The sequence below is a fragment of the Boleophthalmus pectinirostris genome, unplaced genomic scaffold (genome assembly GCF_026225935.1).
Source record: "Boleophthalmus pectinirostris isolate CB_2022bp ecotype Guang Dong unplaced genomic scaffold, ASM2622593v1 HiC_scaffold_7, whole genome shotgun sequence".
Classification (NCBI taxonomy): domain Eukaryota; kingdom Metazoa; phylum Chordata; class Actinopteri; order Gobiiformes; family Gobiidae; genus Boleophthalmus; species Boleophthalmus pectinirostris.
This window is the reverse complement of record NW_026571473.1, coordinates 39,090,378-39,162,466: the sequence shown is the minus strand read 5'-3', so window position 1 is coordinate 39,162,466 and position 72,089 is coordinate 39,090,378. Positions and strand designations below refer to the sequence as shown.

Here is a 72,089-nt window from a genome sequence, read left to right as displayed (position 1 = left end):
CTGTGTTTAGTCCTGGTTCAGTACTGGTTTAGTCCTGTTTCAGACCTGGTTCAGTTCTGGTTTAGTCCTGGTTCAGTCCTGGTTTAGTCCTGGTTCAGTCCTGGTTCAGTCCTGGTTTAGTTCTGGTTTAGTCCTGTTTTAGACCTGGTTCAGTCCTGGTTCAGTCCTTGTTCAGTCCTGTTTTAGACCTGGTTCAGTCCTGGTTCAGTCTTGGTTGAGACCTGGTTTAGTCTTGGTTTACTCCTGTTTCAGTCTGTGTTTAGTCCTGCTTCAGTTCTGGTTTAGTCCTGGTTCAGTCCTGGTTTAGTCCTGTTTTAGACCTGGTTCAGTCCTGGTTCAGTCCTTGTTCAGTCCTGGTTTAGTCCTGGTTCAGTCCTGGTTTAGACCTGGTTCAGTCCTGGTTCAGTCTTGGTTTACTCCTGTTTCAGTACTGGTTTAGTCCTGTTTTAGACCTGTTTTAGACCTGGTTCAGTCCTGGTTTAGTCCTGGTTTAGTCCTGTTCAGACTGAAGTCACATGTCAAAAGATCAGATATGTATCGGTTTTAGGAGCACAGATCCAAGTGTCCTGGGTCACATTTGGGAAAAACATCGGATCTGTGTCGTTCAGAAGATCAGGTACAGGAGCACAGAGGCCAAAAAATCTAATTTGGGTCACTTCAGGCTGCAGACTGAACGGACCATAAGTGAGTGTGACATCACCCACAGTCAAATGAAGCTCATCGAGGCATCGAATTTGAAGATCCTCATGAAGAACAGGAATTTATTTACGGATAAAATAGCGAAACAAAAAAATTAAAACACAAACCAAACTCCCTACGGGGATAACTGGACTTTTTTAAAAAGCATATAGAGATGAACCAAGATCAAAAGTTATTTCTAAACTTTATAGTGAAACAGTGGGGTTAATGATGTTAAATATATAAAGGAACAATGGGAAAAAGAAGGAGGGTTTAGGTTGCGATTAGAAGAGTGGGAAGAGATTTTGAAGAACAATGTGAAGTACACAGCATCCATCAGTTGGAGAGAATTTGTCTGGAAGAATGTGATGCGCTTTTTTAGGGTGCCTTCTCAGGGTGCTGCTGTGGGGAGGGAACTTTCACAGTTCTGGTCTCAGGTCAGGAGCAGGATTGAAAAAGTTCTGTCTGTTACTTTACCACACAAATTTGAGACATTGTGCCTTGGGATAAACCTGCCATCTTATAGAACGTAAGAAAAAATATATTTATAACATATTACTGGCTGCTGGGAAAAAGTGTATTACAAAAAGACGGCTTAGTGATAAAGTTCGGTGCATTGAGGACTGGATAAATGTTGTTCACACCATTTATGTCATGGAAAAACTGACATTTAATATGAGACTTGACTTTGACAAATTTGACAATTACTGGAAAACTTGGAGAATGTTTGTTGCCCCGTTTAGATCACATTTTAATTGAGTACGACTCGATGAATCCATTGTATTTTTATTTCTGACCGTGTATGTGTATGTATGTGCGTTTATTATTATTACTTTTTTTTTTTTTCTTGTTTTGTTATTATTAGTTTTAATATTACCAAGCTTTTTTTTTTGTTCAAGCTTGATAATTTCTATAATATAAGTACAGTGACTTTCTTTACTTTTAGAAAAGGAGAAAGGGGGCTATAATTGAAACGCTGTGTCTGTGTACCATATATTTTGTTCCTTTGTTTCCAATAAACTTTAATGGAACAAAAAATAAATAAATAAATAGTGAAACAAAAACTCCAGGGTCATGTAGAACGGGTTAATACAAACATTTTAACACCAAAATGACGAGGCTCACAGCAGCAGGTACAGATACGGGATGAGAATTTTTCAATGTCAAGTCAACTGGAGCCAGAGTCAGTGGAGCCGGGAGCGCGCCCATGCTCACTTCCTATTCGGAGCGTGGCGGCCGGCGGGTTGGTTATGTCCATTTATGTGCACAGTCTGTAGTCCTGAGTCACCGTCTGCTGATTATCAAGAAATTGAAAAGTGGGTTATCGTTTGGGAAGTGGGTCACGTTTACGGTTCAGGAAGCAGGTACGTGTTAATTCACGTGAACCTGAGGATGAAAACGAGTGACCGGACCTATTAGCCTTATCTTATCTCACACATATAAAACATACGACTAATAAATCAAAAACGTGAAGCTGTTTACGCCAAAGTTTACACGTCGCGTAATCCGGACCTGTGACCCGGGAGCAGACAGAACAGCAGAGTCATTCTCTTACAACACGTCTGCACTGGGATCAGACGAATTTAACTTTAAAATGAGAAAAGAGAAACGGGTACGGCCCCTTTAAAGGTGCATTATGTCACTTTTTTTCTGCTTGTTTTGATGGTTATGTCGTTGCTCTGCCTGGAATGTTCCACAGTGTGACATTAAACAGCTCTACTTTACATTTATTCAATTACAGGTGGTTTTATAGCTCAAAAATACCTAAAAAAAAACAAACATTCTGACTGTGAGTGAGGTCGCCTCTCCACAGATCTGACCTGTAACATTCCAGACAAACCAGTAGCATCTCCAGAAAAGTGTTGTGGCGGACACCAGAATGCAGCTTTAACACATTTAAATTGATTTAAAAATACACTTCCACACGCTTCCGGATATTTATGTTGATATAAAGATGCATCAGTGAACAAGACCCTGAGATACTTGAACTCCTCGAGGAAGTGTGTGTGGAAAGAGAAGTCTGGGCCGCCCTGCTCAGACTTCTGCCTCCATGACCCAGAAAATGGATGTTCACCTCTGGTCATGAGCTCTGGGTAATGACTGAAACGAGTTTGCTCCGCAGGGGGTCTGGGTGCTCCCTTAGAGACAGACTGAGGAGCTCGGTCACATGGGAGGAGCTCGGAGTAGAACAACTGAGGCTCGGGCATCTGTGGTGCCTCCTGGGCGTCTCCCTCAGGAGGTGTTCATGGCCTCGGGGAAAACCCTGGACACACTGGAGAGACCTTGTCTCTGGTCTGGCCTGGGAACACCTTGGGGTCACCCTGGAGGAGCTGGAGGAAGTGTCCGGGGTGAAGGGGCCTCCCTGCCGCAGTAGCTCAGATGGTAGAGCGTTTGTCCACTGATCTGAAGCGGTTCTGGTTCAAATCCCGCTCTTGGCATAAACATCATTGGTCAGATCCACTGACCCGCAGGTTGGTCGGTGTGATTCCAGATCCCACAGGTGAATGTTGTCTCTGTGTCCTTGGGCAAGACACATAACCAACCTCACCTCCAGTGTCTGCGCACACTGGTGTGTAGGGGTGTGCAAAAATATCAAAATATCAATATATCGTATCACTTAATGTGGTGATACAGTATCGATATCGGGGACTGCTGTATTGATATATCACCAAAGAGTATTTTTTGGTATGTTTTACTACATTTTTTTCTTACAGCGCAACAGTTTTGTTGATTAAAATGTTTGTGTTTCACATGAACTTTGCACAAGAAGTGGTTTAACAAAGACTTTTAGTATCACAGCCATGATTTAACCTTTATTTTTTACTGAACCTTATCGAATCGATTTGAAATATATAGTATCGAATTGTAAGCTCACTGTATTGAGATATGTATCGTATCAACAACTTCTTAATGATACCCAGCACTACTGGTGTGTGTGTGTGTGTGTGTGTGTGTGTGTGTGTGTGTGTGTGTGTGTGTGTGTGTGTGTGTGTGTGTGTGTGTGTGTGTGTGTGTGTGTGTGTGTGTGTGTGTGTGTGTGTGTGTGTGTGTGTGTGTGTGTGTGTGTGTGTGTGTGTGTGTGTGTGTGTGTGTGTGTGTGTGTGTGTGTCTACTCTGCTGCCTCTGTGCCCAGGCTTCGGATAAAGCGGAAGAAAATGGATGGATATAAAGATGAATTGATTGGTAATATTCCATAATTTTTTTTCAGATCTCGGTCCGTCTCTGACCACAGCCCAGGAGGATTTTGTCTCTTTACCTCTGAGGAAAGCAGAGCCGCCTTCACTGTCGCAGCAAACGGTGAGAGCAGACACTAGTTTGAATACTGTCACAAGAGTATTTAAAAAAAAAGTACTATTTTAATTTCAGTTTGTAAAATTCAATTCAAGGCCCATTTTCTGATCTCTGCTCTAATGTGGTTTCCTCGTCATAAACAGACCTGGAGTTGTGTGTCAGAACCTTCCCCGCCCACAGACGCTGAGCCAAATCAAATAAAGATTTTAACGAGTTTTCCATGTAAACCTCAATTCAGAATTATTATTATCCAAGTAAACTCCAAGGAGATTATTTTATATTTTTAAGGTGAAAAGACTTGAGCTTTACAAGGTTCAATGAGTAACTTATATTGTTGCCGTTTATGTGTTTCAGCTCGTTTTAATGATACTGTAACTTTTAAAAACTGAGTTACCCTGGATTTCTAGGTTTATTGTTTTTGTGTCAGTTATAAAACCACCTATGATTGAATAAATGTATAATAAAGTAGTTTGAAATCAAATTGTGGAACATTCTAAGCAGAGCAATGACATAACCATAGAAAGAAGCAGGTGACAAAGTGACACGGTGCATCTTTAACCCATAACTTCTCTGCTCAACGTGTTTCCTGTGTCGTATGTTCAGACCCACATCAGGTTCCCGGTGGAGGCTGCGCTCTACAGCACCACCCACAGGCAGACGTACACCCCCAAACACACCACCGCCCCCAGCCCGGCCAAGAACCAACTCACCAGCCACATCCTCACGGTCTGACCCCACCTCCGACCACCTCCAGAGCCCCAACACCACCAGGACCACCACCTCACCCCACCTCCGACCACCTCCAGAGCCCCAACACCACCAGGACCAGGACCACCACCTGACCCCACCTCCGACCACCTCCAGAGCCCCAACACCACCAGGACCACCACCACCTGACCCCACCTCCGACCACCTCCAGAGCCCCAACACCACCAGGACCACCACCACCCCCCACCTCCGACCACCTCCAGAGACCCAACACCACCAGGAACCACCACCTGACCCCACCTCCGACCACCTCCAGAGCCCCAACACCACCAGGACCAGGACCACCACCTGACCCCACCTCCGACCACCTCCAGAGCCCCAACACCACCAGGACCACCACCTGACCCCACCTCCGACCACCTCCAGAGACCCAACACCACCAGGACCACCACCTGACCCCACCTCCGACCACCTCCAGAGCCCCAACACCACCAGGACCACCACCTGACCCCACCTCCGACCACCTCCAGAGCCCCAACACCACCAGGACCACCACCACCACCTGACCCCACCTCCGACCACCTCCAGAGCCCCAACACCACCAGACCACCACCTGACCCCACCTCCAACCACCTCCAGACCCCACAACCACCAGAGACCAGGACCACCACCTGACCCCACCTCCGACCACCTCCAGAGCCCCAACACCACCAGGACCACCACCACCACCACCTGACCCCACCTCCGACCACCTCCAGAGCCCCAACACCACCAGGACCAGGACCACCACCTGACCCCACCTCCGACCACCTCCAGAGCCCCAACACCACCAGGACCACCACCTGACCCCACCTCCGACCACCTCCAGAGCCCCAACACCACCAGGACCACCACCTCACCCCACCTCCGACCACCTCCAGAGCCTCAACACCACCAGGACCAGGACCACCACCACCTCCGACCACCTCCAGAGCCCCAACACCACCACCACCTGACCCCACCTCCAACCACCTCCAGAGCCTCAACACCAACACGACAAGGACCAGGACCACCTCCACCTGACCCCAGCAGAGGGAACAGGAGGAGAGGACAATAAAGTGCAGCATTAAAAGTCATTCATGTCTACATTATATTTTATTATAAAGAAGACTTTTCATCCTATTGTAAACCAGGGGTGTAACGGTGCATGTATCCGTGCCAAACTGTTTTGGTCTGGGACGTTCAGTTTGGTGCAGGGTGCACCAGTGAATTTGCAGAATTTGTTTGTGTTTACATTCGGCCACTACACGTGCACCTACACAGAGGCTCGGCTCTTTAATATTGACGAGGAACTCGTCAAAAACCTACAACTACAACTTTCAAAAATTTCAGATTTTGTGGTGATTTTGACCTATTTTAGATCATAAACTTTTTCTCAGCTCAAAATCCTTCAGTTGTCTTAAAACATGTTTTATAATCATTCGCTTCGGCTACGCTCTGGCTCCTCTCGCTCTGATTGGTCAAAGTGATCACTTGATACATGTGACTGCGCTCACGTGCATTAGTGTGTGTCCACGGGAGAAAAAACACTACTGCACATGCTCGATCGGCCCAGAGCCACCAGAAGAACCTCACTGGGCTAAAATAATCTCGAGTCATTAAGTTGGCCCATTGACTTGAACAGGCGGCCATTTTGAGGCCCCAGGGCTTAAAGACACTTCACCCACAGTGTCTAGTACGAGAGGAGCAGATAGAACAGACTGGTGGACTTGCTTCCGTCAGTCTGCCCCAGGGCAACTGTGGCTACAGTAGTGGTTTACAACCACTGAGTGTGGAGGAAATGAACAATGAACTGTGAAGTGCTTTGTGTGTTTTGAAAGGAGCTGTATAAAAACAATGATTCATTAATTAATTAATAGACACTTGTGTTTTATCTCTCTGTCTATGAAGGATTTGCGTGTGATGTGGCGTTCACGAGACTTCATGTTTTGGCAGCCGTAAAGGAGGTCAAGGTCGTTCAAGGTTCAGTTACTACAATATAATCATGGCGACTTTAAACAGCGCAAACAACATCTCCAGCTCGTTAGATCAGCCTCATTACAAAGATACAAAGCTAAAGTCGTCCTCCTCGGTTGTGGAATAGATCCATAGCTCGTTCACATTTCCAGTTAAATGTGACTTGTATGTGTCTCCAGTGTGAACATTAAACGGCCCGAAAGTGTCCCACATGTGACACTGGAGACACGACGACGTCAACCGCAGCGAGCGTCTCTGTGTTTACAGAAGTTGTCCAAACATGGACGCAGCATCGAGCACCTGGAGATTTTAAAGTTCCTCTCGTACCGGAGCCAGAACATGAACAACTTACTTGTTTTAAGGAGGAGATTGAGAAGGAGAAGGACGAGGTTTTTGGTCGTGGTGTTTTGTGGTTCAGTCCGTTGAAAGGAACGTGTGGATGTGGAGACGGAGCCAAGTTCATTAAAAATTTTCATCTACTTCAGCACAGAATAGTGAGGTTTGTGTCTTGTTGATAACGTGTAGGTGGATGAATGTGACCTGACCGTTCACACTGAAGTCACATGTCAAAAGATCAGATATGTATCGGTTTCAGGAGCACATATCCAAGTGTCCTGGGTCACATTTGAAAAAATCGGATCCGTGTCGTTCAGACTGTCATTAAAAGATCAGACACAGGAACATAGAAGGCCAAAACATCAGATTTGGGTCACTTCAGGCTGCAGTCTGAACGCAGCCTTGGACAATGTTGTACAGGACAGGGGAAATTTGATTTATTCTTATTCAGGAACAAAAGTTTCTCAATAGTATTTAGTTTTGAATGATTTCTTTCTTTTTTTTTTTTGACACAAGCTCTCCGGCCTTGGAGATATAAACTCTCTCCAAACTTTAGTATCCAAACTCTCCAAACTCTCAACTGACCGCAGCTCTCCTACAAACAACCACATTTTGAGTGGCGTCTGAGGGTCTGTATCGCTGTAAGAGCTCGCAGCAAAATCTGAACCACTTCCTGAAGCAGTCACGGGGTAGAGCCGAGCAGCGAGACTTCGGAAGTCATTATTTTTGGCTCCTCCCCCAAAAAACACCCCCTTCATTACTCGACACACGCTTCAAAGCCTCCACACATCTCGTAACATCACAACTCTTAAGCCTCCAGCAATGTTTTTGTTTATACCATTGTTTATTACACCGTATATGGGCCTGGTCAAGCAGAAGTATGTTAATGCATCTGATATAAAAGTGTATTGAACAGATACATATGTACTCTAGTTTATCAAACTGTTGACCTTTTTTCTGGACCATTTTTGGTTCTAAAGTTCCATCCGTTTTAAACAGACCATGTATGAAACATGGAACAAAAATTATTTCCCAAATTTCAAAGACCCAAAAATCATGAAATAAATGGATGTATTTCATCATATCTTGTTATTCCATCTTTGAACTGTTGGTTCATGATTTTTCCACAAAAAAAGTATTTAAAATGATAAAAATTTGCTTGGAAGGACTGACATATTTTATAGAAATTGTTTCCTTTCATTTTGAAGTAATATTAAAATATTCAGAAGAAAAAAACAACAAATGATGTAAAATCCTGCACCTTCTACTTGTTTGTACAATTTTCCCTCCGTTACTTTTCCCTCCGTTACCATGACCTTTCTTAATAAAAAATCTCATGAGTCAAAAAGTCAGAGGTTTTTCAACCTAATCTTGTACCATATGGTAGAAAACTATATGAAGCAAATATTCAAACCAGTTTGTTAAGGATATGTAAGTGAGAACCAAGAGTTTTCACTGTTTGGATTTACTGACCAAAAAGTGCTGCATATTTCATTCCCTTCGTTACCGACATGAGTTTTAAAATTTTTGTCTTGAACTTGAAAGAATCTCACAGGTTTAACTTGACCCTGTTGGAGTGTAACTCTTTCCTACATTCTGATACTTTACTTATTTCAATAGTTCCTCTAGTTTCTGAATAAGAGACATTTGAATGTCAAAAATCTGACCCTGTTTCCTCCGTTAACACTTGACTGGATCCATATTTGAAATAATAATAATAAAAAATCAGATTTTCTTTTTTAGCTGCTCCCCGTCTGTATTAAATATTATTGGTTTATAAAATGTAGTGATGCCATCTGAAAAACACCAATATCACGGTGCTAAGAGCATCGCCATAGCAACGTGTAAACACAGTCTGAACTCCACTTATCAGATTTTGAGTTTGTGTAACCACACTCACTGATAACAAAGGCCACCGTTCTTTAAATAAGAGCAAATATTCACTAATATATATTTAAACTTTTCTGTTGGGGGTCCGTCACCTGGGTGTTTCCGTGGATACGTCATTGCTCTGTCTGGAATGTCCTGCAGTGTGACTTTAAACAGATCTACTTTACATTTAGTCAATTACAAGTGGTTTTAAAGCTCAAAAATACCAAGAAAAACAAACATTCTGACAGATTCTCCTCAGATCTGACTTGTAACTTGGTTTGGTTTGGTCTCCATGAAGACAAAAAGGTTTAATGCCATACTGTGGAACATTCCAGACCAAAGCAATCACATCTCCATGGAGAAAAGTCGAAATGTACTCAAACCTACATCACTACGACTTGATTCAAGAATTTAACTGTATTAAGAGATTAAATTTTTTTTTTTTTTTTGGAGTAATTTTTTGGAGTTTTGGAGTTTTTGGTCACGCCATTTCACATTTATTTATTTATTTTTTTTATTTGTTTTTTGGCTGCCCCAGTATTTATATTTATTTGCACGAGACCTGGAGCTGATGGGGCAGAACTTTGAGCCGGTTGTAGTTTGATTGCCGGTAATTAAAAAGATATGACCATTAAGTGGGTCAAAACGTCGCCATTTTAACCTGTAAACTGCTCGTCTCCATGGAGATGCCGATGCTTTGCCTGGAATGTTTTGCCAACAAACTTATGAATCTCCATGGAGACAACTTTACAGGTCAGATCTGTGGAGAGTAGACCCTGCTCACAGTAAGAATGCATTACGATGTTGCCTGGAATCTTCCTCAAATCTGTGGAGAGGCGAGCACAATTACGGTGAAAATTTTAGTTTTTAGGTTGATAAAAACCCACACTGGGACATACGCGACAAAACAATCACATCTCCATCGACACAAGCAGGTGAAGCAGCAGAAAAGTTACACAGTGCACCTTTAAACGCAGGACTACTACTACTACTACTATTTTAATGCCATACTGTGGAGACAAGCAGCTGAAGGTGAGATGTATTTGATGTATTTATTACTTTATTTCTACATTTACTTTTTTATGTTTTATTTTTTATTTTTTTTGTATTTGTATTTTTATTTCTGCATTTTATTTTAACTTTTTTATTTATTTGTAGCTTTTTTTTTTTTTTATTTCTATTTTATTAAATTTTTATTTCTAAATTTTATTAGACTTTTTGGATTTTTTATTTTATTTGAATTTTTATTTTATTTATTTTTTTAACATTTTTTAAAATTTGTTTTGTATTTGTATTTTATTTTATTTTTTGTACATTTACATTGATATAATTATGCCTTATCTGACATCTTTCTCATGCTCTTTTTGCTACTTATTCTACATTTTCTTAAATATATTTTCTCTTTATAATTATTTTATATTGTGATGTGAGCTCCTGTGTCCAAATAATTTCCCTTGTGGATCAATAAAGTTTGCCTAAGCTGAAGTTTTACACAACAGATGTTACACAGTAGACCTTAATTGCCTTGACCCATTTTTGTGTGTGTGTGTGTGTGTGTCTTTGCTACAGCAGCTGGTGAAAAGGCAAAGCCACAGGGACAGGGCCGAGTTACGTGTCAGATCTGTGGAGAGGGGAGCCCACTTACAGTAAAAACGTAAAAGGTCGATAAAAATCCATACCATGACATTCTTGACAAAACAATAACATCTCCATCGACACAAGCAGGTGAAGGACCCTACATCAGAAAAGTTACACAGTGCACCTTTAAATGCAGGCCAACTACTACTACTACTGCTACTACTACTACTCTAATGCCATATTGTGGAACATTACAGGCAAAGTGATATAATCCCCATGGAGACAAGCAGCTGCAGGTGAGATGTATTTGATATATATATATTACTTTATTACTTTATTTCTACATTTATTTATTATTATTATTATTATTATTGTTTTTATTTAATTTTATTTGTATTTTAATTTAATTTCTACATTTTATTTTTAGTTTTTTATTTTTATTTTATTTTATTTTTGTTTCTAGATTTTATTTTTTTTTTTATTTGTATTTTAATTTTATTCCTACATTTTATTTGAAATGTTTTAATTTATTTTTATTTGTAATTTAATTTTACTTTTTATTAGTATTTTTTATTTTACTTTTTTTTATTTCTACATTTTATTTTTACTTTTTATTTGTAATTTTATTTTATTTTTATTTCTAGATTAAATTTTTTTATTTGTATAAAATTTTATTTTATTCCTACATTTTATTTGAATTTTTTTAATGTATTTTTATTTGTAATTTAATTTTACTTTTTATTTGTATTTTTTTTATTTTACTTTATTATTATTTTTTTTTTAATTTCTACTTTTTTTATTATTTTGTATTTCTATTTTTAATTTATTTATTATTTGTATTTTATTTTTTGGACATTTACATTGATATAATTATGTTTTATTTCACACATGTCTCTTTATCTTTATTATTATTTTATACTGTGATGTGTGAGCTGTGGATCAATAAAGTTTGTCTAAGTCGAAGTTTTACACCACAAAAGTTACACAGTAGACCTTTAAAAGTGCTAGTTTATTGCCTTGACCCATTTTTTTTTTGTTTTGTTTTTTTGTCGTCTTTGTTACAGCAGCCGGTGAAAAGGTGAAGTCTCCTCATTAACCTCTTTCGCCGTGACCTCGTTCACAGATGAGTCGAGTTTTTCTCAGAACGTGACAGAGACAAACGCTCCAGCCGACCGTGAGCGCGACAGGTTAAACATTCACCCCGACTCTGCCCCACTTCCACCTGTTTACACTTCTAATGCTAACGCTAACGCTAACGACTCTGCCCCACTTCCACCTGTTTACACTTCTAATGCTAACGCTAACGCTAACGGCTCTGCCCCATAAATGCAAATTCTCAAATATAAAAGCCTTGTTCAGTGTACGTCGTCATGAATTTTTGCAATGTAAGAAATCCTTACGTCACATTAAATCTAAACAAGCCGTTATAATAAATGATTTTATGCAGTCAGATGCGTAACACCTCTAGCATTGTATTTTGTTGTATTAACATTGTATTGTGTGTATTTATTTTATTGTTTTATTTAATTTATTTTATTGTTATTGTTAAAAAAAAATGCACTGTTGACATAATGTATTTTGTATTGCCAGCATTGATTAATAATTAAAAAAATAAATAAATAAAAAGTCTGTCCCACTTCCACCTGTTTACACTGCTAATGCTAACGCTAATGGCTCTGCCCCCCCCCCCCCCCCCCCCCCCCCAAAAAAAAAAAATAAATTTTAAAAATATTTAAAAAGTAAATAAAAAATAGGAAATAAAAAGAAAAAAGAAATGAAAAATTAAAAAAATTATAAGATAAAAAATAAATAAATAGAAAATTAAAATTAAAAAAAAGTTTCTGCCCCACTTCCACCTGTTTACACTGCTAACGCTAACGCTAACGACTCTGCCCCACTTCCACCTGTTTACACTTCTAATGCTAATGCTAACGCTAACGACTCTGCCCCACTTCCGTCTGTTTACACTGCTAATGCTAACGCTAACGTCTCTGCCCCCCAAAAAATAAAATAAAATAATTTTAAAAAGTAAATAAAAAATAAACAAAATAAGAAAGAAAAACAAAAAAAAAATAAAAGAAAAAATAAAAGAAAAAATAAAGAAAAAAAATATATAAAAAAAAGTCTCTGCCCCACCTCCATCTATTTACACTGCTAATGCTAATGCTAACACTAAAGTCTCTGCCCCCCCAAAAAATAAAATAATTTTAAAATTTTTTTAAAAGTAAATAAAAAATAAGAAAGAAAAATTAAAAATTAAATAAAATAAATAATAAAAATAAAAATAAAATAATAAATAAAAACGTCTCTGTCCCACTTCCACCTGTTTACACTGCTAATGCTAATGCTAACGCTAACCAGGTCAGGTACCATTAGCCGCTAAGCGCAGGTCACAGGAGTGCACTGTTTGCATTCTAGTGAGAGTAAACATCACAAATCAAGTTAACGTGAAACAGAGAGGTGAAAAGCCTGACATTACATTTACATTTACTCTACAATATGTCACTCTTGAGCTCGTCTCCATGGAGATATTAATATTTTAAATATGTCAATAAAACAAAAGGATTGTATGAAATAAATATGAATCCTAGTCTGAACCAGGATTAAACCAGGACTAAACTAGGACTAAACCAGGACTGAACCAGGACTAAATCAGGATTGAACCAGGATTAAACCAGGACTAAAACAGGACTCAACCAGGTCTAAACTAGGACTAAACCAGGACTAAAAAAAAGGACTGAACCAGGACAAATCAGGACTAAACCAGGAGTAAAACCAGGACTAAACTAGGTCTAAACCAGGACTAAACCAGGTCTAAACCAGGACTAAACCAGGACTAACACCAGGTCTAAACCAGGTCTAAAACCAGGTCTAAACCGCTGAACGTGTCTCCTCTTCTTCTATCAATAATATTTTTAATTTAATTAAAGAAAGTCTGGGTTTTTTATTTTCTTTTATCAGACAAAACTTCTTATGTGAAGATTTCCTCGTTTTGCTTCTCTACAGCAAATCAAGTAATCCAAAGTATTCAGATTACATTACTCACTTTAAGTAATTTAATGGATTATTTTACAAACTACATTTTGGGGTATGTAATCTGTAATCTGTAGGGGATTACATTTTAAAAGTCACCTTCCCAACACTGACCACGTATCACCCTCTTTTCGTCTGACAACATCTTTCCGTTCACCGTGTGCCCTAAACAACCGACATCATTTCCCCGTGAGCTTCCAGTTATTCTTTTTTCTGGCTCTTACTTCCTGTTTATTGCTCCTTTCACCTGACATCACCGACTGCAACAACACGATTGCAAACAAAAGTCTGGCACTAGTTCTGCTCCTTTGGCATTTATGTACGTGTTTTGTAAATCGCTATGGCAACGAGCCTGACTTCTCATCATCCTGAAACCCCCCAAAGAGTTAAAGATGCACTGCGCAGCTTTTCTGGGCGAATCGTCTTTCACCTTCTTGTCTCCCTGGAGATCTTAATGTTTCACTAATGTCCCAGAGTATAGTCACTTTTCGGCTTGTTTCCATGGAGATGTTATGATTTTGACCTGGAATGTTTCAAAATAGTGTATTGTATTGTATTATATATAATTTTATTTTATTTTATGACATTATTATTATTACATTATATTATATTATATTACATTACATTACATTGTATTATTTTATTTTATGACATTATTATATTATGACCTATTATATTACATTACATTACATTATATTATATTATATTATATTATTTTATTACATTATTGGGCCTGGTCAAGCAGAAGTAAACAACAAGGCCAAAAATTCAAGTTAATTCATCTGATATAAAAATGTATTGAACAGATACATATGTACTCTAGTTTATCAAACTGTTGACCTTTTTTCTGTACCGTTTTTGGTTCTAAAGTTCCATCTGTTTTAAACAGACCATGTATGAAACATGGAACAAAAATTATTTTCCAAATTTCAAAGACCCAAAAATCATGTAAATAAACGGATGTATTTCATCATATCTTGTGTTATTCCATCTTTGAACTGTTGGTACATGATTTAAAAAAAAAAAAGTATTTAAAATGATAAAAATGTTCTTGGAAGGACTGACATATTTTATAGAAATAGTTTACTTTCATTTTGAAGTAATATTAAAGTATTCGGAAGAAAAAAGCAACAAATTATATAAAATCCTGCACCTTCTACTTGTTTGTACAATTTTCCCTCCGTTACTTTTCCCTCCGTTACCATGACCTTTCTTAATAAAAAATCTCATGAGTCAAAAAGTAAGAGGTTTTTCAACCTAATCTTGTACCATATGGTAGAAAACTATATGAAGCAAATATTCAAACCAGTTTGTTAAGGATATGTAAGTGAGAACCAAGAGTTATCACTGTTTGGATTTATTGACCAAAAAGTGCTGCATATTTCATTCCCTCCGTTACCAACATGAGTTTTTAAAATTTTTTGTCAACAACTTGAAAGAATCTCACAGGTTTAACTTGACCCTGTTGGAGTGTAACTCTTTCCTACATTCTGATACTTTACTTATTTCAATAGTTCCTCTAGTTTCTGAATAAGAGACATTTGAATGTCAAAAATCTGACCCTGTTTCCCTCCGTTACCACTTGACTGGACCCATTATATTATGACTTATTACATTACATTATATTATTTTATATTATTTTATGACATGATTATATTATGACCTGTTATATTATATTATATTATATTATATTATATTATATTATATTACATTACATTCTTGGTGGTGTTGCCGTATTGTAATTTTAATACCAAAATAAAACAAAATATTATATTTTTTTTAATGCTACAAAGTCTTCAAAATATATGAAGAGGCCCACTGAACTGAAATAACACATTTTTTAACTCTAAAATTCCCTATATTATTTTATTTTATTGTATTTTTTAGTTTAAATTTGAGCGTGCGCAGATTTTCCGGCGTTTTATCTTCTGAGTCTGCGGCGCCTGCTGAGCTCGGATCACGTTGTGTTGTGAAGCGCGGCGGCCTTGACCCTCGTCAGCTGCTGAAACACAAACTCTGGAAATAAAACTCAAACTGTAGGTCAGTGACTCGCGGCAGACGCAGACACAACAGTGAAAATCAATCTGACTGCGACTGCGGCGGTTTTAACGTTTTCTCCTCGTGTGAATCGGCTTTAAAAACACGTCGAATTTCAGCGGATCAGCGATGCAGGCCGACGCGCCGCTGTTACGTGTGCCGAAAAAAACACGTTAATATTTGACATGTTCATACGTGCGAAGATTCGGATTTTGGGTCATGACCTTTGATTAGAAACTGTCACATTTACGGCTCAATCGTGGCTCAATCCTGAACTCTGACCCGTGAAATAATCGGATCTGTTTTATTAGCCATAAAACAGCTGTAAATTAATAAATGTTTAATAAATGCCGTACGTGTCTTTTAGGAAAAGCAAAAATATCTCCATGGAGACGAGCGCGCAGCAGATCCATCCAGAAATGTTACATACTGCACCTTTAGTTCGTTTGTCCCTAAATACGTGTTTTACTCGATAATATTTATGTTTATTTATGAAAGCTCGACAACTGTACAACAGCTCATGCATGAGTAACAGATAATACTCCCTACAACTGTACAACTCAGCCTTATGTAACAGATAATACTCCCTACAACTGTACAACTCACCCTTATGTAACAGATAATACTCCCTACAACTGCACAACTCACCCTTATGCAACAGACATACTCCCTACAACTGTTCAACGACTCAGCCTTATATAACAGATAATACTCCCTACAACTGTTCAACGACTCAGCCTTATATAACAGATAATACTCCCTACAACTGTACAACTCAGCCTTATGTAACAGATAATACTCCCTACAACTGTACAACTCAGCCTTATGTAACAGATAATACTCCCTACAACTGTACAACTCAGCCTTATGTAACAGATAATACTCCCTACAACTGTACAACTCAGCCTTATGTAACAGATAATACTCCCTACAACTGTACAACTCAGCCTTATGTAACAGATAATACTCCCTACAACTGCACAACTCAGCCTTATGTAACAGATAATACTCCCTACAACTGTACAACTCAGCCTTATGTAACAGATAATACTCCCTACAACTGCACAACTCAGCCTTATGTAACAGATAATACTCCCTACAACTGTACAACTCAGCCTTATGTAACAGATAATACTCCCTACAACTGCACAACTCAGCCTTATGTAACAGATAATACTCCCTACAACTGCACAACTCACCCTTATGTAACAGATAATACTCCCTACAACTGTACAACTCAGCCTTATGTAACAGATAATACTCCCTACAACTGTACAACTCACCCTTATGTAACAGATAATACTCCCTACAACTGCACAACTCACCCTTATGCAACAGACATACTCCCTACAACTGTTCAACGACTCAGCCTTATATAACAGATAATACTCCCTACAACTGTACAACAACTTACACTAATGTAACAGATAATACTCCCTACAGCTGTACAACAACTCTTTCTGTAACAGATAATACTCCCTACAACTGTTCGACAACTCACCATTATGTAACATATAATACTCCCTACAACTATACGATTACTCGCCCTCATGTTACAGATAATACTCCCTACAACTATACAACAACTCACCCTTATGTAACAGATAATACTCCTTACAGCTGTACAACAACTCTTTATGTAACAGATAATACTCCCTACAACTGTACAATAACTTACACTTATGTTACAGATAATACTCCCTACAACTGTACTGCACTGTTTTCCTATGACCTCTTGTATAAAGCTTTGATTTTTATATTTTATTACATTACTTTAAATTTTATTTTTGATTTTTATATTTTATTACTTATCTTTCTATTTTTTAAAATATGATTTATTACGTATCTTTGTGTTTTTTTTACTTGTACATTTACATTATTTATATTATTATGTTTTATTTGACACGTGTCTCTTGCTCTTTTTTGCTCCTTATTTAGAATTTTTTACCATTTATATTTTTTCGTCTTTGTTATTATTTTTTATTGTGATGTTTGAGCTGCTGTTTCCAAATAATTTCCCTTGTGGATCAATAAATTTTGTCTAAGTCTCATATTTTGGCGTAAAAGCTTCGTTAAAGAGCATTATTTTTGCTGAAACTTCGCGTCCTCACGTGACTCCGCCGTCGCCATGGCAACGCGCCGGTTCCCCATAAGTGACTGACAGTGGGCGTGGCACGTGCGCTGGGAGGAGGGGGGCGTCGTCTCTGATTGGAGCAGAGCGGGCGCGTGAAGGACGTCAGCGTTTATAAATGCGTCTGTTCGTGCGCAATCAGCTGGACTCGCTCGGACCGACGCAAGCGCGCGCACACACACGCACGGGACCAGAACCGGACCACGGGAGGAGACCCAGACCCAGACCCGGACTAAAGCGGGACCAGAGGCGGGTCTAAGCGGCGGAAGGACGAAAGGAGCGGAGACCCAGAGACGCAGAGGACACCGGGGGAGGACGTGTCAAACGGCGCGTGCTTTATCTCGAGCCCAAACAGAAAACAGCTGCTCGGATCGGCGCACGCGGACGGTGAGCGCGTTGGGCTTTTAAAGATAAGATTTTCTTTTTAAACGTGACGCCTTTTTCCTCCACCCTTTTCGCTCAAACTGCAGCTCCACACAGAATAATCGGCCCAGCTATTCATATCTTGTTACTTAAAGCCCCGTTTTATCCCCTGACACAATTAGAATCGGCTATTTCTGTTTTGGACGAGCGTAAACCGCTGCACGTGAGCACGTAACGATCTTTTTACGTCGTTTATTACGCAAAATAAACTCTCGTGAGCTTTAAGTCGCGCTATAATGATGTTTACTCCTCAAAAACAGACCTGCAGTTGTTTTGTTTCATTCAAATATGTGAAATTCTTGGCAAAATGTTGGTAATGTTTGATTAAAAACATGAAAAACATGAAAAAGGTGGCATTAAAGGTAAAATTTCTACCAAAAGACTGCAAAGTATGGGGTGAATTAAGTTAAAAGTAGTAAAAATCTTTGGAAAAATATTTGAAATTCTTTGCAAAATGTTGGCAATATTTGAGTAAAAACATGAAAAATACTCAAAAAGGTGAAATTAAAAGCAAATTTTTTTTACCTCAAATACAACAAAGTATGGGGTCAATTTAGTTAAAAGTAGTTAAAATATGGGAAACTATTTGAAATTCTTGGCAAAATGTTGGTAATATTTAACTAAAAACATGAAAAATACTAAAAAAGATATTTTTTTCTACTTGTAAATTGTTAAAAGTTTGGAAAATATCTGAAATTCTTGGCGATATTCTGTTTCTTCCTCAAAAACAGACCTGAAGTTGTTTTGTTTCATTCAAATATGTGAAATTCTTTTTGTAATGTTTGACTAAAAACATGAAAAACATGAAAAAAGTTACATTAAAGGTAAAATTTCTACCAAAAGGCAGCAAAGTATGCAATTTTGACAAATAATTTTTGGCAAAACTTTGGTAATGTTTGACTACAAACATGAAAAATACTAAAAAAGGTCATGTTAAAAGTCACATTTGCACTTGTAAATTGTTAGAATTTGGTAATGTTTAACTAAAAACATGAAAAATACTGAAAAGGTGACCATTAAAAGTAAAATATCTACCGCAACAACAGCAAAGTATGGGGTCAATTTAGTTAAAAGTAGTTAAAATTTTGGGAAATATGTGAAATTCTTGGCAAAATTTTAGTAATGTTTGACTAAAAACATGAAAAATACAGTAAATGTGTCATTAAAAGTAAAATTTCTACTTTGTTTAATTGTTAAAATTTGTTAAAAGTCGTGAAAATATCTTTAATTCTTGGCGATATCAGGTACATGAGTCTGTTTTTGATTTCCAATTTGATAAAAAATGAAATAACAGAATTGTAATCGAAATAAAATCCACAAATGTTGAATCTTACCGAACATTTGTGGACCCGATCCCCAACCGAGAATTATATTAAACGCTCTGTTCCACCTTGTGATGTCATGATGTGGTGGTTTTCACGTGAACAGCTTCCTTCTCTCCGTGGAGATGCTGCCTGGAATGTTCCACAGTCTGGCATTACACATATTTACCTCTACAGAAACAGCGGGTGATGCTACAGGACCAAGTTACGTGTCAGATCTGTGGAGAGGCGAGCCCAAGAACGAGAGTTTTTAGGTCAATTAAAAACACCACACCCGGATGTTCTCGACGAAACTATAACATCTCCATGGACCCTCCACCAGAAAAGTTACACAGTGCACCTTTAAACGCAGGACTACTACTACTACTACTACTACTACTACTACTACTACTACTACTACTGCTACCACTGCTTTAATGCCATACTGTGGACCATTCCAGGCAAAGTGATATAGTTTCCATGGAGACAAGTAGGTGCAGGTGAGATGTATTTGATTTATTTATTACTTTATTTCTACATTTTATTTTTAATTTTTAATTAATACATTTTTATTTCTACATTATAATTATTTATATTTGTATTTTTATAATTTTTTTTATTTCTACATTTTATTTTATTTATTTTATTTTATTTGTATTTTTATTTAATTTCATTTCTACATTTTATTTTTATATATTTATTTTTTTTTTTTATATTTTTATTAAAATTTTATCTCTACATTTAATTTTATTTTTTTTAAATTATTTTTATTTGTATTTTTATTTAATTTGTATTTCTGCGTTTTATTTTCATTTTTTTGTGTTTTTTGTTTGTAATTTTACGGCTCCTTTTTGCATTTAAATCAGCAAAGATTGGCAATTCCTGGTCTGAAATGATCCAAATGATCCTAGTGAAGGTGTTTAGAGTTTAAAAACACAGTGGAGCACTTCCTGTATTACTGCGTGACATCACAAGGTGGAGCAGAGCGTTTCTAGGAAGAAGAAATCTGTAGGGTTTGTGTGTTAAAACAAAACACAGGCTTTAAAAGTGCGTTGTGTAACTTTTCTGGTGGAGGATCCATCAAAAAAAAAAGTCTTTTCTTGTCCGGAATGTTCCACAGTATGGCTTTAAACCTTTCTATTTTCATGGAGACCAAACCAGACCAAGTTACAGGTCAGATCTGTGGAGAGGCGACCCCGTTGTTTCAATCACAGGTGGTTTTACAGCTCAAAAATACTTAGAAAAACAGACATTCTGACTGTGAGCGGGGTCGCCTCTCCACAGACCTGACCTGTAACTTGGTCTGGTTTAGTCCTGTTTTAGACAGTGTATAGTCCTGTTTTAGTCCTGTTTTAGACCTTGTTTAGACCTTGTTTAGTCCTGTTTTAGACTCTGTTTAGTCCTGGTTTAGTCCTGTTTTAGACCTTGTTTAGTCCTGTTTTAGACCTTGTTTAGTCCTGTTTTAGACCTTGTTTAGTCCTGTTTTAGACCTTGTTTAGTCCTGTTTTAGACCTTGTTTAGTCCTGTTTTAGACTCTGTTTAGTCCTGGTTTAGTCCTGGTTTAGTCCTGGTTTAGTCCTGTTTTAGACAGTGTATAGTCCTGTTTTAGTCCTGTTTTAGACCATGTTTAGTCCTGGTTTAGTCCTGTTTTAGACCGTGTTTAGTCCTGGTTTAGTCCTGTTTTAGACCTTGTTTAGTCCTGGTTTAGTCCTGTTTTAGACCATTGTTTAGTCCTGGTTTAGTCCTGTTTTAGACCTTGTTTAGTCCTGGTTTAGTCCTGTTTTAGACCATGTTTAGTCCTGGTTTAGTCGTGGTTTTAGACCTTGTTTAGTCCTGTTTTAGACCTTGTTTAGTCCTGGTTTGGTCCTGTTTTAGACCATGTTTAGACCATGTTTAGACCATGTTTAGTCCTGGTTTAGTCCTGGTTTAGTCCTGTTTTAGACTGTGTTTAGACCGTGTTTAGTCCTGTTTTAGACCGTGTTTAGTCCTGGTTTAGTCCTGGTTTAGACCTTGTTTAGACCTTGTTTAGTCCTGTTTTAGACCATGTTTAGTCCTGGTTTAGTCCTGTTTTAGACCATGTTTAGTCCTGGTTTAGTCCTGTTTTAGACCGTGTTTAGTCCTGGTTTAGTCCTGTTTTAGACCGTGTTTAGTCCTGGTTTAGTCCTGGTTTAGACCATGTTTAGTCCTGGTTTAGTCCTGTTTTAGAATAAAAAGAAACAGAAAACGCACACCAAGATTCCTGCAGAGGTGCAAATGCAAGGAGCAGCCAGATCAGGTTGAACAAATGCATCGCACACTGGGTTGGCCGATGTCCAAATACTATTTTATTAACAAAATAACGTTTCGGCAAAAAAAGCCTTCATCAGATATTTCTCTTGTCCTGGACCACAGCACACAGCCACTGTGCCCAAACGTTATTTTGTTATAAAATAGTATTTGGACATCGGCCAACCGAGTGTGCGATGCATTATATCACCCTGATTAGTCCTGTTTTAGACCATGTTTAGTCCTGGTTTAGTCCTGTTTTAGACCATGTTTAGTCCTGGTTTAGTCCTGTTTTAGACCATGTTTAGTCCTGGTTTAGTCCTGGTTTAGTCCTGGTTTAGTCCTGTTTTAGACCATGTTTAGTCCTGGTTTAGTCCTGGTTTAGACCTGGTTTAGTCCTGGTTTAGTCCTGGTTTAGTCCTGAGAATCACGAGAATCCGTTTTATTTTCATCGACACATTTCTCAAACGGAAACTGTCTCGTGTTTTTTGGTGCAACACAAAACAATAGAATAAAAATAAGGGCATTACATCAGCGTGAGTCGGTCAAATACAAGAGTTTAAGACTCGACAAACGAAAACGTTCACAAAAACTACGTCAATCGCTTGTGTTTCGTTTGTGTGATTTATGGTTATTAAGATTTTTGCGGTTTTATTTTCGACTGATGACCTCCCGAAAATGTTAAAATGTGCAAAAAATGACAAACTATTACATAAATTCTTTCCGTTTTGAGTAGGAATGTTAAAAATATCGAAATATTGTATCGTTTAATGTGATGATACAGTATCGATTAGGGCTGGTATCATTAAAAAGTTGTCGATACGATACATATCTCGATACATCGGCCATGATACGATATGTTCTTAGATACAGTGAACTTTCGATTCGATACGATATATTTTCAGTGTTGGGGAGTAACAGATTACATGTACCAGAGTAATCAGAGTACAAATGATGAGTAACTGTATTCAGTTACAGTTACTGTTTCAGTGAGTGGGAATTGGATTACAGTTACTTTGTTGAAATAAATGGATTACACAGACGTATTTTTCTGTTTTCACATTTTGGGCTAAATCCCTTTTTTAATCTTTTTTTTTTTTTGGTAATTCCACTCACTGCCGGACACTAAACCAGGACTAAATCAGGATTGAACCAGGACTGAACCCAGGTCTAAACCAGGACTAAAACCAGGTCTAAACTAGATCTAAACCAGGTCTAAACCAGGGCTAAACCACAACTAAACTAGGGCTAAACCAAGACTAAAACCAGGTCTAAATCAGGACTAAACCAGGACTAAAACCAGGTCTAAACCAGGCCTAAAACCATGTCTAAACCAGGTCTAAAACCAGGACTAAAACCAGGTCTAAACTAGATCTAAAACAGGACTAAAACAGGACTAAACCAGGACTAAACCAGGTCTAAACTAGATCTAAAACAGGACTAAAACAGGCTTTAATAGGACAAAACGATGCCGTGTGGATCTCTTCCTCTTCTTCTATCAATAATATTTTTAATTTGGTTTAGTAAAGTCTGGACTTTTTATTTTCTTTTAACAGACAAAACTTCTTATGTTACAATATCCTCGTCTTTGTTTCTCTACAGCAAATCAAGTAATCCAAAGTATTCAGATTACATTACTCACTTTAAGTAATTTAATGGATTATGTTACAAACTACATTTTGGGGTGTGTAATCTGTAATCTGTAGGGGATTACATTTTAAAAGTAAACTTCCCAACACTGTTTATTTTTAATCGATTTGATACGATTCACCAGGTCTGAACCAGGACTAAACCAGGTCTGAACCAGGACTAAACCAGGTCTGAACCAGGACTAAACCAGGACTGAACCAGGTCTGAACCGGGTCTGAACCGGGTCTGAACCGGGTCTGAACTGGGTCTGAACCGGGTCTAAACTGGGTCTAAACTGGGACTAAACCGGGACTAAACCAGGATGAAAATAGGACTAATCCAGGTCTAAACCAGGTCTAAACCAGGTCTGAACCAGGTCTGAGCCAGGATGAAAACAGGTCTAAACCAGGACTAAACCAGGACCAAACCAGGACTGAGATCTAATCAAAAATCAAAGTTTTAGGAAAAACTTTGTATATTTTAACGTGCGTGTATTTTAACGTGTGTGTATTTTAACATGTGTGTATTTTAACGCGTGCGTATTTTAACGCGTGCGTATTTTATCGTGCGCGTATTTAACGTGTGTGTATTTTAACGCGTGCGTATTTTAACGTGTGTATTTTATCGTGCGCGTATTTAACGTGCGTGTATTTTAACGCGCGCGTATTTTAACGTGTGTATTTTAACGCGCGTGTATTTTAACGTGCGTGTATTTTAACGTGTGTATTTTAACGTGTGTGTGTATTTTAACGTGTGTGTTTTAACGTGTGTTTTAACGTGTGTGTTTTATCGTGCGCGTATTTAACGTGCGTGTATTTTAACGTGCGTGTATTTTAACGTGCGTGTATTTTAACGCGTGTATTTTATCGTGCGCGTATTTAACGTGCGTGTGTATTTTAACGTGCGCGTATTTTAACGTGTGTATTTTAACGTGTGTATTTTAACGTGTTTTAACGTGTGTATATTTTAACGTGTGTATTTTAACGTGTGTGTGTGTGTATTTTAACGCGTGTGTATTTTAACGCGTGTGTATTTTAACGTGTGTATTTTAACGTGTGTGTGTATTTTAACGTGTGTATTTTAACGTGTGTGTATTTTAACATGTGTGTATTTTAACGCGTGCGTATTTTAACGCGTGCGTATTTTAACGCGCGTGTATTTTAACGCGCGCGTATTTTAACGTGCGTGTATTTTAACGCGTGCGTATTTTAACGTGTGTGTTTTTAACCTGTGCGTGTATTTTAACGTGTGTATATTTTAACGTGTGTATTTTAACGCGTGCGTATTTTAAACGTGTGTGTGTTTTAACCTGTGCGTGTATTTTAACGTGTGTATATTTTAACGTGTGTATTTTAACGCGCGTGTATTTTAACGCGCGCGTATTTTAACGTCTGTGTATTTTAACGTGTGTGTTTATTAACGCGTGCGTATTTTAACGCGTGCGTATTTTAACGCGTGCGTATTTTAACGCGTGCGTATTTTAACGTGTGTATTTTATCGTGCGCGTATTTAACGTGCGTGTATTTTAACGCGCGCGTATTTTAACGTGTGTATTTTAACGCGTGTGTATTTTAACGTGTGTATTTTAACGTGTGTGTTTTAACGTGCGTGTATTTTAACGTGTGTATATTTTAACGTGTGTGTTTTAACGTGCGTGTATTTTAACGTGTGTGTATTTTAACGCGCGTGTATTTTAACGTGCGTGTGTATTTTAACGTGCATGTATTTTAACGCGTGCGTATTTTAACGTGTGTGTGTTTTAACCTGTGCGTGTATTTTAACGTGTGTGTATTTTAACGTGTGTATTTTAACGCGCGTGTATTTTAACGTGTGTGTATTTTAACGTGCGTGTATTTTAACGTGCGTGTATTTTAACGCGTGTGTATTTTAACGTGTGTGTGTATTTTAACGTGTGTGTATTTTAACGTGTGTATTTTAACGCGTGTGTTTTAACGTGCGTGTATTTTAACGTGTGTGTGTTTTAACCTGTGCGTGTATTTTAACGTGTGTGTATTTTAACGTGTGTATTTTAACGTGTGTATTTTAACGTGTGTGTATTTTAACGTGTGCGTATTTTAACGTGTGTGTATTTTAACGTGTGTGTGTTTTAACCTGTGCGTGTATTTTAACGTGTGTATATTTTAACGTGTGTATTTTAACGTGTGTATTTTAACGCGTGTGTTTTAACGTGCGTGTATATTTTAACGTGTGTGTATTTTAACGCGTGTGTATTTTAACGTGTGTGTATTTTAACGTGTGTGTATTTTAACGTGTGTGTATTTTAACGTGTGTATATTTTAACGTGTGTATTTTAACGCGTGTGTTTTTAACGTGCGTGTATTTTAACCTGTGTGTGTATTTTAACGTGTGTGTATTTTAACGTGTGTGTATTTTAACGTGCGTGTATTTTAACGTGTGTATATATTGTCCGTGTTTTGTGGCAGAGATGGCGTTGAGTTCTATCGTGGAGTTCTCGGTGGAGCTGGACCGGCCCGGGGACGCGGCGTTCACGGGGGGCGAGGTGGTGAGCGGGCGCGTGGTCCTGGAGCTCCGGCGGGACACGCGGGTCCAGGCCCTGAAGGCGCAGGGCCGCGGCGTCGCCACGGCGCACTGGCTCGAGAACAGAGGCATGAACTCCGTCTACAACGACTACACCTCCAAAGTGACCTACTTCAGGAAGAGGCAGCACCTGATCAGAGGTCAGAGGTCACACGAAGGAGGGCGGGGGGGCGGGGGGGGGGGCACAGGTCACATGATTCTGCAGCTTGTTTTTTAAAAGTCCCTGGGTCGTGATGCTAACTGGAGACACTGCTCTGTCTGAGGGTCTGTTAGACTTGAATCGACTTTAGTCAGAAGTTTTTCAGTTACTGTATTTTTCGGTCTATAAGTCGACGTTCAGACTGCAGGGTTTAACGCTCAATTCCAATTTTTTTGTGAAATCCGATGTTTTTTCGAGGTCGTTCACATTTCCAATTAAATGTGACTTGTATGTGACTCCAGTGTGAACATTAAACGATTCAAAAGTGTCCCACATGTGACACTGGAGACACGACGACGTCAACCGCAGCGAGCGTCTCTGTGTTTACAGAAGTTGTCCAAACATGGACGCAGCATCGAGCACCTGGAGATTTTAAAGTTCCTCTCGTACCGGAGCCAGAACATGAACAACTTACTTGTTTTAAGGAGGAGATTGAGAAGGAGAAGGACGAGGTTTTTGGTCGTGGTGTTTTGTGGTGAGTGGTGATGTGCTTCACTTCAGTGACACAGAGTTCATCAATAATTTTTGCCGACTTCAGCGCAGAATAGTGACGTTTGTGTCTTGTTGATAACGTGTAGGTGGATGAATGTGACCTGACCGTTCAGACTGAAGTCACATGTTAAAGATCAGATATGTATCGGTTTCAGGAGCACAGATCCAAGTGTCCTGGGTCACATTTGAAAAAATCTGATCTGTGTGGTTCAGACTGACATTAAAATATCAGATACAGGAACATAGAGGCCAAAAAATTGGATTTGGGTCACTTCAGGTGCAGTGTGAACATGGCCTATGTCTCTGGGTTTGGTCAGGGAACCTTGGGGTCACCCTGGAGGAGCTGGAGGAAGTGTCCGGGGTGAAGGGGCCTCCGTGCCTCAGTAGTTCAGGTGGTAGAGCGTTGGTCCATTGATCTGAAGGTTGGCAGTTCAAATTTAATCGAATGTCCAGCTCTAGTACTGATGTCAAATTTTCTCCAAATTTCAGGCATAAACCTCCACTGCTGAGTCACTCTGACTCAGCAAACTCAAAGAACAAACACATGAACCAAGTGACATAAGCACATTTAACATGATAAAAATGTCTATGCAGATACACGTTCAATTTTAAACCAAATATTAAACATATAACCCAATACAAAATAACATTTTATTTATACATTTATTCAAAATCTAAATAATCATAAAGATTAAAATTAAAAACAGTATTAAAAAAAGTATTAACTTTGCACAAACTTAATGGACTTTTAGTATCACTGACATGATTTAGTGTTTGAAAGTTCAATGGATCCAATAAATAAATTTAAAAAATCTAATAATCTAAAGTTCAGGTAAAAACTAAACTTTAACATCAGTTTTGGTTAGTAATTCTCAACAGTAGTAGTAGTAGTAGTAGTAGTAGTAGTAGTAGTAGTAGTAGTAGTAGTATTTGCTGCAACAGTGTGTAGTAGTAGTTTTTTGTGTTGCATATACTACTACTATAGTTTTACTATAGTAGTATAGTAGTACTGTTACTTTTACAATTGATACAAGTCCTATCACTACTACTACTACTACTACTGCTACTACTACTACTACTACTACTACTACTACTACTACTACTACTACTACTATAGGCTTACTAGACCAGGACTAAAACAGGACTAAACCGGGACTAAACCGGGACTAAACCGGGACTAAACCGGGACTAAACTGGGACTAAACCGGGACTAAACTGGAACTAAACCAGGACTAAACCGGGACTAAACCAGGACACCAGGACAAAAAACAGAACTAAAACAAGAACTAAAAACAGGACTAAATCATGCTGTGTGGACGTGTCTCCTCGTTTAATTTGTTTAAGTAAAGTCTGTGATTTTTTTATTGTCTTTTAGATAAAACATCTTATGTTACGATTTCCTCGTCTTTGTTTCTCTACAGCAAATCAAGTAATCCAAAGTAATCAGATTACATTACTCACTTTAAGTAATTTAATGTATTATGTTACAAACTACATTTTGAGGTATGTAATCTGTAATCTGTAGGGGATTACGTTTTAAAAGTCACCTTCCCAACACTGGGAGCGGAGCACTTCCTGTATCGCCACACGATGACATCACAAGGTGGTGTTTTGCGTTTGTCTGAGAGACGAGGAAAATGGCGTAACACGGGCCCTTTAAATCACCGTTTGTGCCGTGTTTTTGTTTTGAGTACGGAGAGTGAAAGAGCGAGGAGGAAGAGGAGGAAGAGGAGGAGGAAGGGGGGGGGTCTCGGTTTGTAAAACGCCGTGCCCGGTTACCGCGACGACAGAAAAACATCTGGCCCCCCCTCCCCTCTGTGTTGTGCAGCTGGTACCACGTTTCCCCCATTCATCTGATAAAACACAACGACCACAAAGAGCTGCTGGTCTGCGCTCGGAGAATGACCCTTTCATTCTGACAAATTAACTTCTGTTTCAGATGTTTTTGTTGATTTGGAAAAGGAAATTTGTTGTTTACTTTCCGATAATAATAGTAAAAAGTGTTTATGTAATCGGCTGACGAGTAGGGGTGTGGAAAAATATTGAAATATCGATATATCGTTTCATTTAATTTGATGATACAGTGCTGACATTGAGTATTTTTACACTGGAATAAAACAATATCTAGCCAAATTAAAATGACTTAAATGAAGAATATTTTACTTTAATTTGAGTCGATTCAGCTTGACAAATAAAATTATCTGCCAATGGAATAAATGTTTTTCTTAATTCAAGCAACATTTCATTTTGTTTCTTATTTTAGATGCAAAAAGTCTTATTCCACTGCAGATCGTTTTACTCGTCAAGTGAAATTTGCTCAAATCATGATAAAACTTTCTTAATTCAAGTCGTCTTAACTTAACTAGATTTAGTTTTTTTGCAGTCAAAGTGTGTATTACGAAATTATTTAATGTACGAGCTGCAGTTGTGTTGATATTTCCACAGTTTTGAGTAAAAATTGGTGTTTTTCGTATTAACTTTGCACAAACTTAGTGGACTTTTAGTATCACAGACATGATTTAGTGTTTGCTTTTCACAGAACAGTATCGAATCGATTTGAAATATATCGTATTGAATCATATTAAATTGAAAGTGCACGGTATCGAAAAACATATCGTATCGTGGTATGTATTATATTGGCAACTTCTTAATGAATCACAGCCCTATTGACGAGTGGAAGTGTGCAAAAATATCAAACTATCGATATATCGTTTTGATAAATGTAATGATACAGCATCGATATCGTGGGCTGCTGTTTCGATATATCACCAAGAGTATTTTTTGGTTTAATTTACTAAATTATTTTGTTACAGCTACAGTTTTGTTGTTTGTTTAGATCAGGGGTGTCAAACTCATTTTGGTCCGGGGGCCGTATCCAACCGACTTTGATTCCAAAGGGGCTGGATCAGAAAACAGAAAATATTTACCCCAAAAATAACAATAAGTTCTAATATTTGTGCAGAGAAACACAAATCTATTATCTTTTTTAATTGATGAACTCTTTCTTTTACAAAATATTATAATATTAACCTGAAACTTTAAGAAAAATACAATTTCAACACAATGTTTTAACATGAACTTGTTTTACATTAACTTGTGTAAATAGGAATAAGTACATTTTTCTTAGAAAATCCTGCACTCGGCTCCACTTTTCTCATGTTGGACATTTTTCTGATGAGGGTGTCACGGTCAACAGTCAAAACGATCGTCCTTTAAGAGCGTTTGGAAAGAGACAAGTCTTCATTTGTGCTGCTCTGGTGGGAGGGGCCACGTACAGAGACGCTGGAGACGCTGCTGTGCTCAGAAAATTAACAATATTTTAATAAAAACAGAATCAAAATATTTTAGTAGAAAATCAGCTGAGGGCCAGATTAAAGGTCTTGGAGGGCCGGATCTGGCCCCCGGGCCGTATGTTTGACACCTGTGGTTTAAAGAAAGGAAACTCGTTTATGTGATACATTCGACATTTTCACTGTTTTGATGATTAAAATGTTTGTGTTTCAAATGAACTTTGCACAAGAAGTGGTTTAACAAAGACTTTTAGTATCACAGACATGATTTAACCTTTATTTTTTATTGAATCGTATCGAAAAAATAAAAAAATATGTCGTATCAAACCGAAAGCGCTTCGTATCGATATGTATCGTATCGGAAACTTCAAATTTTAGTTTAACGTAGGGATGTAACAGTATCATAATATCTCTTAATTTCTTTCATAATACAAATTGGAATTGGGCTGGAACGGAGCAAAGGATCATGGTCTATGTAGTTCTCTCTAAGTCTCTTGGGTCGTTGGGTGAATTTAAGAAAAGCAAAGTACTTCTGAAATACTGTTTTGTGAAGAGTCCAGACCCGGCACAGAGACGTGTGACCTCACCCGCTCGTCTCCGTGGATACGCATTTAATTTAATGCCATACTGTGGGACATTATAGTCACAGAAGTATCAAGCGCCTGAAAAGCAGCTTTAATATTACTGTAAAGTTCATTTTAAAAGTTTTTATGAAAAGTTAGAGGCCGAGTATGTGTTGATGTGTACTTTTTCACTATCAATGCATTGTCAAAATACTGTCAATATTACTACTACTACTGTTACTACTACTAGTATTACTACTACTACTACTACTACTGACTACTACTACTATTACTACTTACTACCTAAGACTACTACTATCTACTTACTACTACTACTAGTATTACTACTACTACTACTACTACTGACTACTACTACTATTACTACTTACTACCTAAGACTACTACTATCTACTTACTACTACTTCTTACTACTACTACTACTTACTTGTGCTACCTACTTCTACTTACTACTTACTACTACTACTACTACTGCTACTACTACTATTATTAGCTACTACTACTACCTCATCTATTATCTACTTCTACCACTACTGCTATCTACTACTATCTACTTACTACTACTTTCTACTTACTACTACTACTAACTACTACTATTACTACTTATTACTTTAGACTACTAATATCTACTTACTACTACTTCTACCTACTTACTACTTACTACTACTACTACTGCTACTTCTTACTACTACTACTACTATTACTACTACTACTGCTACTTCTTACTACTATTTACTAGTGTTACCTACTTACTACTACTACTACTACTACTATTATTATTAGCTACTACTACCTCTTCTATTATCTACTACTACCACTACTACTATCTACTTACTACTACTTTCTACTTACTACTACTACTAACTACTTATTACTTTAGACTACTAATATCTACTTACTACTACTTCTTACTACTACTACCCTACTTACTACTACTACTACTATTATTATTAGCTACTACTACCTCTTCTATTATCTACTACTACTACTACTTACTACTACTATTACTACTTATTACTTTAGACTACTAATATCTACTTACTACTACTTCTACCTACTTACTACTACTACCTACTTACTACTACTACTATTACTACTACTGCTACTTTTTACTACTATTACTACTACTACTGCTACTTTTTACTACTATTACTACTACTACTGCTACTTTTTACTACTATTACTACTACTACTGCTACTTCTTACTACTATTACTATTTACTGGTGCTACCTACTTCTACAACTACTTCTACAACTACTACTACTACCTACTTACTACTACTACTACTACCTCTTCTATTATCTACTACTACCACTACTGCTATCTACTACTATCTACTTACTAGGACCTACTACTACTACTACTACTACTTACTTCTTCTATTATCTACTACTACTACTATGTACTATCTACTACTACCTCTTCTACTATCTACTTACTACTTCTACTATTACTATTATCTATATCCTACATAAACTGTGAGTGTAAAGTTTGAGACAAAAGTCCAGCGTGTCGTTTCTGTCCTTGTGTCTGTCAAAAGTCAAAAGTCAAAAGTAGAATAATAATCTTGAGCTTCTGATGTGAAACTGAAACTCTGTGAACAGGAAACTGCTCAAACAAATCAGTTTTATTTCGACTTTTACTGACCCGCGAACAGGAAATGTGCTCGTTTTAAATGCCTGCTGTTCTCACACGTGTAACGCAGCTGCCACTCCACAGATCCGGCTCGCTTTAAACTTTAAACTCCAATCTCCAGTCTTTTTTCTTCTTTGTTTTTTATTCTGTTCCATAGATCATGTTCAGTAATAACAGACAATAAGTGTGTATGTAAATAAACAATAAATTAAAAAAAAGGAAAATAAAGGACGACAAACCCTAAATAAATACACAAATACTACTATTACTACTACTGCTACACGTCACCAGCAGGGGGCACTGTCCTCCTGAGGAATACACAAACAGGAGAGTACTGAAGTGTATTGAAGTACTGAGGGGGCAGAAGTACTGAAACCTCCTGAGGAAATAGAAACAGAATCATAAAGACAATTTAAAGAACAAAAACACACATTTACATACTTAATGTAGTAGTAATAGTAGTAGTAGTAATACCAGTAGTAGGAGTAGGAGTAGTGGTGGCAGTAGTGGTAGTAGAAGTGTAGCACAAGTAAGTAAGTAAGTAAGTAGTAGTAGTAGGAGTAGTATCAGTTGTAAAAGTAATAGATTCTAAAGTAAAAATATAGGAGTAGTATTTGCTGCGACAGTAAAAAAGTAGTAGTAGTAGTAGTAGTAGTAGTAGTAGTAGTAGTAGTAAGTAGTAGTAGTAGTAGTAGTAGTAGTAGTAGTAGTAGTAGTAGTAGTAGTAGTAGTAGTATTTGCAACAGTAAAACTACTACTACAGTATTTGCAAATACTGCTACTATAGATTTAATTTAGAATCTACTGGTACTTTTACAACTGATACAAGTACTACTACTACTGCTACTGGTACTGCTACTGATACTACTATCTACTACTACTATCTACATCTACTTACTACTACTACTCCTATTATTACTACTACTACTACTCCTACTACTGGTACTAGTACTTACTACTACTACTACTTCTACTACTTCTACTACTACTACTTACTACGACTGCTACTGCTACTGCTACTGCTACTACTACTACTACTGATATTATTACTACTTGAGTTGTGTACCATTGCTATTACTACCAACCCTTACAACTAACTAATCAATCAACTATTATGACTACTACTACTACTACTAATATTACTATCTACTTACCCTACTACTGCCACTACTACTACTACTGTTAGTACTACTACTACTACTCCTACTACTACTACTTCTCTACTACTACGACTACTACTACTACTACTACTACTACTACTACTACTACTTCTCTACTACTACTACTACTTCTCTACTACTACTACTACTACTACTACTACTTCTTGTTAAACGTGTTCCAGTAGGACATGTAGTAAAGTTATTTTAGGCGTCGCTGCGTTTCATGTGACGTCTCAGATTCTATAGAGCAATAATATTTAAACCAGACGGGTCAGCCAGGAGTAATATAACTAAAGCTGCACTCTGGAACTTTCCGGTACAGGGTCACCTGCTTGTTTCTATGGAAATGTTTCTGCTCTGCATGAAATGTTCCACAGTATGACATTAAACAGCTCTACTTTACCATTTAGGGTCTTTTATTTTATTTATTTTACTTAATTGTTGCTATTTTATGATTTTTATCGTTTTGCTTTTATTTGATTTTACAGATTTGATTATTTTAGGGCTTGTATGATCAAATTTTAGCAGTTTATCTTTTTGTTGTCTTGATCTCGGTTCTTCAAAAACTTTGTACTTCGTCCCCCCAAATTTTGCCTAGAATTTCAAATATTTTCACAATTTTTAACCTTTTGAAACTGAAAATATATTTTGTTCTTAACTTGTTCTCAAAGTTCTTCTAAAACTTTGACTCTAAACATGCAAAGTATAAAAATTACCTATATTTTACCTAGAATTTCAGATATTTTCCAAAATTATCACTACTTTTAATTAAGTTGAACCCATGTTTTGCTCTTTGCAGTAAGATTTTTACTTTTAATGTCACCTTTTGAGTATTTTTCATGGTTTTGGTCAAACATTACCAACAATTTGCATAGAATTTCAGATATTTTACAAAATTGTCACTACTTTTAAATAAATTGAACCTGTACTTTGCTCTCTTTGGCATAGAATTTTTACTTTTAATGTCACATTTTCAGTATTTTTCATGTTTTTAGTCAAATATTACCAAAGTTTTGCATGGAATTTGATACATTTTCCCAAATTTTAACCTCTTGAGAGTGAAAACGTGTTTCTCAAAGTTCTTCTAAAACTTTGACTTTAAACATGCAAAATAAACCTAAATTTTACTGAGAATTTCACATATTTTCCAAAACTGTCATTACTTTTAATTATATTTAAACCTCTCTTTGGTGTAGAATTCGTATCTTCTAAAACCTTAAAACATGCAAAGTATAAATATTACCCAAATTTTACCTAGAATTTCAGATATTTTTTATTTATTTATTTTTAATAAAGTAGAATTTTTACTTTTAATGACACATTTTCAGTATTTTTCAAGTTTTTAGTTCAACTTTATCAAAACTTTGCCTAGAATTTCAAATATTTTCCAAAACTATAACTACTTTTAATCAAATTGAACCCAGACTTTGCTCTCTTTGGGGTACAAATTTTACTTTTAATGTCACATTTTCGGCATTTTTCATGTTTTTAGTCAAACATTACCAACGGTTTGTTCAAAATTTTTTAAAATATCTGAAATTCTAAGCAAATTTTCCCATTTTTGAACTGTGCAGCACTTTGGAAACTGCTTTATTTGTAAAATGTGTGGATTTGGAAAAGTGAATTTGGATTTGAAAGCGATAACATCACCATGGAGAAAAGCATTTGACCAGAAAAGTTCCACAGTGCAGCTTTAATACCGATGGTGTTAGGTAAATATAGTCGTGTGTAAAATCAGTCTGGGCTCTGGGAGAATGTCATCATCACTTTCTAGAATCACGCTGCCACTCATTTAAATGCCCCAGTTTTTATTTTTAAAAGTGCCGTCTCGTCACGTCAGAGTCAGAGTCTGCTTTTTTTTTTTTTTTTTTTTTTTTTTTTTTTTTCCTGAGTGAGCGCTGCGCCTGCGTGTGTCCAGGAGGGGGCGCTGTGCAACCAGACACCGACCCCCAACCGAACAAAATCAGTAAACAAGTTTGTTTTGAGCGGCTCCAGTTTCAGCGTCTCCCGGTGAATGAAGTTTCTCAGAATTTGGGGCAGAACGAAAAATTCCTGAAAAGTTGGATTCTTCTGGAGCAGATTTGTGAACGTAAACGACCACATTTCTGTTCCCGTTTTTTTTCTCAGAAGCCTCGTATTGACTGAAACTTTTGTTATTTTTGTCAGTTTTTGGGCAAAAAAGTTACACATTATGGCTTTAAGTTGGGGAATTCTTTCCAACTAGGCCTTCTGTGAAATGACTCATACACTCTCAAATTTTCAAACAATTTCAGATGTTAAAAAAAAAAAAATCCCAAATATTTTAATCTGCACAGAATTTGAACTGAAAATCACTTTGTTTTTTCTCAATATTTTTGTTTTTCTGAAACTGTAGGCTGTTTGTTTTGTTTGGTTTGGTTTAAGTCCAACATTCCTAAAAGATTTTCCCCAGAATTTCAAGGTTTTTCCAAATTTTAAGCTTATAAAATCAAAGCTATAGTTTGGTCTTTTTAGCTGGAAATGTTACTTTTACTACTTGTTATTTTTCAGTATTTTCTGTTGTTCTCAAAGTTCTTCAAAAACTTTATACTTTGCACGTTTTTAGTCAAACATTACCACCAAAATTTTGTCTAGAATTTCAGATATTTTCCCAAATTTTGTAACGTTTTGAAATGGAGAGCGAAATACGTCTTCAAAGTTCTTCTAAAACTTTGATTTAAAACACGCAAAGTGCAAATATTACCCAAATTTTGCCTAGAATTTCACATATTTTCCAAAATTGTAACAAATTTTAACTAAACTGAACCCATATTTTGCTCTTTGCAGTAGAATTTTAACTTTCAATGTCACCTTTTTAGTATTTTCTGTTGTTCTCAAAGGTCTTCAAAAAACTTTGCACGTTTTTAGTCGAACATTAACACCAAAATTTTGTCTAGAATTTCAAATATGTTTCAAAATTTTCATTTTTTGAAACTGAAGATGTATTTTGTTCTTAACTTGCTCTCAAAGTTCTTCGAAAACTTTGATTTAAAACATGCAAAGTATAAATATTACCAAAATCTTTCGAAGAATTTCAGTTATTTTCCAAAATCGTCACAAATTTTCACCAAATTGAACCCATATTTTGCTGTCTTTGGGGTAGAAATTTAACTTTTAATGTCACCTTTTTAGTATTTTCTGTTGTTCTCAAAGTTCTTCAAAAACGTTACACTTTGCACATTTTTACTCAAACATTACCCCCAAAATTTTGCCTATAATTTGGAATATTTTCACAAATTTTTACTTTTTGAGACCGAAGATGTATTTTGTTCTACACTTGTTCTCAAAATTCTTCTAAAACTTTGACTCAAAACACGCAAAGTGCAAATATGATCAAAATTTTGTCTAGAATTTCAAATATTTTCAAAAATTTTAACTAATTTTCACCAAATTTAACCCATACTTTGCTCTCTTTGGGGTAGAAATTTTACTTTTAATGTCACCTTTTTAGTATTTTCTGTCTTTCTAAAGTTCTTCAGAAACGTTAAACTTTGCACGTTTTAATTCAAACTTTACCCCCAAAACTTTGCCTATAATTTGAAATATTTTGCAGAGTTTTAACCCTGAAATAGAAGCGACTCTTCCCTCGTACCCGTGTCTGATTGCAAACCGTCCTGTTCTCGTTTTCAGATCTCCTTACATTGTTTTTTTGCACGTTTTGCACACACACACACACCTATAGTTTGGCCTTGAGGAAAAGTACCGCGAGCGCCCCTTAAACTTTTCCTCAGTAAACACGGCGCTGGGCTCTGGTCCGCAGCCGCCGCCGCCTGCGACTGCTCTGGGCATGCTCAGTCGCGCTGTTTTTCCTCGAGGAACCTGGAACTATCAATCACCCCGGACTTGTTTTGCTCCTTCGCCTCCACACCCAAGTCTGCCGTGTTTATGGAGACGCGTTCAGGGACGCTCCGGAAATCTCCAACCCGACACACTCTCTTGTTGCTGTTCATTTAAAGGGCCCACGTTTCCTCAAAGTTCTTCTAAAACTTTAGACTTTTGCATGTTTTTAGACAAATACTACCTTGACTTTTTCAGATGTTTTCCAAAATTTTAACCCATACGAATCATAATTTTACTTTTAATGTCAGATTTTCAGGATTTTCTTTTGTTCTCGAAGTTCTTCACAAACTTTTATACTTGTTTTTAACCCAAAATGATCAAAATTTTGAATAGAATTTCAAATATTTTCCAAAATGTCAACTTATTTTCATCACATTGAACCCATACGTTTAATTTTGATGTAGAAATTAAACTTTTTAATGTCAGCGTTTTCGTATTTTCTTTAGTTCTTCACAAACTTTATTACTTCTAACTTCACTTATAACTTGTTTTAAGTCAAATGCTAGAAAAATTTTGCCTAGAATTTCAAATATTTTCTGAAATTGTAACAAAATCTCAATATCATGTAGCTGTTCAACAAATCTGGAGTTAAAGTTTAACGTGTTCTCAAAGCTAAAACTTTATACTTTGCATGTTTTTAACCAAATATGTTCAAAATTTTGCTTAGAATTTTGAATATTTTCAAAAATTTTAACTAGTTTTCACCAAATTTAACCTATACGTTTCTCTTTTGAGTAGAAATTTTACTTTTAATGTCAGCTTTTCCGTATTTCTTCTTTTGTTCTCAAAGTTCTTCACAAACTTTTTACTTGCTTTTAACCCAAACATGACAAAAATTTTGCCTAGAATTTCAAATATTTTCCAAAATCGTAACCAATTTTCACAAAATTTAACCCATAATTTTACTTACTTGCAACAAATTCCACCTGACCTGGTTCACTGTAGCTACTTCACGCCAAAAGTCTAATCTGGAACTTGGATTTATGAAACCAAAAATGATAAGATTCAACATTTTTGGATTTTATTTCAATTACAATTAGGTTTTTTCATTTTATGTTGTGTTGGAAATCAAAATAGCGTTTACCCAAAGACTCGTGTACCTGAAATTGTCTAGAATTTCAGATATTTTCCAAAAAATTAACACATTTTAGAGTAGAAATTGTACTTTTACTGACAGCTTTTCAGTATTTTTCATGTTTTTACTTAAACATTACTAAAATTTTGTAGAGAATTTTAAATATTTTCCAGAATTTTTACTAAATTGACCCCATATTTTGCTGTCTTTGGGGTAGAAATTTGACTTTTAATGTCAGCTTTTTAGTATTTTTGATGTTTTTAATCAAACATTACCAATATTTTGCTGAGAATTTTCAAATATTTTCCAAAATTGTAACTACTTTTAACTAAATTGATCCCATATTTTTGCTGTTTTTTTGGGTAGAAATTTGACTTTTAATGTCACATTTTTAGTATTTTTCGTGTTTTTAATCAAACATTACCAATATTTTGCCTAGAATGTCACATATTTTAATAAAACAAAACAACTCCAGGTTTGTTTTTGAGGAGAAAACAACATGATAACACGATTTAAAGCTCACGAGAGTCAGTTTCGTGTAGTATTGGACCTTTAAAATCCTTATAACTAAGACTCCACCTGCCGATTAATCGGAAAAAAAAACACAGCTCGATATCGATCCGTGCAGACGAGCCTGATGCTTTTGCACATTTCCTCAGAGTTGTGGAGTTGTTGTGCAAACACAACTGAGTCACTTTTAGCTGGAAGTTTAGCTGTAAATATGAAAGTAGGTTAGTCCCAGACCTGATCCAGACCTGATCCAGACCCAGACCTGATCCAGACCCAGACCTGATCCAGACCCAGACCTGGCCCAGACCTGACCCAGGCTTTGCCCAGACTTGTCCTGCCCGTGTTATTGTTTTTGAAAAAGGTGCTGAGTCTTTATGTAACCGAGAGACGAAGTTAAAACAGAAAGGAAAAGGAAACGTGCTGAGGTTTTTAACGAGACGATGAGTTTAGTTCCTGGAACAGAAAAAGATTTACCGGAACCACATGATCAGCCCATTGTTCACATTTTTATATCGACTTTAACAGATTGTTCCTTTTTGTAAAGTGGTTCTAAAAAGTTTTAAAAGTATAAGGCAGAGCTAGAATTCTGGTTTAGACCTGGTTTAGACCTGGTTTAGTCCTGGTTTAGTCCTGGTTTAGTCCTGGTTTAGTCCTGGTTTAGTCCTGGTTTAGACCTGGTTTAGACCTGGTTTAGTCCTGGGATAGTACTATATAAGTCCTTGTTTAATTCTGATTTAGACCTGGTTTAGTCCTGGTTGAGATCTGGTTTAGCCCTTGTTTTACCTTGATTTAGAACTGGTTTAGACCGGGTTTTGTTCTGGGTTAGTACTAGTTGAATCCTGGCTTAGACCTGCTTTAGTCCTGGTTTTATTCTGGTTTTATTTTGGTTTTATTTTGGTTTTATTCTGGTTTAGTCCTGGTTTAGTCCTGGTTTAGACCTGCTTTAGACCTGCTTTAGACCTGGTTTAATTCTGATTTAGACCTGGTTTAGTCCAACTAGCACTAACCCAGAACAAACCAGGTCTACACCAGGAATGAACTAGGACTGAACCAGGACTAAAAAAGCAACCAGGAACTCTGTGTACTAGATCAAAACTTGGTCTAAACTGGGTCTAAAATAGGACTTTACAATAAACTAGGTCTAAACCAGTTCTGGACCAGGACTAAACTAGGTCATAGACTACACCTGGACGTAAAACTGGACCTAAATTCTAGGTCTTCAAAACAGTTATTACGAAATGGGTCTTGGGACTCATAAAAGGTCTAAACAAAAAAAGAAAAGTCCTTGTTATAGACCTACTTTAGACCTGGTTTAGTTCTTGTTATAGTCCTACTTTAGACCTGGTTTAGTTCTTGTTATAGTCCTACTTAAGACCTGGTTTTGCACTTTAGTCCTGCTTTACTACTTTATATCTGGGTTAGACCTGGTTTAGTTCTGGTTTAGTCTTTGTTTAGATGCAGTGGGGTTGATTATGAATTGTCTCTGAATAGTTTTGAGTCATTTGGACCTGGTTAGACCTGGTTTAGTTCTGGTTTAGTCCTTGTTTAGATGCAGTGGGGTTGATTATGAATTGTCTCTGAATAGTTTTGAGTCATTTGGACCTGGTTAGACCTGGTTTAGTTCTGGTTTAGTCCTTGTTTGGATGCACTTAAATGAGCTAAAGTCTGTGTGAGAAGAAAAGTTTTCGTTAATTTCTCATTTAGACCGAGTTTAGTCCTGGTTTAGACCTGGTTTAGACCTGCACAAAATCCCTAGCTGTTTTTTTTATTTGTGTATTTTGTGATTTTTAAAGTTGCCAAATAACGAACCAAAACAAACCAAACCTCAGCCTGGATCCCGCCTGGACGACTGAGCGATTACACAAACTCAAAAGTTATGAATGAAATCTTAGAATCGACCTGATTTTCAAGTGTTGACTCGCGTTACAAAACCGCGCAGTCAGGACGTTGCTTAAGACTTTTAAAACACGGGAGGGCATCTGGTTTAATGGCACAGGGAGACCAGGTTTAAGAATAAAAAACACTGGGACGTCCCGGGTTTCGTTTGGTAATTATAAAATTGTGAAGTCGTAATTAAGGAGAATTTTTAATCGCTCTGCACTAAAGTGAGTCGGTTTAGTCACATTTTCTTTGTGTTTTGGTCGTTTTCTTCAGTTGTTTTTATTTGGATTTTAGCAAATTTATTTTTTTAAACAATTAAAACTATTTGGCAGAGCAATAATCCTGCTTTAGACCTGGTGTAGACCTTGATATAGTCCTACTTTAGACCTGGTTTAGTTCTTGTTATAATTCTATTTTAGACCTATTTTAAACCTGGTTTAGACCTTGTTATAGTCCTATTTTAGACCTGGTTTAGTCTTACTTTAGACCTAGTTTAGTCCTACTTTAGACCTTGTTATAGTCCTACGTTAGACCTGGTTTAGACCTAGTTTAATTCTTGATATAGTCCTACTTTAGTCCTGGTTTCGTCCTACTTTAGACCTTGTTATAGTCCTATTTTGGACCTACTTTAGTCCTTGTTATAGTCCTACTTTAGACCTGGTTTATTACTACATAAATCTTTGTTTTAATCTTCCTCAATTAACCTTCAGCACACCTGTGTAATCAGACAGGAGTTGTACTTTAGACCAGGTCTAGACCTGGTTTAGACCTGGTCTAGACCTGGTTCTAGACCTGGTTTAGACCTGGTTTAGACCTGGTTTAGTCACAGTTTTGGTTTTGTTTTTTCTCAGTTAAACTTTAACACACTCGTGCACTTTAGTCTTGCTGGTTTAGTCCTTTTATATCTGGGTTAGTCCTGGTTTACTTTATATCTGGGTTAGTCCTGTTTAGTCCTTTATATCTGGGTTAGTCCTGGTTTAGTCTTTTATAGTCCTGGTTTAGTCCTGGTTTAGTCTTTTATATCTGGGTTAGTCCTGGTTTAGTCCTTTATATCTGGGTTAGTCCTGGTTTAGTTCTGGATCAGCTTTTCTGCGTTTTACCAAAACAAATGTCAGTTTGTCTCTTTACTGTTGCCAGGGAGGAAACTGGTCACAAATAGCGACACCTGAGACATTTCTTGCATACAACTTGTACCGGGGACACGGGGCTCTAAACTCGGGACGTTTCTGGCGCGAACAAAGTTTTTTTTAAAAGTTTCCAAGTCCGAGTTGAAATGTTAGAAGCGTTTGCGGCGCGATAAACAGCGGAAAAACCTGCGGGTGGGAGGAGCCGTGAACGCAGCAGCTCCGACGCAGCGCCGAGGCTCCGCGGACTCCCAGGCCGAGCTCGGCCCGCTCCTGCCCCGCTTACATAACCGCCGCGCCCCGCCCACCGTCCCGCAGCCTCCAAAAAGGGCCTCCCACCTCCGAAAGAGACAAACAACTCTCCCGGAGCGGACAAAGACGCACGGAGGAAACTGAGCGAAAAGCAGAAGACGCGCAGAGACGCATCCCCGGAGCACGCGCGCACAGTTTGCACTTTCAACAACAATAAAACCAAAAAAGCTCCGGAGTGTCGCTTTAAAAGATGATTTTCGACAGGCTGCGGAAGTTTGACGTGCTCTTCGACTCCCCGGAGCTGGACTGTCCCCCCGTGTTCAGCAGCGGGGATGTGGTGTCCGGTCGCGTGCTCGTGGAGCTCGCGGGGGAGACGCGCGTGGAGTCGCTGAAGCTGCACGCGGAGGGTTTCGCCAAAGTCCACTGGACCGAGTCCCGGTCCGCCGGCTCCAGCACCGCGTACACCCAGAACTACAGCGACGAGGTGGAGTATCTGAACCGCAGAGAGGCGCTGCTGCAGGCAGGTCAGTCCCCGGAGGAGGAGAGGCGCCCCCCGGGTCCGGGGCCACGGAGCAACAGGCTGGGGGGGAGAGCTACACGGGCGGCTATGGTGGTTTATGGAGCCGTGGGGGTCACATGGAGGTTTTACAGCAGATTTAGGCCTGGTTTAGTCCTTGTTATAGACCTACTATAGTCCTGGTTTGGTCCTTGTTATAGACCTTCTTTAGACCTGGTTTAGTGCTGGTTTAGTCCTTGTTATACACCTACTTTAGACCTGGTTTAGTTCTTCTTATAGACCTACTTTAGACCCAGTTTAGACCCGGTTTAGTCCCGGTTTAGTCCTTGTTATAGACCTACTTTAGACCTTGTTTAGTTCTTCTTATAGACCTACTTGAGACCCGGTTTAGTCCTGGGTTAGTCCTGGTTTAGTCCTTGTTATAGACCTTCTTTAGACCTTCTTTAGACCTGGTTTAGTCCTTGTTATAGACCTTCTTTAGACCTGGTTTAGTCCTTGTTATAGACCTACTTTAGAACTGGTTTAGTCCTGATTTAGTGTTTGATGTAGTCCTCTTTTAGACCTGATTTAGCACTTGTTATAGTCCTGTTATAGTCCTGGTATAGTCCTGGTTTAGTCCTGCCTAAGTCCTGCCTAAGTCCTTGTTTTGGTCAGTTTTGTTTTAGTTTTTTCTCCGTTAACCTTCAACACGCTCGTGCACTCACTCAGGATTTGTACTTTAGTCCTGCTTTAGTACTTTATATCGGGGTTAGTCCTGGTTTAGTTCTGGATTAGTCCTTGTTTAGATGCCGTGGAGCTGATTCTGAATTGTCTCTTTTTTTGTTTAGATCTCATTTGGACCTGGTTTAGTTCTGGTTTAGTCCTTGTTTGGTTGCACTTAAATGAACTGAGAAAAGTTTTGGTTAAGTTCTCGTTTATCCCGAGTTTAGTCCTGGTTTAGATCTGGTTTAGTCTCAAATGAGTTGACCTATCTGATCTATTTTGTCATTTACTTTTGTAATCCTGCATCCGTCTTCTTTTGCACCTCGTTTATTTGCTTTTAAGGTGGTAAATTTGCACAAAAACGCCCCAAATCCTCATCTTAACATTTCACCCGGAGAAGCAAAACAACAACTCCCAACTTGTTTTTCCGCTTTTTTATGCATTTTAATCCGCCCCAAACTTTTGATGAAGACTGTTTTGCAGAAGTTTTAAAGTCCGCAGTCGTTTTGTTTTTCTTTCACTTTGCCTTTTAAACCCCGTGCTGCTTCAGTGTCCTTTTAAACGTGCGGTAAAAGCGGCTTCCTGTCTTTGTGGATGTGTCAAAACAAGCCTTTTGTTTCGAGGAGGCCAATGAAACTGCAGCTGTCTCCGTCTCGGGCTCGGACTCGGAATCTTGGAAGTTTGGGAGTTTTTTTCACGTCTGGAAAAGTCGTGAAAAGAGTTTGAATCGAAACCCTGACGATTCAGAAATGCACGAAAAGTTTCTCGTTTTTTTGTTGTTTTTTTTTGGGGCGAAGAAACGCTTTGACTTATGAGGAAATGTTTTATGAGCCTCCAGTGGGCGTGTGAGTCCTGGTTTAGATCTGCTTAGACCGAGTTTAGACCGGGTTTAGTTCCAATTCAGCACCGGTAAACAAGAGCCAAGGTTAGACCAGTTTTAGTCCTGGTTTAGATCTTGTTTTGTCTTTGTTCAGACCTTTTACAAGTCCCAAGTCCCGTCTCATAATAACTTGTTTTGAAGGCCTAGAACTTAGACCGGTTTTAAGTGCATGACCTAATTTAGTCCTGGTCCAGAACTGGTTTAGATCTAGTTAACAGTAAAGTCCTATTATAGACCCAAGTTTAGACCCACGTTTAGAGCTGGTACACAGAGTTCCTGCTTGTTTTTTTCTTTTTTTTTTTTTTTGAGAGCGCTAACTTTTGCAAATTAGGTTCTGGTTTGGTCCTGGTTTTGTCCTGGTTCAGTCCTGATTTAGTCCCGGTTCAGCTCTGGTTCTGTCTTGGTTCAGATCTGGTTTAGTCCTGGTTTGTCTCTGTTTTGGTCTTTGTTTAGTCTTGGTTTAGTCCTGGTTTAGTAGTCCTGGTTTTAGTCCTGGTTTAGTCCTGGTTTAGTCCTGGTCCAGACCTTGTCCAGTCCAGTTTTCGGTCCAGACTTGGTCCAGTTTTCGGTCCAGACTTGGTCCAGTTTTCGGTCCAGACTTAGTCCAGTTTTCGGTCCAGACTTGGTCCAGTTTTCGGTCCAGACTTAGTCCAGACTTGGTCCAGTCTAGTTTTCAGTCCTGGTTCAGTCTAGTTTTCAGTCCTGGTTCAGACCTGGTTCAGTTCTGGTTCAGTCTGGTCAGTCTGGTTCAGTCCTGTTCAGTCCTGGTTCAGTCCTGTCCAGACCTGTCCACCTGGTCCAGTCCTGGTCCAGACCTGGTCCAGTCCTGGTCCAGTCCTGGTCCAGACCTGGTCCAGTCCTGGTCCAGACCTGGTCCAGACCTGGTTCAGAGTCCTGTCTGTCTCATATGGAAACCTGTGTGTTTTTTGCCCGCTCAGCTCTTTTTCCCTCTTTTCCTTTTGGTTTTCCTCCTTCGAAGAAAGTTGTTTTTCTGCAGCTCGGCTCAGCTTCCAGGAAGTCCAGAGCCGAGCCCCTTTTGTCTGCTCAGTTTCACTTTTACGACCACATTTCAACCCAAAACACGCGGGAATTTTTGGAATCGCGAACGCCAGAAGGAACTCGTTTATGCACGAAACGTTTAATTGCGATTTTTGACGAGTTTTTTTGTGATTCCCGTGAAAAGTTTTTGCACGTTTTCAGACTTTAAGGAGCACGCGTACGAACTGAAATCCGAGCTGCGACTAATCCAAGAATCCCGTGTGTTTTGTAAAGGTTTAAACTACGAGGTTAGCGGCTTTTACGCCGAGTAAGACCACGTGGAGGCGCAGGGAGGGCATCTGGTCTAATCTGAGTGAACCGGTTTAATAAAGCCGAATAAAAACACATCTGACATAATTTGACAGGATTTGGTTTAGTCCTGGTTCAGACCTGTTTTCTGTCCTGGTTTAGTCCTGGTTTATTACTGTTTTAGTCCTGTTGTAGTCCTGGTTCTAGACCTGTTTTCAGACCTGGTTTAGACCCGTTTTTAGACTTGGTTCAGACTTGGTCAGGCCTAGTTGAGTCCTGTTTTGAGACCTGGTTTAGTCTTGTTTTCAGATTTGGTTCAGACTTGGTTCAGACCTGGTTTCAGACTTGGTTCAGACCTGGTTTCAGACTTGGTTCAGACCTGGTTTCAGACTTGGTTCAGACCTGGTTTCAGACTTGGTTCAGACCTGGTTCAGACTTGGTTCAGACCTGGTTTCAGACTTGGTTCAGACCTGGTTTCAGACTTGGTTCAGACCTGGTTTCAGACCTAGTTTAGTCCTGGATTCAGATCTGTTTTCAGTCCTGATTCAGTCCTGGTTTATTACTGTTTTAGTCCTGTTGTAGTCCTGGTTCCAGACCTGTGTTGAGATCTGTTTTCAGACCTGGTTTAGATCTGTTTTCAGACCTGGTTTAGATCTGTTTTCAGACCTGGTTTAGATCTGGTTTAGATTTGTTTTCAGACCTGGTTTAGATCTGTTTTCAGACCAGGTTTAGATCTGTTTTCAGTCCTGGTTCAGACCTGTTTTTTAGTCCTGGTTTAGTTCTCTTGCAGACCCAGTTCAGACCTGCTTTCAGACTCGGTTTAGTCCTGGTTTGAGCTCTAAACGACATTTTTTTCTAGTTTTTCCAGAATAAATTACAATGTTTAAAGATGGGGCCATTTATGAGTTGTTTTTTTGTGTGTATTTTTAATTGCGTTGAATCCTGCAGTGCGGGTTAATTCCCCGGTGAAGGCGGCAGAGCGGCAGAGCGGTTTTTCGTGCTCCTCGGGCTCCACGTGCTCGGGGCCGGAGGGAGGCAGGGCTGAGACGACGTGTAACTGATCCGGAGGAAAACATGTTTTGAGTGAAGGAAGGACCGGCCCCTCGGAGCCTCACAGCTCCATGTGATCAGCCCTGGCCCCGCGCCAACAAAAATAACAAATAACACTCGATTTCAGCAGGTCTCCAACCGGACCCAGGCCCAAAACTAAAATCTAAACGAGGACAGGGATCGATACCAAAAAAAGACCCAAAAAAGTCTCAGTACACGCCCACGGAACCTGCCTGGACCACTGAGAGATACACACATATAAGGACACAAGGGACCGGGGACCAAACCGGGGACCAAACCAGGGACCAAAGAAAAGAAAGTTCTAAAATTTAATGTTGAAAATCACAGGATATTGTCTAAAGAAAGAATCTTGATCTTGGTCTAGACCTGGTCCTGGTCTTGGTTAAATCCTGGTTCTTCTCTTGGTCTTGGTTTAATCCTGGTCCTTGTCTTGGTTTAGTCTTGGTCCTGGTTTAGTCCTGGTCTTGGTCTTGGTTTACTCCTGGTCCTGGTCTTGGTTCAGCTCTGATCTTGGTTTAGTCCCGGTCATGGTTTAGTCCTGGTTCTTGTCTTGGTCTAGGTTTTGGTCCTGGTTTTGGTTTAATCCTGGTCCTTGTCTTGGTCTTTGTTTAGTTCTGGTCTTTGTCTTGGTTTAGTCTCGATCCTGGTTTAATCCTGGTCCTGGTCTTGGTCTAGTCTTGGTCTTGGTTTAGCTAAGATCTTGGTTCAGCCCTGATCTTTGTTTAGCCCTGATTTTTGTTTAGTTCTGGTCTTTGTCTTGTTTTAGTCTTGATCCTGGTTTAATCCTGTTCGTGGTCTTGGTTTACTGCTGGTCCTGGTCTTGGTCTTGGTTTAGCCCTGATCTTGGTTTAGTCCTGATCTTGGTTTAGCCCTGATCTTGGTTTAGTCTTGGTCTGTTTTTTTTATTTTTATTTTTTAATTATTATTATTATCACTTTGGCATCAGAATCAGTGTTGAGTCTGAAATTGTGATTCTTATCTTTTTGTCCTTGTCCTTTTTTGTTCCTCTTTTTAAAACGTGAACTTTAAAAGAAAAAAAAAAATCTCAAACATTATAATACAAATAGTTTTTTTTTAAAAGACAGAAAAACAGAGGATTTCCTTGAGCGCAGGATCCCTGGTCTGAGCCCGGATTTCCAAACGTGTCCTCACATTCCCCGCGGTTTATTTTTGATAAGTTTAAGCTGAAGTCGCGGCTGATATAATATTAGGCGCGGTTGTGCAACGCTTGTTGTTTTCGTAAGCATTTCGTAACCGCCCGCAAGAATCTCCTCTGAATACTTTTACTGTAATTACAAAGATGACACATTCACACTTTGGAATAACAACACGGGCCTGAACTCACTGAACCCGAGCTGTGATGCTAACGGCTAACGGCTAACAGCTAACGTCAAATATTTCTCACTAAACTCCTGAATTATTAAAGTGTAACGCCAACTCACTAAACTTATATATTCTGAGCGTCCAAATTAATCTCCACAATAAGTTTATAAGCGCTTTTCACAACTTTGAGACACCAGAGCACTAATAATAACAACAACTAGCATGCTAACAGATTCTGAATTGTGATGCTAGTGGCTAAAGGCTAATGCCAGATATTTCTCACTAAACTAATGGATTCTGAGCGTCCTAATGATTCCGTTTATGAGTGGTTTTCACAACTTTAGCGCTCTGGTGTCTCCAAAGTTAACGGCAACTGTCATGCCAACAGCGCACTTCCTGTTTCAGGGGCAATAAAACGCGTTGTAAATAGATGCAGGTGGAACGCAGACGGCGATTTATGACTTTAAAAGCGCTTTAACAGTAAATCTGTGCAGGGGAAAGGCAGGTTTTATGCAAATACATGGAAAAAAAAATTGGTACAGGTCTTATGTCTGATTTATGTGAAGAACTTTAATCATGTTTTTGAAATAAAGTTATTATAAAATATTAATTAGGATAATTAAGCTCCTAAAGTGACCCCAGCTGACACAATACTATATCATTGCACTCAAAAATAACAACAATCATACTTTGAAATTATTGAAGTTATTTTTATTTATTTATTTTTTTATATATATTTTTATTATTTATTTATTTTATTTATTTTTTCAGGGTTTTTTTGTAATTAATATTTGGAGTTGCATAAAGATTTTTAATTTATTTTAAAATTCTCTCTAGTCCTCGTTACATCAATTAAACCCGTTAAATCCAGTATATCCTTATATTTTTATGTTTATGTATTACAGATAATGTAGAAGTGGAAAAAAAATCCTAATTAATAATAATAATAATAATAAAAATAAATTTAAAAAAAGCCAAAATCGTTTTTATTTTAATAGAAAATCTAAACAAAAGCTCTACGCATAGTAATAAAACTAATGAAATCCAAAAGGGTCCAAGTGTCCTTATGTCCTTATCTTCATGTATTCCAGATAATTCCGAGTTTTCTTTTGTCCATATGTTTGTGTATCCAGATAATTCCAAGTTTTCTTATGTCCTTGTGCTTGTGTATTCCAGATAACGGCGAGGTGACCGTGCTTCCGGCCGGCAGACACGAGTTTCCGTTCAGTTTCCAGCTCCCGGAGGAGACTCTGGTGACGTCCTTCGAAGGGAAACACGGGAGCATCCGGTACTGGGTCAAAGTGAAGCTGCACCGGCCCTGGTCCACGGTCAGGAAGATCAAGAAGGAGTTCACTGTGATCGAGCCCATCGACATCAACACACCTGCACTACTGGTAAAGAAAGAAAGAATACGGCACTTCTAGACACCCGAAGCGCTTCAGAGTCCATTATTCATCCGCAATTTCGACCACAAACTCTCTCACACATGTCGGTGAAGTGTTATGGCTAAAGATACAACAACAGAACTTCGGTTTTCTGACCTTGAGCCACTGTCTCGCCAATTTTAGATTAAGAATTACACCTCAAAACCCACTTCTGATAAAGTTTCGTACATTTTTTGGTGTCTGAACTTGTTCCCGGCGCATTAGTCTTTCTCATATGAGGCTGATTTCAGTTTTTATGTTTATGTTTTCAGGCACCACAGGCCGGCACCAAGGACAAAATGGCGCGGGCCTGGTACAGAAACTTCGGTCAAGTCAACGTGACGGCAAAGATTGACCGCAAAGGCTACACACCAGGTGAGAACAAAGATCAGATGACATACAAATGTTTTTATTCTAATTTCAGTACAAATATTTGATCAAAAAATGTGTCCGTTCTATTGAAAAAGACAAAGAAAACATTCAAGTAATACTTTTTTTTTTTTTTTACATTTTTTGAGTCTCTTGCTTTTTTTTTTTTTGATTTATTTCCATTTTTATATATTTTTTTAATAATATATTTTAATGTGTGAGCAACTTTGTCCAAATAATTTCCGTCGTGGATCTGTAAACTTTGTCTAATCAACTCTATGAGGACTTTTTTCGAGATAGATTTTTATTTCAGTTGTTAATCGCCACGGCAACGGCAAAATCGTGAATGGAATATGGTCGAGTTTTTGACAATTTTTCACTAATTACTGCTTTTAAAAGGTGTAACTTTTCTGGAGAGTTTCGGTTTTCTGCTACTTCATTTTGGAATGTTCCACAGTGTGTTCCTCCATCTTAAATTTATTCGACGTTTCTGAAAACAAAATGAAATTTACTGGGAGTTGACGCGCAAAACGAAGACAATTACTTGCATTCACAGAAACGTATCGAACCTCACCACAGAAACAAATGAGAAAAGTTACACCAAGCACTTATAATTCTTAATCCTAATCCCGTTCTTCTGATTCCAGGCGAGGTGATCCCCGTCTTCGCCGAATTCGACAACTCTACCTCGCGCTCCATCGTGCCCAAAGCGTACATCACCCAGACGCAGACGTTCATCGCGCGCGGCACCATGAAGCAGAAGCGCTCGGTGGTGGCGACCCTGTGCGGCGACATCGTGGGCGCCCGGACCCGGGAGACGTGGCACGGCCGGGCCATCAAGATCCCGCCGCTCGGACCGTCCATCCTCCAGTGCCGCATCATCAAAGTGGAGTACATGCTCAAGGTAAAGACCGACGACTCGCTCTTACATACAGACGTAACGATATTTCAAATCTCTGTGTACGATATTTTCACGATGTGCATCTCACGGTATGATATTTATTGCGATTTCCTCTTTGAAAACCTTTGCAATCTTTGGTTCTGTCATAGTCCAAAGAATTAAGACTTTAAAAGCGTTTATAACAGTTATTTCTGGACTAAAACAGAGCAAAGGATCATGGTCTATGTAATTTCCTCATATTCTTTTTTGTTATTGTTGCACCAAAACAATGCAAACAGACTTGTAATTTGATATATTGTGATGGTCCACGGTATTTTTGTGACACTTTTGACGATACGAAAATCACGATGGGAGGGTTAAAATGGTCGCCTTTCCGTAATTTCCTCCTTAAACGACCACATTTTCGGTTTTATTCTGCTTTAAAACTTCTAGCTGTGTAGTTTAGTTCTGTACAAACATGCCCTGAAGTGTTATTTTCGTATTGGCGTGTTTAAAATGTGTTCAGACTTTTAACAGAATTCCATTGTTTAAACCTGAATCGCAAATCTGATTCAGTATTTGTTTTTTGTTTTTTCTTAAATCGCTTGGCCAGATCCGAAAGAAGCATAGATTTAGATTTAAACCAACTGGATTTCGGCTTTGGAACTGGCAACCCAAATAAGATAGTCGTCTGAGGCTCATTCTGATTTTGATTTGGATAATTGTCTTGCCAAAACGCCAAATTTAATGGACCAGATTTCGTAGTTTCAGTTTCAAAAATCACAACTGACAAATGTATTGATTGAAAACTAAAAATCAGGGTAAAAATGTTGGATCGAAGCTGAATAAAAGTGTTCCCGTTGTGATCCTCAGGTGTGCGTGGACGTACCCGGCACCTCTAAGCTGTGCCTGGAGCTCCCCCTGGTGATCGGGACCATCCCCCTGCACCCGTTCGGCAGCCGGACGTCCAGCGTGTCCAGCCAGTACAGCGTCAACGTGGACTGGCTCCGCATGGCCATCCCCGAGCAGCCCGAGCGTGAGTATCTGCTCTAACATCTGCAGTTTTACGCACAAACACTGAGAGATGCATTTAAAGCCAGTGTGTAACTTTTTAGCGCAAAGATAGACTAAAATACGAGCAAGTTTTATCACTATCATCAGGTTTTATCGTTGAAAAACTTTAAAAACATACCTGCTTACTTATTATTGTGAGTGGGCTTGCATCTCCACAAACCTGACTCTCACTTAATCTGCTTGTTTCCATGGAGATGTTGTTCCTCTGGCTATAATATCCCACAATATGGCCTAAAACTTGTAAATCTCTGTGGAAAATGTGCCGAAGCATGGTTTTAGCGTTCTGTTTCCATGGAATCATATGAGAAAGTTACACACTGTCGCTTTAAAATCCGCATTTAAACATGTCCAGAGTTGTTGTTGCCATGCCAACTCGATTTCAACACTTTTAATTTAACACAAAATAATAATAATTTGTCAAATATTACTACGTGGTTCTATTAAAAATTAGAATTAAGATCAAGAAAATTCCAAAAACAATGGAAAAACTTTGAATCTTACCTAAAAATGTTTTGACTTTTCTTGATAACAATAATAATTTTAAGTTTTCCCATCGATACTCGTTCAAATCAGTAACAGATTTAATGATATCATTGACTCAAACGGCGCTTTCATATTAACTGGTGACTCATTTAGGTCAAAATATTTATTCAGTTTCAAAAATCACCTTTGAAAATCCACATTTTCACTTTCTGTTTTGAAAAATTTTCTAAAATTGATCCCCTGCTTTTGGTTTTACTTTTACCAACCATCGTCTGCTTTGGATTATTGATTATTATTGATTATCAGGCTTGGCTAGGGGTCTACTGCATGGATGTGTGTGGCGGAATGTTCAGCAGTTTTTATCAATTATCACAGATCAGATCACCTGTTGAAATTCCAGCCGAACCAGCTTTTTCTGATCAGATTGCATCAAAACAAAGCTCCTCCTGACAGAACAGTGCCTCCATTTAGCATCAGAGCCCCAGGGAATGCTGAAGTAACGTTTTTTTTATCTTAAATTCACTTTCTTTTTGTCTTTTTTAAAATAACCAAAGTTGTTATCCAAAGTTTCCCCGACTCCAAACCAACAGGCAGAGCGTAAACAAACCTCCCGAGAGTCGCGCTAGCAGATGACTCAGCGCTAGGCTAAGTGCTAGCGTGGGTGTAAACTAGGACATGACTAAAGGCTAAATGACTGTTAATGTTTACAAATCAAGAATCGCTTCGCCGAGTAACATTTTAAACCCGTCCGGGAAGATTAGGACTGAAATCTGAACTGACTAACTAATCCAACAATCCCCTGTATTTCAGAACACTTTTGTAGTGGAGGTATTTGGTCCGTCCCAGCAGATTTGTCCCAGATTTATGTGAGAAATGTCCCTATTTTTAACCGATTTGATCCCTGCCAACAATAAAAAGTAACATAAACTGTCATTTGTTTATTTAAAATACAGAAGAGCTGCTTAAAAATGACCAAAACACAAAAAAAGTCAAACAGCTAAAATGCAGAGAGAACTACATAGACCATGATCCTTTGCTCTGTTTACGTCCGATCTACATGCTGAATTAACCGTTATTAAGCGCTTTAAATCTTGATTATTGGATTATGACAAGAGAAAAGTGGCATGTTCAGTTTTGTTGCCTCCACAAAACATCGTAATGAGTATCATATTGAGAGATTTGGATATCGTTACGACCAAAACGCAAAGAAAATGTGACTATACAGACTCACGTTTTAGTCATGAACGGCTTCTGAGTAACAATTTTCCTTAATTACGCACTCGTTTTATAGTTTTATTATTACTAATGACCAAAAAAACGCAGATGTCAGTTTTTTATTTTGAAATTCTGGTCTCTACAGGGTTAGCAGTTTTTACACAGAATAAGACACTATGTAGACACTGGGAGGGCATCTGACACAAACAAGAAGGGCAAAGACTACACTTACATACAATATTTTCTCTGAAACCAAACAAAATTAAAATATTATCGATTAAAAACCGGATTCGACTCAAGTTTGGATCTCTTCAAACGTGTTTTGAAACGCCTGGGATTGTTGTATTAGCTTAGCAGTTAGCAGATTTTAGTTTTTTTTTCTCAAATGTTTTTGTTCCCGGACGGTTTTAAAATGTGAACTTTGAACAGAATCTTAAAATTATTAAAACACAAACTGCAAAACTACAAAAAAACAACAACAACACAATACTCATCCTGGACATGTTTAAAATATGAAAGTATAAACAAACGGAATGCCAAATCCTTAGTGCTAAAAGATGCTACGTGTTCATATTGTTTTGAATGGTGCTAATGCTAAACGTGCTAATGCTAACGGTGCCTCTCGTGGCTTGTGTGCAGCCCCTCCAGAGTACAGCGCGGTGGTCAGCGACGAAGAGGCCGAGCAGAGGAACTCTTCGTCCTCTCCTCAGCCCGCGGACGACCTGAGCGGGATCCTGGAGCGCCCCCTGCAGGCCTTCGTGCAGGAGTTCCGCTTCAGACCGCCGCCCGTCTACAGCGTGGTGAGTAATGACGGGAAAACATTGGACTTAAAAATCTGTGTGACATTCGTTCATTCGCTTTTTAAAATAAAACCAAATATAAGAAAACAAAAAAAATATATATATTTTCTTAATTATTTGTCTTCAAAACCAAAATGAAAAAACAAATTGTGTTTAAATGAAAAATGGAAAAAAAAACGAAAACGTGACTTCCATGACTGCAATGCCAGACTGAACCAGGACTGAACCAGGACTGAACCAGGACTGAACCAGGACTGAACCAGGACTGAACCAGGACTGAACCAGGACCAGGACTGAGATCGGAACCAGACTGTGATTGAAACCGGGACTGAAACTGGGACTGAAACCGGGACTGAAACCAGGGGACCAGACCGGGACTGAAACTAGGACCAGACCGGGACTGAAACTGGGACTGAAACCGGGACTGAAACCAGGGCACCAGACCAGGACTGAAACTAGGACCAGACCGGGACTGAAACTAGGACCAGACCGGGACTGACACTAGGACCAGACCGGGACTGAAACCAGGACCAGACTGTGATTGAAACCGAGACCGGGACTGAGACCTGGTTTAGTCCTGTTTTAGTTATATATATTGTAGTTTAGCTGTTGACTTTTGAGACTAATTTCTTTTCTTTTTCTTTTTCGTTCCAGATTGACCCGAACCCTCAGCCGTACAACATCCGTCCTCGCTGCATGACCTGTTGAACCTCTCGCCGCCGCTGCTCTGAGAGACGAGCTGATTTTTTTCAAACGCACCAATCGCACGAGAGTTGTCTTCTCCTCTGGATCCGGACGACGCGCGGGACGACCTGCCCTGCTCCCCCGCACTGTAGCGCCCCCTACGGACAAGCCGGGACTCGCGACAGGACCGCGCTCCCGAAACCGCGGACGAAACCGTGGCATTTTTCGGAGGATAAAAACGATAAAAAGAACTCCTGTCTGCTTAAAGTGATTTTTCAAAATTTTCTCGGGCTCTGATTGAAACGAGCATTCTCCCAATCAAGGTTTAAATGGACATTGGTGGGGGTAAAAAAAAATCACTACGAGTTGATGTTCGGGTTGTTTTTTGTTTTTTGTAGCGCTGTTGACAAGTTGCCGCGGCGACTTCGAAGGCGTTAAACGTGCAGTTGTAACCGTGACGACGCGCGTTGGGTTTTAACGACTATTCTCGCTATGCATCGTAAAAGCCTAAAGATGATTTCTACTGTTACATAAGCACATTTATTCGAGAAAAAACCATGTGAAGGTAGAGCTACTACTTACGAGTTTTTATGCATGTGTAACAAATATTATGCTAAAGGGAATTTTACTCGATGCCTTAAAGTCTGCAGACGAGATTGCATGACGTGGAGAGATGAATGTAATGAACAACAAAAAAAAAAAACGAGTTAGTCTAGTGGAGACTAGACTAACCGAGCCTGGCCAGCCCAAAAACACGACCCGATGTTTGGCAAAAACGAAGCGGGTTTGGGCAGTTGTTGTTTTTTTTAAGCCTGATTTTCGTGCGAATTTTCAGACGAATAAGCTGGGTTCACACGGTGCTATAACGTTGTAAAAAGCAATATGTTTTTTTTGGAATGAAAATGCGTCAGATTTGAGAATTTGCACGTCAAATACCGTGTTTTTCGGACTATAAGGCGTGCTTAAAGCTTTTTAAATGTCTCAAAAATCGACAGTTCTGGTCGTGCTTACTGACCTCGAACAGATTTGATGCAGCACACAAATCTGTCAAAATGTTTTACTACGACTTTGGTAAACTACGAAGCCGCACCTCTTGATGGATTGTCGGAGCATTACGGCGACCGAAGTCAGGAGCCTCGCGAAGTAAACCCCAAGTTACGAGCCTTTAGTCCGACAGAAGCTGAACCGCGTCAGCGACACAAAGACCGAGCTGTTTTTTTTTTTTTTTCAGCGGTTATAGTTTATGCAAATGAATCTTGTGTGTCTACGTTTTGTTTCTGTAAAACGTAAACAAATGTGCGCAAAGCTGCATTAAACACATTATAACTCAATGTATATTTGAAACGTCCTCGTAGGAAAATAAAAAAACAAACGACGCCGAGCGAATTACGCCACGATCTACCGATGGATCGTGGACACTTGGACTAAGTTTCAGTCTCAAGTGTCGTCCGTTTGTTTCGTTTAATCCGGCGCGTTTTATGTATGGAAATAAATGAAAGAATTCAACATTATTATTATTATTGTTGCGCCTTGTAATCCAAAAAGTACAGTAGTTAAAATGTTGTTTTTTTGATAAGTTACTGGGCGAATGCAAAACAAAACTGGCACAAAGTTCCACCAGCAAAATGTTTTAGTTTTTGGATATTTCTTTTTAAAAAAAAAAAGTGCCTTGCCTGTCGCGTTACCTGAAATCTTGACGTTAAAAACCCAAAATTGTGAACTCAGCCGTCCAAATTTTGCCATAAGAATCAGGTTTCTGGCCAGGCTACACACTAGTAATGTTTGCCTTTTTTTTTTTTTTTTGGAAGAATACCATCGCTGATTTAACGATGAAACGGAGGAGGTGGTTTATGCACACGGAGCGGGCAGACTCTCAACGCTGCTAACAACGTGAAAAACCGTAGCTTAAACCAAAAATGAGTTGAGATTTTCGAGTTTTTTTTTGGCCTTGTTTCTTGTGGTGCTTGACGCTGGAGATGCCACTTAACGAGATGGACTCAGAGACATTCCAAACCCGACCCGAGGCGCTTCTCCTCTTCCAAAGACTTTAACCGGAGAACACGTCCTGCCAATCAGGTCCGCACTGAAAAACAAAACGTCTGAATGTATTTTTGTACAATGTTGATTCTCTATTTGCCAAAGTTTTGTAATAGTTTTGATAATAAAAGAAAAAGAAATTTATTTTTGTGTCTCTGTGCTTTATTAGACCAACTGTATTTTAATTACATGGAAACAGTTGTTCAATAATTAATATAAGAAGAGTTTATTTTAACAAAGGGTGAACAGAATAGTGATAAAACTCCAGTCCAGGAGAGTCAAACTCAAATTCACATTGGGTGAAAATTAAAAACTGAGACTAAGTCGTGGGACAAAATAAATATTGAAAAATTTCAATAACATCTGCATGTTTTCTCTTCTTTTGAGATCTGTAATGTTAAATCTTTTCTTATTCAAATAAAAGTTCAAATAATAATTTTGATTAAACATTGAATCCAGAACAAACGGAATATAAAATAAAACATTTTGAATAAATAATGAATATCTGTGTGCGGTGAACAACTCTAATACAGATTTGATATGATCTCATGGGCCAAATATAATTATATCACGGGCCAAATTTGGCCCCCGGGCCTGAGTCTGGCATTTCTGATCTAGAAAAACAAGTCAAATACAAAAACACTATTGTACGTTTAAGAAGAATTTGAAAATATTTTTAGAAACACATTTTGATACAGTATCAAATGCCTATTATATTACTTTATTTCCTAACAAAATCTAATGTTGCTTGAATTAAGAAAAACACATTGGACTTGTCAAATTGAATCGACTCAAGTCAAATATTCTTAATTTAAGTCATTTTAACTCACACAATTGTTTTCTTTTTCAAAGTCTGTATAGAACCTTGGTGGGTGGAGGTTGGGTGGAAAAAAAAAAAAAAAAGAAAGAAAAAATAGAAAAAAATTAAGGGTGGTAAATTAGTTTTATAGCAGTTTCCTCACACTTCAAGACTAAACCAGGACTAAACCAGGACTGAACCAGAACTAAAACCAGAACTAAAACTGGGACTAAAACCAGGACTAAAACCAGAACTAAAACTGGGACTAAAACCAGGACTAAAACAAGACTAAAACAGGACTGAACCAGGACTAAAACTAAAACTTAAACCAGGACTAAAACAAGATTTAATCAGGACTAAAACCAGGACTAAACCAAAAAAAGAAAGACATTAGTGGTGGTAAATTAGTTTTATATCAGTTTCGTCACACTTCAGCACAATAATTTAACAACAACAAACGATTGAAATAGTGATAGTCGTGTCTTTTGTTTCAGTAAATGAGAATCATGAGGTAAAACTTTGTCTAAAAACATTAAAATGAGTTTAAAATGATCTTGTGTTGTGCTGTTTTGTCGCCTCTTGTCCTCTTGTCCTCTGTTTGGCCTCTGTGTCGTGTAAACAGCTCAAGTGAAGCTCTTTGTTTTGCTTTGTTTCTGTTGTTGTTGTTGTTGTAGTGTGCACGAGTGAGAGTGTGAATCCAGGACAAAACCAGGACAAATCCAGGACTAAACCAGGACAAATCCAGGACAAAACCAGGACGAATCCAGGACAAAACCAGGACGAATCCAGGACAAAACCAGGACGAATCCAGGACAAAACCAGGACGAATCCAGGACAAAACCAGGACGAATCCAGGACTAAACCAGGACGAATCCAGGACTAAAACAGGATTAAAACAAGACTAAAACCGTACTAAAACAGGCCTAAAACCAGGACTAAAACAGGTCCGAAACAGGATTTATTCAGTACTAAACCAGGACTGAACCAAGACTAAAACAGGACTAAAAAGGCACTAAACCAGGACTAAAACCAGGACTAAATCCAGGACTAAAACGGCACTAAACCAGGACTAAAACCAGGACTAAAAACTGGATTTAATCAGGACTAAACCACAACTAAAACATGACTAAACCAGGATTAAAAAAAGACTAAACCAGGATTTAACCAAAACTAAACCAGGACTAAATTAGGACTAAAACCAAGACTAAAATCAGGACTAAAACCAGGACTAAAACAGAACTAAACCAAGACTAAAACAGGACTAAACCAGGACTAAAGCAGGACAAAACCAGGACTAAAACAGGACTCAAACAAGACTAAACCAGGACTAAAACTGGATTTAATCAGGACCAAACCAGGACTAAAACGGGATTAAAACCAGGACTAAAACTGGATTTAATCAGGACTAAACCAGTACTAAACCAGGACTAAAACAGGACTCAAACAGAACTAAAACCAGGACTAAACCAGGACTAAAACTGGATTTAATCAGGACTAAAACCAGGACTAAAACCAGGACTAAACCAGGTCTAACCCAGGAGTAAACCAGGACTAAAACAGTACTAAAACGGGCCTAAAACCAGGACTAAAACAGGATTAAACCAGGACTAAAACAGGACTAAAACAGGAACTAAAACCAGGACTAAAACAGTACTAAAAGGGGCCTAAAACCAGGACTAAAACAAGACTAAACCAGGACTAAAACAAGACTAAACCAGGACTAAAACAGGAACTAAAACCAGGACTAAAACAGGAACTAAAACCAGGACTAAAACGGGACTAAAACAGGACTAAAACTGGACTAAAACCAGAACTAAACCAGGACTAAAACAGGACTAAACCAGACAAGTGACTAAATGAGAACCATGAGATAAAACTTTGTGATAATCGTGAGATTCTGGAACAAAAACAATAAAATAAGATGTAAAATCAGTTTAAATGATCTCGTGTTCTTGTTGTTTTATCACCTCTTCTCGTCTCGTGTTTTACGTCGTGTAAACAGCTCGTTGAAGGAGAAGCTCGTTGTTTTGCTTCTTTTCTGTCGTTGTTTTGACGTTCACATGTGTGAGCCTGAATCCACATCTGTACATCGTGTTCTGAGCTGTCAGTCAAAGCTCGGCGCTGGCCCCGGGCCCCGGGCGAGACTCAGCGCCTCCACTCAGACGTAAACACCACATTATCATATTAAAACTCCAAACTCCAAACTCTAAACTCTAAACTCATTCATGCAGCTCTTATGTAAGAGTTTGTAGTAAAACTGTGGGTCTGAGTGGAGTTTGTGAGCAGCACACGGAGACTCTGCTTCTGCTTCTGCTTCTGTGAGACTGTTTTTGTTAAAGATCCATTACGTAACCTGCCTGATGAAAAACATACATGATACGTGTGTGTGTGTGTGTGTGTGTGTGTGTGGAAGCTGGTTCGTTCGTCTCCTCTCCATATTCTATCCAATTCAGTCTTTATTAAAAACACATAATATCTGGTTCATAGTATTTAAAAAAAAGAAAAAAAAAGTAAGAATAAAAAGTTAAATATAGTATTTGAAGAAAGGTAACATAAAGACATTTTTTAGAAAGTGGCAGCCATTTATTGACTAAACCAACCACCTAAACCAACCACCTTCTTTATTATTATTATTATTATTATTATTATTATTATTATTATTATTATTATTATTATATGTTTCTTGAATTATTATTTTATTGTATTTATTTATTTTATTTTCTATTTGTTATTAATATTAGTAGTGTATTTTTATCATTCTATTATTATTATTCTTTTATTGTATGTCACGACACCTATTTCTTGAGTGATTTGTTTTAGTTAATTAACTTTGTCAGTTATGTTTTATCTGCATCAAAATGGAAGACGTGTGTGAACATGTGTTGTTTGAATGACAAATCTGTATTTGTTTGCACATGAATAAAAACATATGAAACAGAAAAAAGTTAAATTGTGTGTCTGTTATAATGTTTACAGACGAGACGCCAGAGTCTCACAGCTCCTCACAGATACTCGAGTAACACTTTAAATAAGTAATTTACAGTACAGTATATATTTTCACAGATATTTTGCCACAAAGACACTTTACAGAACATTATTCATTTCCTCTAGACCTGGTGATGTAAACTACCCTACCCTGGGACCAGTGTTGGGGAGTAACAGATTACATGCACCAGAGTTATGTAATCAAATGATGAGTAACTGTATTCAGTTACAGTTACTGTTTCAGTGAGTGGTAATTGGATTACAGTTACTTTGTTGAAATAAATGGATTACACAGAGGGATTTTACTGTTTTCACATTTTGGGCTAAACCAGGACTAAAACCAGGACTAAACCAGGATTAAACCAGGTCTAAACCAGGACTAAACCAGGACTAAACCAGGTCTAAACCAGGACTAAACCAGGATTAAACCAGGACTAAACCAGGACTAAACCAGGATTAAACCAGGTCTAAACCAGGACTAAACCAGGATTAAACCAGGTCTAAACCAGGACTAAACCAGGATTAAACCAGGTCTAAACCAGGACTAAACCAGGATTAAACCAGGACTAAACCAGGATTAAACCAGGTCTAAACCAGGACTAAACCAGGATTAAACCAGGTCTAAACCAGGACTAAACCAGGATTAAACCAGGTCTAAACCAGGACTAAACCAGGATTAAACCAGGTCTAAACCAGGACTAAACCAGGATTAAACCAGGCCTAAACCAGGTCTAAACCAAATCTAAACCAGGTCTAAACCAGGTATAAACCAGGTCTAAACCAAATCTAAACCAGATCTAAACCAGGTCTAAACCAGGACTAAACCAGGTCTAAACCAGGTCTAAACCAGGTCTAAACCAGATCTAAACCAGGTCTAAACCAGGTCTAAACCAGGTATAAACCAGGACTAAACCAAGTCTAAACCAGGTCTAAACTGGGACTAAACCAGGTCTAAACCAGGTATAAACCAGGACTAAACCAAGTCTAAACCAGGTCTAAACTGGGACTAAACCAGGTCTAAACCAGGTCTAAACCAGATCTAAACCAGGACTAAATCAGGACTAAACCAGGACTAAACCAGGACTAAACAATATAACACCTAACAGTAGTTGGGCATAATTTAAAGCAGCAGTGACCTCATATAAAAATAATTTCTCTATCAATAATATTTTTAATCTAGTTAAGGAAAGACTGGACTTTTTTTTTTTTTTGTCTTTTAGCAGATAAAACATCTTGGTTTTTTCTTCTCTACAGTAAAACAAAAGTCTGTTCATGGACTTTTGAAGAAAACAAACAAGATTTTTCAGGATGTGGTTGGTACATTCATGTAGTTCTAAAAAACATGACTCAAATACTCCAATACTCAAATACTCCAATACTCAAATACTCCAGTACTCAAATACTCCAATACTCAAACACTCCAATACTCAAATACACCAATACTCAAATACTCCAATACTCCAATACTCAAATACCAAATACTCCAATACTCCAATACTCCAGTACTCAAATACTCCAATACTCAAATACACCGATACTCAAATACTCCAATACCAAATACTCCAATACTCAAATGCCAAATACTCAAATACCAAATACTCCAATACTCAAATACCAAATACTCAAATATTCAAATACTCAAATACCAAATACTCCAATACTCAAATACTCTAGTACTCAAATACTCCAATATTCCAATACTCAAATACTCCAATACTCAAATACTCCAATACTCCAGTACTCAAATACTCCAATACTCAAATACACCAATACTCAAATACTCCAATACCAAATACTCAAATACCAAATACTCAAATATTCAAATACCAAATACTCCAATACTCAAATACTCAAATGCCAAATACTCCAATACTCAAATACTCCAATACTCCAGTACTCAAATACTCCAATACTCAAATACACCAATACTCAAATACCAAATACTCCAATACTCAAATATTCAAATACTCAAATACCAAATACTCCAATACTCCAATATTCAAATACTCCAATACCAAATACTCCAATACCAAATACTCCAATACTCAAATACTCAAATGCCAAATACTCCAATACTCAAATACCAAATACACCCAATACTCAAATACTCAAATACCAAATACTCAAATATTCAAATACTCAAATACCAAATACTCAAATACTCCAGTACTCCAATACTCAAATACCAAATACTCAAATATTCAAATACCAAATACTCCAGTACTCCAATACTCAAATACTCCAATACTCAAATACTCAAATACTCCAGTACTCAAATACTCCAATACTCAAATACACCAATACTCAAATACTCCAATACCAAATACTCAAATACTCAAATACCAAATACTCAAATATTCAAATACCAAATACTCAAATACCAAATACTCCAATACTCAAATACTCAAATGCCAAATACTCCAATACTCAAATACTCCAATACTCCAGTACTCAAATACTCCAATACTCAAATACACCAATACTCCAATACTCCAATACCAAATACTCCAATACTCAAATACTCAAATGCCAAATACTCCAATACTCCAATACTCAAATACCAAATACTCCAATACTCAAATACTCAAATACCAAATACTCAAATATTCAAATACTCAAATACCAAATACTCCAATACTCAAATACTCCAATACCAAATACTCCAATACCAATACTCCAATACTCAAATACTCAAATGCCAAATACTCCCAATACTCAAATACTCAAATATTCAAATACTCAAATACCAAATACTCAAATACTCCAGTACTCCAATACTCAAATACCAAATACTCAAATATTCAAATACTCAAATACCAAATACTCCAGTACTCCAATACTCCAATACTCGTTTTAGTATGGATTAGTATTTAGTAAACATGTCAGAGTTTCAGATCCACAGACACACAGGCTGGAGGTTTGATCCCACAGATGAAAACTGTTATTGTGTCTTTTGGCAAGACACTTGAGCTGCAAAGTCAAGTGTCTTCTCTCTCTCTCTCTCTCTCTCTCTCTCTCTTTCCCTGTTCCATCTTTCTTCCTTCTGTCTTTTCTTCCTCTCTTCTCTCTCTTGTTCCTCTCTCTTCCTCCGTCTGTGTTCATCAGATGGATTTCTCTCTCCGGACACTTTGTTCCGTCCGAACCTAAATATTCCGCCAGAGTCTATTTCTGGAAACGTCTGCGTAAAGAGTAGAAACCTGCTCCCAAACGACAGACAGAGAGAAAGAACGAGAGAACGAGAGAGAGAGAGAGATAACAGAGGGAGGAGAGGAGAGAGAGAGGAGAGACAAGGAGAGAGAAGAGGAGAGAGACAGAGGGGGAGGAGAGAGTGACTGGGGAAGAAAAGATAGAGGGAAGAGAGAGGCGGAAAAAAGAGAGGGGGGGAGGGAAGAGAGAGAAGAAAGGGAGAGAAAAGAGAGAGAGGTAGAGGAGAGGGAGACACAGCAGAGAGCAGGAGAGAGGGAAGAGAGAGGGGGAAGAAAGAGACGGAGGCAGTAAAAGAGAGAGAGATGGAGCAGAGGGAGACAGCAGGGGAGAGAGGGAACGATAAAGGGAAGGAAGAGAGAGAAAAGGGGGATAAGAGAGAGGGGTGAGAGACAGAGTAGAGGGGGAGGAGAAAGATGGAGAGAGGAAGAGATAGAGGAGAGGGAGACAGAGGGGAGAGCAAAAGAGAGAGAGAGAGGGTGGGATAAGAGAGGGGGAGGAGAAAGAGAGAGAGGGGTAGGACAGAGAGAGAGAGGAGGCAAGAGGAATAAGAGAGAGAGCAGAGAGAAAGACAGTTGGAAAGAGGGGCGAAGATAGAGGGAAGTGAGCGATGGAAAGAGAGAGAGAGGGGGAGAAGAGAGAGAAAAGAGGAATAAGAGAGGGGAGAGGGAAAAGAGAGAGGGGGAGGAGAGAGAGAAAGACGGAGGGGAGCGAGACATGGAAAGAGAGAGGGAAGAGAGAGGGGGAGAGGGATGGGGGGAAAGGGGAGTGGGACAAGAGAGGGGGTAAGAGAGGGAGAGACGGGAGAGAGAAGTGGAGGAGAGAGGGAAAGAGAGAGAAGGGAGGATAAGAGAGAGGAAGGGATACAGAGAGAAGGAAGAGAGAAGAAGAGGGAAGAGAGAGGAAGAGATAAAAAGAGAGAGGGGAGAGAGAGAGGGAAGAGAGAGGAAGAGATAAAGAGAGAGAGAGAAGAGATAAAGAGAGAGAGGGGAGAGAGAAGAGAGAGAGGAAGAGAAAAGAAGAGATAGAGGGAAGAGAGGAAGAAATAAAGAAAGAGAGGGAAGAGAAAAAGGAGACCGGAAGAGATAGAGAGAGAGGGAAGAGATGAAGCGAGAGAGAGAAGAGATAGAAGAAAGAGAGAGGAAGAGATAGAGAGAGAGAGAGGGAACAGAGAGGAGAGACAGAGGAGATAGAAGAAGAGATAAAGAGAGAGAGAGGGAAGAAAAAGGAGAGAGAGACAGAGAGAGAGAGAGAGAGGAAGAGAGAGAGAGACACAGAAGGAAGAGAGGGGAAGAGATAGAGAGAGAGAGGAAGCACTAAAGAGAGAGAGGGAAGAGAGAGCAGAGAGAGAAGGGGGGATTAGAGAGGAAGAGACAGAGAGACAGAGGGAAGAAGAGATAGAGACAGAGAGAAGAGAGAGAGGATGAGATAGAGACACGGAGGGAAGAAAGAGGAAGAGAGAGAAGGGAAGATAAGAGAAGAAGAGATAGAAGCGACCGAGAGAGGAGATAGAGGGAAAAGAGAGAGGAGAGAGGAAGGAAAGAGAAAGAGGGAGAAGAGAGAGAGAGATCAGAAGTTTCATGATACAGTCTCTTTCATCTTTATCGTCTTTTCTCGTGAGCTCGTGTTTTCGGGGCATCAGGTGTAAAATCCAAACAAACAGAAACAGAAAACAACTCGACCCAAGTCCAGATCTGCTGAGTTCAGTTTGTGACTCACGTCTGAGTCTGAGTCTGAGTCGTTCTCTCTCTCTCCATCCATCCACTCTGTCGCTCTGTCGCTCTCTCTCTCCGTCTGACCTCCGACCTGAGTCACTCTCAGCAGCCGCTCATTTAAAGCTGCACTGTGGCACTTTTCTGCTGGACGTGTTGTTGCTTTGTCTGGAATGTTTCACAGTTTGCTCTTAAATGGTATTTTTATCTTCACGGAGACCGAACCGGACCGAGTTACAGGGCAGATCTGTGGAGAGGCGACCCCGCTCACAGTCAGAATGTTTGTTTTTCAAGGTGTTTTTGGAGCTGTAAAACCACCTGTGATTGAATAAATGTAAAGTGCGGTGTGGGTTCTGGTTGGGTTTGGTTCAGTTCAGGTGTGGTTTGGTTCAGGTGCAGTTCAGGTTTGGTGCATTTTGGGTTTGGTGCGGTTCAGGTGAGGTTCAGGTGCGGTTTTGGTTCAGTGCAGTCGAGGTGCAGTTTGGGTTTTGTGCGGTTCAGGTGCTATTCGGTTCAGGTGCGGCTTGAGTTTGTTACAGTTCAGGTGTGGTTCTGGTGTGGTTTTTGTTTAGTGCAGTTGAGGTGCAGTTTGGGTTTTGTGCAAGTGCGGTGCGAGTGCAGTTCAGGTGTGGTTCAGGTGCAGTTCGGGTTTGGTGCGGTCCACGTTTGGTGCATTTCAGGTTTTGGTGCATTTTGGGTTTGGTCCAGTTCAGGTTTGGTGCAGTTCAGGTGCGGCGTGGTTCAGGTGCGGTTCGGGTTTGGTGCATTTCGGGTTTGGTCCAGTTCAGGTTCAGTGCGGGGGCAGTTCAGGTGTATTCAGGTTCAGGTGCGGTTCAGGTTCGGTGAGGTTCAGGTGCAGTTTGGGTTTGGTGCGATTCGGGTTTGGTGCAGGTCAGGTGCGGTGTGTTTCAGGTGCAGTTCAGGTGCGGTTCAGGTTTGGTATGGTTCAGGTGCAGTTTGGGTTTGTTGCGGTTCAGATGCTGTTCAGGTTTTGTGCAGTTCAGGTGCGATTCGGGTGAGGTGCGGTTCAGATCGGGGCAGTTCAGGTGCATTCAGATTCAGGTGCGATTTGGGTTTGTTGCGGTTCAGAGGCTGTTCAGGTTCGGTGTTGGTCAGATGTGGTTCAGGTGCACCTTCTGTGGGTCCCTCCTTTGGATCTCTGCACAACTGAACCAAAACGACACCACGATGCCGCCCAATCCTAAGAGTATCACCCTTTAAGAAAATTAAACTGGAGAAGGAAGTACGACGTCACCGTGGGCCTGAACCTTACAGTAAAACGTTCTTTTTCCTCGTCTCGTCGCGTCTCTGGAGCTTCTCTTCGGCGTTTTCAGTCCGTGCGGTAAAACGTGGAGTCTTCGGTTTGTTTTTATTCTCAGCTCCACGTCACCGTCGTCGTCGTCCGCTCAAATGTCACTCCTCAGATCAGATAAACAAAAACATCCGGCTCGACCCTGAGTTTAACAGAAAGGATTAAACACACGCGCTCACTGGTCAGGCAGGGGCGGGCAGGGACCGGCAGGGACGGGCAGGGACAGGCAGGGCGGGCAGGGGGCGGGCAGGACGGGCGGGCGGGCAGGGACGGGCAGGGACGGGCAGGGACGGGCAGGGCAGGGCGGGCAGGGAGGCACGGGCGGGCAGGGACGGGCAGGGGCAGGCAGGGGTCAGGGTCAAAGCATTTTCTAACCCTGTTTACTTAAATCCAATCCACGTTACTTCTGTAGCACTTTTTGTAAACAAAGACTAAAAAACAAATAAATAAACCTGTGAACTAGACCTTTAAGAATAAATAAATAAAACTTAAATTTAAAATAAGAAACATTACATGGTCCATTTTTCCATTGTTATTTTGGGATGTTTCTTTCTTATCGAGTGAGTGAGTTTACGGTCAGAGGAGGATCGAGACGTGACTTCACTCTGAGGTTAAGTCTGTTTAAATCTGTGACAAATGTGAAAAAAAAAAAAAAAACGCTTTTGTTTTTACAATAAATCCACTTAAAAACTAGATCAGCCTTAAGACTGTATTTTGCGGTCTTGGTCTTGTCTCGGACTCAATCGCATTTAAACTCAATCTTTTCTCGGTCTTGAAGGAGCTTGGTTTCAGTCTTGTCTCGGTCTTGAAGACACATGGTCTCGGTCTTGTCTTGGTCTTAAAGGTGATGGGCTCGGTCTTGAAAGCGCTTGGACTCGGTCTTGTCTCGGTCTTGAAGGTGTTTGGACTCGGTCTTGAAGGTGTCCGGACTCGATCTTGAAGACGCTTGGACTCGGTCTTGAAGGTGTCCGGACTCGGTCTTGAAGGTGTTTGGACTCGGTCTTGAAGGTGTCCGGACTCGATCTTGAAGACGCTTGGACTCGGTCTTGAAGGTGTCCGGACTCGGTCTTGAAGGTGTTTGGACTCGGTCTTGAAGACGCTTGGACTCGGTCTTGAAGGTGTCCGGACTCGGTCTTGAAGGTGTTTGGACTCGGTCTTGAAGACGCTTGGACTCGGTCTTGAAGGTGTCCGGACTCGGTCTTGAAGGTGTTTGGACTTGGTCTTGAAGGTGTCCGGACTCGATCTTGAAGACGCTTGGACTCGGTCTTGAAGACGCTTGGACTCGGTCTTGAAGGTGTCCGGACTCGATCTTGAAGACGCTTGGACTCGGTCTTGAAGACTCGTCTTGGACTCGGTCTTGAAGGTGTCCGGACTCGGTCTTGAAGACGCTTGAAGGTTGGACTCGGTCTTGAAGACGCTTGGACTCGGTCTTGAAGGTGTCCGGACTCGGTCTTGAAGACGCTTGGACTCGGTCTTGAAGGTGTTTGGACTCGGTCTTGAAGGTGTCCGGACTCGGTCTTGAAGACGCTTGGACTCGGTCTTGAAGGTGTCCGGACTCGGTCTTGAAGACGCTTGGACTCGGTCTTGAAGGTGTCCGGACTCGGTCTTGAAGACGCTTGGACTCGGTCTTGTCTCGGTCTTAAAAGCACTGATGAATGACATGAGAATAAGAAATGTTACAGTTTATGTTAAGTCCAGTTTCTTTCTTATCGAGGTCAGACGAGGATCAGGAGGAGACGTAACTTCACTCTGAGGTTAAGTTTGTTTAAATCTGTGACAAATGTGAAAAAAAACTGCTCATGTTTTTACAGGAAATCCACTTAAAAACTTAAATTTAATATTTACTCTTCTTTTATATTTACTCTTCACTTCTCTGTGAACTCTGCGTGAGGTAAAAGGTTTAAGGATAAGAGCAGCGGTGGAAACGATCACACGACACGACGTCACTGGTCACGTTCAGGAGCCCGTTTGTTTTTCTACCGACTTCAGAGTCCACGAGGGAGACAAAGAGTCAGTTTAGAAGTATTTTAGTCTCGGTCTTAAAGGTGTTTAGACTCGGTCTTGTCTCGGTCTTGTCTCAGTCTTGAAGGCGCTTGGACTCGGTCTTGTCTTGGTCTTTATGGCGTTTGGACTCGTTCTTGTCTCAGTCTTGAAGACACTTGGTCTCAGTCTTGTCTCAGTCTTGACGCTACTTGGGCTCGGTCTTGTCTTAATCTTGTCTTGTTCTTGAAGACGCTTGGTCTTGGCCTTGTCTTGGTCTTGTCTCAGTCTCGCCTCAGTCTTGTCTCGGTCTTGAAGACACTTGGACTCGGTCTTGTCTTGGTCTCGAGGTGTGACACTCGATGAGTGATAAAATGGAGATAGATTTATAAAAACAAACATTGATATATTTGTGCCAAAATAATTGTAAAATACAAATAAGTGTAGAAAATGACAAAGATGGTCTTGATTTGGTCTCCATGGGCCGTGGTCTCGGTCGTGTCTTGGCCTTGAAGCCGCTTGGACTCAGTCTTGTCTCGGCCTTTAAAAGTCTTGGTCTTGTCTCGGCCTCGACCCTCAGAGGTCTTGGTCTTGTCCTGGTCTCGGGACCCCGTGGTCTCGGTCTGGTTTTGGTCTTGACCCTCAGAGGTCTTGGTCTTGTCCTGGTCTCGGGACCCCGTGGTCTCGGTCTGGTTTTGGTCTTGACCCTCAGAGGTCTTGGTCTTGTCCTGGTCTCGGGACCCCGTGGTCTTGGACTGGTTTTGGTCTTGACCCTCAGAGGTTTTGGTCTTGTCCTGGTCTCGGGACCCCGTGGTCTCGGTCTGGTTTTGGTCTTGACCCTCAGAGGTTTTGGTCTTGTCCTGGTCTCGGGACCCCGTGGTCTCGGTCTGGTTTTGGTCTTGACCCTCAGAGGTCTTGGTCTTGTCCTGGTCTCGGGACCCCGTGGTCTTGGACTGGTCTTTGTGGTCTTGATTACAACACGACTTCTAGCAGCAGAACTTCAGGGGCAAATAAACCCAAGAGAATAAAATATCGAAATTAAAATCAGCACTGAGACTGTTTTTTAAATTTTGATTTGACTTTAAATAAAATCTTGGAAATAAAGCTCGAAATCAGCTTTTTTGTTTGACACTAAAACGTAAAATAAAATAACAAACTGTTTTCCCATTTTATTGTTTCTTAATTGAAATTCAAAAGAAGGAATTGTACACAGACCCGGGTGTGTCCCAGTTTTTAATTCTGAAAGTCTGGTCACCCTGAACAGTAAAAAAAACATCCATTCTGTGTAAAAAAGCGTGAATATGAGACACGTCTTTACAGTGTTGTGTGTGCGTGTCCGTGTGTGCGTGTGTGTGTGCGTGTCCGTGTGTGCGTGTCCGTGTGTGCGTGTCCGTGTGTGCGTGTCCATGTGTGCGTGTCCATGTGTGCGTATCCGTGTTTGGCTCGGCTCCAGCTCTGAGCTCAAACAAACACGAGTCGAGGAATGTCCTGTTCTATGGATTAGCACTTTTAACACGTACCATTATCCTCGGCACGAAAACAACAGGAGAAGATCATGTGACTCTGGACGGAGGAGGGAGACGACTCGAGAAAAAGGAACGGCACTTCAGATTTATCACGTTACTTCAGAATTATGTCACTTAAAGCCGCGTTGTGTAACTGTTCCGTTCGAGGCTCCGTCAGACGCTTTTCTCAATGGAAGTGTTATCGCTTTGTCTGGAATGTTCCGCAGTACGGCATTAAACCTTTCTATGTTCACAGAGACCAAACCAGACCAAGTGAAGTTACAGGTCAGATCTGTGGAGAGGCGACCCCGCTCACAGTCAGAATGTGTGTTTTAAAACCAGTGATTTGTCTGTAGGTCCTGGTCAAACAGAAGTAAACAACAAGGCCAAAAATTCAAGTTAATTCATCTGATATAAAAATGTATTGAACAGATACATATGTACTCTAGTTTATCAAACTGTTGACCTTTTTTCTGGACCATTTTTGGTTCTAAAGTTCCATCCGTTTTAAACAGACCATGTATGAAACATGGAACAAAAATTATTTCCCAAATTTCAAAGACCCAAAAATCATGTAAATAAATGGATGTATTTCATCATATCTTGTGTTATTCCATCTTTGAACTGTTGATGAAGGGACAGGATTTAAAAAAAAAAAAGTATTTAAAATGATAAAAATGTTCTTGGAAGGACTGACATATTTTATAGAAATAGTTTCTTTCATTTTGAAGTAATATTAAAGTATTTGGAAGAAAAAAGCAACAAATGATGTAAAATCCTGCACCTTCTACTTGTTTGTACAATTTTCCCTCCGTTACTTTTCCCTCCGTTACCATGAACTTTCTTAATAAAAAATCTCATGAGTCAAAAAGTAAGAGGTTTTTCAACCTAATCTTGTACCATATGGTAGAAAACTATATGAAGCAAATATTCAAACCAGTTTGTTAAGGATATGGAAGTGAGAACCAAGAGTTATCACTGTTTGGATTTACTGACCAAAAAGTGCTGCATATTTCATTCCCTCCGTTACCGACATGAGTTTTTAAATTTTTTGTCAACAACTTGAAAGAATATCACAGGTTTAACTTGACCCTGTTGGAGTGTAACTCTTTCCTACATTCTGATACTTTACTTATTTCAATAGTTCCTCTAGTTTCTGAATAAGAGACATTTGAATGTCAAAAATCTGACCCTGTTTCCCTCCGTTACCACTTGACTGGACCCTCAGGTTTATATGAGGAATGTTAGGGTCGTAGTCTCAAGACCGGCCTCGAGACCGGTCTTGAAGGTGCTTAGACTCGGTCTTGTCTCAGACTCGAGGTCTGACACTCGACGAGTGCGATCATATTTCATTATAACCGCTGCTGTCGTCAATAAACTTGTACTGGTGTGCAGGTGCAGCGTGCGGGTAAACGTGTGGGGGAGTGCGGGAGCAAGCGTGGGCGTCTCACTGCAGCCTGTTTGCTCATCTAGAGCCCGCGGACTTTGCCTGAAAAAGGCTTGTTTTGGCTTATTTTAATCTTAAATTAACATTTATCAGACAAAATGGAGATAGATTTTTAAAAACATTGATATGTATGTGTCAAAATAACTGTAAAATACAAATAAATGTTGAAAATGACAAAGCTGGTCATCATTTGGTCTCAGTGGACCGTGGTCTTGGTCTTGTTTCGGTCTCAGCCTTTAAAAGTCTCGGTCTCGTCTCAGTCTCGGCCTTTAAAAGTCTCGGTCTCGGCCTTTAAAAGTCTCTCGGTCTTGTCTCAGTCTCGGCCTTTAAAAGTCTCGGTCTCTCGGTCTCGGCCTTTAAAAGTCTCGGTCTCGGCCTTTAAAAGTCTCGTTCTTGTCTCAGTCTCGGCCTTTAAAAGTCTCGGTCTCGGCCTTTAAAGTCTCGGTCTTGTCTCGGTCTCGGCCTTTAAAAGTCTCGGTCTTGTCTCAGTCTCGGCCTTTAAAAG

The 72,089-nt window shown here is 39.1% G+C and overlaps 1 protein-coding gene across 2 annotated transcripts; it reads left to right on the top strand.

The window, feature by feature from the left end:
* The first annotated feature begins 17,816 nt into the window (after positions 1 to 17,816).
* arrdc2 (arrestin domain containing 2) lies at positions 17,817 to 56,784 on the top strand. 2 transcript variants are annotated; one of them, XM_055165178.1, is made up of 8 exons: positions 17,817 to 18,046; positions 25,722 to 25,976; positions 48,851 to 49,068; positions 49,371 to 49,473; positions 50,115 to 50,371; positions 51,221 to 51,383; positions 53,759 to 53,919; positions 54,574 to 56,784. In XM_055165178.1, the coding sequence occupies exons 2-8, from the start codon at positions 25,724 to 25,726 to the stop codon at positions 54,625 to 54,627; spliced, it is 1,209 nt and encodes a 402-aa protein (XP_055021153.1). In that variant the 5' UTR covers positions 17,817 to 18,046; positions 25,722 to 25,723; the 3' UTR covers positions 54,628 to 56,784. The 2 variants fall into 2 exon arrangements, with proteins under 2 accessions (XP_055021153.1, XP_020788907.1); XM_020933248.2 differs by lacking the exons at positions 17,817 to 18,046; positions 25,722 to 25,976 and adding an exon at positions 41,992 to 42,418.
* Positions 56,785 to 72,089: the final 15,305 nt, after the last annotated feature.

Coding starts and splice junctions, on each gene's coding strand:
- arrdc2 (XM_020933248.2), top strand. CDS start 42,145: ATGATTTTCGACAGGCTGCGGAAGTTTGACGTGCTCTTCGACTCCCCG. Junction 42,419..48,850: donor AGAGGCGCTGCTGCAGGCAG/GTCAGTCCCCGG, acceptor TGTGTATTCCAG/ATAACGGCGAGGTGACCGTG. Junction 49,474..50,114: donor CCGCAAAGGCTACACACCAG/GTGAGAACAAAG, acceptor TTCTGATTCCAG/GCGAGGTGATCCCCGTCTTC.